General features: G+C 36.1%; 3 protein-coding genes and 1 non-coding gene across 5 annotated transcripts; 3 read left to right on the forward strand and 1 right to left on the reverse strand.

Annotated features, from left to right (window-relative positions):
* The first annotated feature begins 11,183 nt into the window (after window positions 1–11,183).
* LOC145559890 (heat shock 70 kDa protein 8-like) lies at window positions 11,184–15,487 on the forward strand. Its single transcript, XM_081621165.1, has 2 exons — window positions 11,184–11,347; window positions 13,521–15,487. The coding sequence occupies exon 2, from the start codon at window positions 13,523–13,525 to the stop codon at window positions 15,245–15,247; it is 1,725 nt and encodes a 574-aa protein (XP_081477291.1). The 5' UTR covers window positions 11,184–11,347; window positions 13,521–13,522; the 3' UTR covers window positions 15,248–15,487.
* Window positions 15,488–17,207: 1,720 nt separating this feature from the next.
* Window positions 17,208–27,636, forward strand: LOC145559891 (uncharacterized). The gene is made up of 18 exons (XM_081621166.1): window positions 17,208–18,075; window positions 18,204–18,287; window positions 19,082–19,286; window positions 19,385–19,493; window positions 20,370–20,462; window positions 20,577–20,658; window positions 20,957–21,016; window positions 21,110–21,162; window positions 21,974–22,140; window positions 23,594–23,807; window positions 24,561–24,618; window positions 24,701–24,757; window positions 24,872–25,117; window positions 26,276–26,340; window positions 26,451–26,507; window positions 26,586–26,679; window positions 26,972–27,112; window positions 27,190–27,636. The coding sequence occupies exons 1-18, from the start codon at window positions 17,596–17,598 to the stop codon at window positions 27,274–27,276; spliced, it is 2,352 nt and encodes a 783-aa protein (XP_081477292.1). The 5' UTR covers window positions 17,208–17,595; the 3' UTR covers window positions 27,277–27,636.
* A 4,242-nt stretch (window positions 27,637–31,878) lies between these two features.
* Window positions 31,879–33,309, forward strand: LOC145559892 (cyclin-dependent kinases regulatory subunit 1-like). Of its 2 annotated transcripts, none has more exons than XM_081621168.1 (4): window positions 31,879–31,998; window positions 32,110–32,213; window positions 32,311–32,371; window positions 32,877–33,309. In XM_081621168.1, the coding sequence occupies exons 2-4, from the start codon at window positions 32,161–32,163 to the stop codon at window positions 33,024–33,026; spliced, it is 264 nt and encodes an 87-aa protein (XP_081477294.1). In that variant the 5' UTR covers window positions 31,879–31,998; window positions 32,110–32,160; the 3' UTR covers window positions 33,027–33,309. The 2 variants fall into 2 exon arrangements, with proteins under 2 accessions (XP_081477294.1, XP_081477293.1); XM_081621167.1 differs by having other exon boundaries at window positions 31,923–31,998; window positions 32,107–32,213.
* Window positions 33,310–46,374: 13,065 nt separating this feature from the next.
* Window positions 46,375–46,481, reverse strand: LOC145560873 (small nucleolar RNA R71). Its single transcript, XR_014093469.1, has one exon. It is a non-coding gene; the product is annotated as a small nucleolar RNA R71 (small nucleolar RNA).
* Window positions 46,482–72,089: the final 25,608 nt, after the last annotated feature.

A 72,089-nucleotide genomic window follows, 5' to 3' on the forward strand; every position in this document is an offset into this window, starting at 1 on the left:
CTAATTAATTAATTAATTTGAGTCAATAAAGTCTAATTTTTTAATCGGAATTGACCTAGTACGACTTTAAGCATATCCCAGTTGACTAATAATACCGAAAACAGTCCCAGACCGAAGCTCCACTATTGGCGCCAAAGTCTGAGATGTAGCGCCACATTATAGTGTGTAGCGCCACGCATTAACTAAATTGTTTGGCGCCAACCACCATAATGTGACGCCAGTCCTGTCGCTTGGCCGACAGTTCGGATTATTTGTCGAGTCATCACCTAGGGTCTAATTAATCAGTCCTCTGTTTATTTCGGTTAATTTTCGCTGTCAATAACACCTTATCGAGTCATTAATCGAGTCTAAGTCACATGGTCACGACACGGTCTTGACATATCACCTACACTCACTAGTCTTAGCACACACGTTGAGTACATCACCATGGCCATGTCTTAGGTCCATGCATGAGTCGGTCTTTCCGTCATTTGAGTTGGGGGAGTACATTCTATTCCTAATTCTTCATATCCCTCCACCTAAATCTTCTTCACATTCTTCCATCTTTCTTCACTTCCTCCATCCATTGCATGTTGAATAAAGTTTGAGTCAAATAATTAAGTATCCCCAAATTCCTTTTCCACAGTACTTGGTCGAGGAGAGAAGGGCGATTAATCAAGGACAACCTCTTTATTCAAGTCTCGCTTTTTGATAAACCGATTCGTCAAAAGAGGAAGGCTAAGAAGATAATGGCAACTCAAGAAGAAGTCAATGATCTTAAGAATCAACTGGCTACTGTGACTGAGACACTGAAACTTCTCGCACTTAAGGTCGATGATCCCGTGAAGCAACAACAGATGGATCTCATGCAAGAGAGTATAAGCAAGCTATCTAGTGACTATAAATTTCAGGGCATGAGTTCACAAGGGGTCTCGCTGGACAAGGAACTTCTTCCGCATAAGTTCAACGCCACAGACATCCCTAAATTCAAGGCAACAGATAACCCTTACTTCCATCTAAGAGCTTTTGAAACTATAATGAGCATTAAAGGTATTGATAAGAAGGTTTTCCCCTCTCTGTTCCCACTATCTCTTGAAACCGTTTGCCAACAATGGTTCTTCTCCCTTGACAAGGAGAAAACCTCTACCTGGGAATCGATAGTGAACGCTTTCGTTGATAGGTACAAGTGCAATATCCAAGTTGAAACCGACCATAGATAACTTGAGATGCTAAGACAAAAAGAGAATGAAGGCTTTACTTCTTTCTTTAATAAGTGGAGGGAAACTTCCGCCAAGATGATTGAGGTCCCCACCGAAAAGGAGTCTGTGAGGATGTTTATCAAGAATCTCCAAGAAAAGTATTCAAAGCACTTAAAATATCAACACAACTTGAATACTTTCAAGGCCGTTTATGACATCGGAATTGAAATCAAAGACGACCTCGCAAAGCAAAAAGCTACTAACAATAGTAACCACGGTGGCTGGAAAGGAAAGAAGAACGACAATCCTTCTTCTTCCGAAAACGCCCACTCTAGTAATAATGTTAGTACCTTTGACCATAATGGTGTCTTAGCCATAAATAATCAAGGATCTAAAAGGAAACCCAGGCGAGAGTTCACACCCATTTGAATGACCTACGATGCTGCTTTCGATCGTCTCTATGATCGAGGATTAATCAACCCTATTGGCCCTACCGAGGATCCAACACCAGAAAATCGATCTTCGAGATGGAATCCTAACTCCTATTACAAGTACCATCGAGGAAACGGTCATACCACTGATGAATGCTATAGGTTTCAAAATCTCATTCAAGACCTCATAGAAGCAAACAAGGTCCCATTGCCTCTAGCTAGCGAGAAGACTGGGTGATGATGAAGCGAATGACACAAGACAAGAGGCGAGCTGCAACGACAAGATTTCATGGCCTCTTTTTTCTATTTCTTTTTCATCATTTCTCTCCCCAATAAGTCTAGCATAGGCACCTTTTCCTTTCCTTAGATTAATTTTTGTAGATTCTTTATTTATTTTCTTTTAATAAAATGAGCATTTATTTTCTTGCATATGATCATCACATTGCATCGTAAAAAAAAATAAAAAAGAAAAAAAAATCCATGTCGAATTAAGCACAAGGTATACCAATGATTTGAGGCACCCCTTGTAGCCACATCATATCTCCTTTCGCCTTTCTAATTTACAAATCCTTTCTTAATAAACCACTTTGAGCCTCGTCTAACGATAGACCTTTCTTTTTTCAACCTACATCTATCTAACCTTGGGATGGGATGGTGTGCAACTTATGCAATTTACAAAGAACAAAGCTTGAGTGATTTCAGAAATTCAAAAAATAGTAAAAATAAGCAAAAGCAAAAAATAAATAAATAAAAGTGTATAAAAGGGCAAGTGTTCCAATGTCTTTGATATGAAAATATCTTCGATATGAACACGTCTCAGATTGCGTCTCTTATCGAGTGCTCGAGAAACATGAATGCCAAGTGAGTGATAGACCGCATGATCGATATTGCCCACACTTATAAAAATGAAATAAATGCTAAAACAAAAGAAAGAGCTAAAAAAAGAGTAGAAAACCTCAAGCATAAAAATACAAATATTCAAAAGCAAGGTTGCACACCTTGGGGGCTTATCTAGGGTCTTGAGCCTTTATCCCCTTCTTCTTCAAACCTTTAGCCTAACCACGTTATAACCCTTAAAAAGACCTTTTTTTGAGGTATACACACTTGTGCGAGGTTCGGCTAGAGCTACGTTCGGCCTGATTCCTAACGGATACGTAGGCAACCTCACATCGAGGTGCGGCCGTAATAAAAATGCATTCATATTCACATTCACACACTTACACCATGATCATATCAAGGGATCCCCTGTGCTCATCCCTATTCATTTAGAGCTAGACTTGGGGGCTTGATCCCTACATCATTAGCTTACCTAGCCTAAGAGTCACCACCATTTGACTCTTTTCAATAATATATTTTTCCACACACTTAGCTCTTGCGGCCTAACTTTAGTGTCACTATCACACACATCACACATACATGACCAAATATATTTCCCTTAGGAACCCTTTGTCATGAAATCTTAACGCTGAAGCATGCTTCATCAAAATCACTCATAATTGTCATTGCATCACGAAGTATGAAGTGCTTAGCCTCTGTGCCTAAGTTACCCAAATACTTTCATCATGGAGTCAACAGTTGAGATAGCCTAGGATGAATTAATCCTTGAACCTTGAGAGATAGTATCAAACAACATTTGACTAAGCTCATTCAACATGCATCTTCAAACTTTTGATTTTCTTTTTCACGTCTTTCTTTTTCGGGAGAAAGTCGGTACCCTCCACAAAATTGACGGAAAATTTTTGCTTTTTTTGCATTTTTCGAGTCGCACGATCACATTACAATGCACACATGAGTCATGTACACATTGAGTCATGTCGTGCCATATCACTTTGATTTGAGTCTAACACATGTGTCATTACACTTCGAGTCGAGTCAACCTCGAGTCAGTCAAACATATCGAGTCAAGTTTATACCTTGAGTCGTGTCAAGTCGATGAGTCAAGCAACATTAAACCTTAGGTCAACCCTAAGATAATTTTAAGCCTTAGGTCAACCCTAAGATAATTAAAGAAATTGGCAAAGTTCTATAGTCAAAAATAAATACAGGTGCAGCAGAATAGGGAGGACCCTACTCCAATTCTTTGCGCCAGAGATATTTCAGCAGTGGCAGAGCTCGAAGCCTCCCAGAAAGGTGATTTCGACCTCATGCAGCAATTTTGGGTTCCTTGGTACGCCAGTTAGCCCCTATAAGCAATTTGACGTGATTAGTAGTCGGCTCGATCACAATCGTAGTAAGTGATTGACCTGACAAAAAATCGTCTCACTTAGCTTAAGCGCCTAAAACACTGGCTCATTACAATCGGTTCAAAAGCAAGCACTTAAACGACAATATTTCCAAATATGGATTATCGCGCATTCTTATTAAACGACAAAGTTTTCCAAAAATTGGATTGTCATCCCCAACTGACAATATTTCCAAGCGTGGATTGTCGTGCTCCTTCTTTGTTTGGCAATTTTTTCCAAGTTCGGATTGTCATCGCTGGCAAGTTTTCCGAAATTGGATTGTCATACACCCAGTTCCCTATAGCAAAATTTCCCAAAGGATTGTTGTAGATTTCTATTCATCATAAATATCGGCAAAAGTTCCTCAACGTGGATTGTCTTCAGCAAGTGGCAAATTTTCCCGAAGTGGATTGTCGGTCGACTCTTTTTTGCAAATGTTCCAAGACGCGGATTGTCAATTGTGGCAATATTTTCCTAAAAGGATTGTCGCATAGCTTTGGCAAATTTCCAAGGTGGATTGCTTTCAAGAGTTATATTCCAAGATGTGGATTGTCGATCGTAGCAAAGTTCTTATGAAAGATTGTTATGAAGCATTGGCAACTTTTCCAAAAATTGGATTTTGGCAAATTTTCCGAGGTACGGATTGTCGCTTCATCGTGGCAATATTTCCAAGGATGGATTGTTACGTGGCATTGATAACTTTCCCAAAATCGGATTGTCATACATCATACAAGAGTTATGTTGGCAACTATTCCCAAAGAAAAGAGGATTTTCATCACAGCAAAAGCACCGACATACTGCTTCACAAGCAGCAAAGCGCCGATGTACTGGCATAGCAGCATTAAACGAGCAGTGATCTTTTCGAAGACTATCACAGCGGAAATTAGAGTCATATAAAAAAGAAGCTCTTTGTTCAGAGACGAGTGAACATCGAAACAGCAAGGTGGCGTTCCCTAGATTGTGGAGAGTTGTCACAAACAGCTGAAGATTGTTTCAAGAGAAGCAATCTTCGATAGTATTCCCTTGGACGCGGAATATTATCAATGCGGATGGGGATTGTTTCGAGAGAAATAATCTTCGATAGTATTCCCTTGGGTGTGGAATATTATCATTGCGGAGGAGGATAGTTTCAGGCGAAGCAATCTTCTAATTTGGAAGCAGTTACGGGCGTAGCGGTTTTCAAGCGGGATGGCATTCTCTAGCTTGCAGGAGGTCATCAAAACAATCGGTTACTTTCAGAGACGTGTGCTAGACGGTGCAAGATACGCGTTTCTTAACTCTTCTATCTGTTTAACTAATGTTAGTTTTGCAGGTATCGGCGTTATAAGAGTGGTTTAGGATCGCAGAACGTTCTGAATCATTCTCCGTCCCTATCGATACTTTGACTTTCGTTTTCGAAACTCGCGTTTCTCCAAACTCAGTCAAAGTGGGGGCTTCTGTAGACACCCATTTGTGTCTCCCCAAAACCAAACCCAGTGATGAGTACTTTTCACGTCGAATCATAATCGAACGAAACGAAAGTGTGGAAAGGTCTAGTGTTGCGGAAAGTTTTATTTCTTTTCTCTTCTCCCTGTTTTGGAAAACTTTATTTTAAGAAAACAGCCAATCCAGTTTTGTTGGTCCATGATATGGGTCCAATAGTGGTGTAGTTGGATGGGGCTTGCAAAGACCTTTCCAACGATATATTATAAGCCCAATTCCGATGAATATTGAGGAAGTTATGGCCAATTTACTAAACTGGGCCCGGTTTGAGCTTTATATACGGCCCAATGATCTAGGGGAGGGCCTAATGTGATTTTTCATTCCTAATGCAATTAGGAATGGTTTTAGTCTTCTAGAATCTTCTAGAATGTTCTTTTCATTCCTAATTCAATTAGCATTGATAAGTTGACTTTGTTGACTTTTCAGAGTTTTAATCAAGATCAAATAGCATTTTCGAAGGAATTATATTATTTTATCTTCCGGTACGGGAAATTTATCAGATTTTCGAAAACGCGTTGAAATCCAGACTGGCGTCCAACCCCAGGCCTTGGCGCCTAGAACCAGGCTTGGCGCCAGGCGCTAGCCATTGGCGCCTGGCGCTAGCCACTGGTGCCTGGCGCTAGCCACTGGTGCCTGGCGCCAGCTAGCCAGGGTTGGCGCCAATCCTGTTTTGCGATCTTCAGACTCTGTTTTGTTAAATTATCTTTTTTTGGCTGATTTTCTCTATAAATATCGTATCAAAAACTCCGTTTTCAGGGATCATTCATCATTTACATCTATCTACAACCAATTCACGAATTCTCTTATTCTCAAGTATTCCTTTCTTTAGCATTCTTTCAATTCTTACTTTGTTTTCACACAAAATTCCGCATTCACAAGATCTAGAAACACCTAGCCATATTCGAAGTTGCCTTCGCCATAGACGTGAAAGGTTTTAATTTCTGAGAGTTTGGTCCCAAATCTCTATTTAAATTATTTAATTTAATTGTTTGATTATTACTTTTCCTTGAAGTTACTAACGTGTGTATTTTGTTATTAGAAAGAGGTACGAGACATCCAAGTAAGTACTTTAATTGATTAATTGATTTATGATGTAGAAATCATGTTTACATTGTTGTTATGATATTCCTAGTATCATGCCTAGGGTATTTTTAATATTAAATATGATTGTTATGATGCCTTTTATTCTCTTCCTAATATTTATGATTGTTAGTATCATGTTAGGGTTAAAAGTTTGATTTTTATTGCTTAGTGACATGCTAGGGTTTGTTATTAATCTTGTTAGTATCATGCCTAGGATCTTGCTATGCTTTAACATGATGAATATTTTATTATTATTATTCATGATGTTGATTATTTATTTTGTTGCTTGACATTATATTTTTTATTGCTTGATCACACCTTTGATGCATGTTTAAAGGGAATTTGGTACTTGTAATCATGCTTAATAAGATAATTAATAATCTTGTTAGGGTTAATTTGATTATAATTCAAGTGATTGCCAATAATAGTTTATTTGTGCCTTAAATTCAACCAACATAGATTAAACAGGTTTAGGGTAAACCTATTGATTGCATGTTAATCAGAAAGCGCACATGAATACGATCAGAATAAAGTAGAGGCCTATTATTAGGGCAGGTTCAATCTCTTTTAGGTTGGATTTGTACCTTCATCCCCGAACCCTTATTTGGTTCATGACCTTATGGAGTTGACGATCTCTTGGATCGTTAAGGGGTGTAACCTTCACCTCGTGATGGTTTACAAGTTCCTTAAAAACTTGTTGGCGACTCTTTTGCTCTATCTTCTTCCCTTTTGGACGCCACATTACTTTAGTGTATGATCACAGTGGGGTTCAAGCTAGTGGGATTTAAGGCTTGATCCCTACACTATTGAAACTAGACCTAAACATTAATTCTCATATGTCGAATCTCGAATTAATATTGTCAAACTCATGCATAAAAGATCAGGCCTAATCTAGTCACAGAGCATTAATTCAATCAATAGGAAATTAATCTAGCATTGATAATTAACAACAACAAATTACCCCTTCATATTATTTATGGATCCCCATAAACCCTAGAAATAAAACTACTCACACATAGTAGAAATTAAACTAATCAAAGCAATAAAGCAAGACATGATAAAAGGAATAAAGTAAATAACTAAGATTAAGAGAAGAGAAATCGTTACCAAAATAATTCTGGAATTAAGAGTAGAATTAAGAACAAAGGTTTTAGAGAAAGAAATCTAAGAGAACAATTAAGAGAGTAAAGAAAGAGCCAAAAGAGAGAGGAAAAAGAGATACTAAAATCGTATTACGGAGGAGTATTTATACTCCGTACAAAATCCTAAACTAAAACAAATTAAAACGACGCTAATCGTCAACTAATAAATACACGCGCCCGATCGGGCGCGCCTTTTTTGCTCCCTAATACTAATCTCGCGCCCGGACGGGCGCGTCACCGGGCGCTAGCCTTAGCTTCTCCCGCCCGGCCGGGCGCGCCTCCGGGCGCCAGCCTCTTTGGCCGGGCGGCTCACTTGGGCCACTATTTGGACTACGATTGAGCTCTAATTCTTCGGGCCAATCTGGGTTTCCTCTTCCGGTCTTGAATACTCGATCCAAATGCCCCGGTATCACCTATACCGAGCCCTTAATCACCGGTTCGATGGCTCTAACCGGCCCTGGGCTATAGAATCTGGTCGTGCTTCTCCAATGTTCGTGATTGCTCCAAAATATCTCGGGAGAATACTCCAAAAGCATAAATCCCTGCAAAAGTTAACCAAATCTACGAAAACACTAGAAAACACCAATTAGTAATAAAAGTGGCTCTAAAGAGCCAAAAACACTACTAATTATGACCAAGGGACGGGGGTAAAATACTGTATAAAATAGACACATCACTCGACCCGAGAAGTAGGCTTATTTTTTAAGCTTTGGCCCGACCCGAACCCAGCCCAGCCCATCCAATGATCACCTCTAGAATACATGTGATGGTATGTTCGTACAATCATATTTAAATGTAGACGTTACGTGGATATCGTTAGCTTTTCTAAGCGTGGCATGTGCATTGATGTTACCTGCTCCTGCTGTGGTGATGAGGCAGAAACATTGGAACATGCCTTGTTTCTTTGTCAGGCTACTCGTATAATCTGATATGCATCTACTCTTCGTTTAAATGTTTCAAATTTGGATGTGTTGTCTTTGTTTGAGTGGATTGTTTCTCTGACTTCCCTTTACAAAGAGAAGTGCTGGTGGGATCTATTCTAGTGCTTATACTGTGGGGAATATGGTAAAAAGAATGCTTTTGTTTTTTAACAGTGATTGTCCTAATTGGGGATGTTTTTATGAAAGCTGCTAGTTTGGTGGGTGAGTTTGCAATGGCAAATGAGGCTATTGGTTTGAATGTTGGTTGGGTGTTATTAGGTAGTCTTGGTCCCCTCCGACTTTGGGTGTGTATAAACTCAAATCCGATGCTACTTGTTTTAGGAACGATATGTGGGTCTTGGGCTGTTATAAGGGACTTTCAGGGGGATGTAATGGCTGCCACTTGTAATACGAAGGTGGTTTCTTTTGAAGTTGAAGCGGCGGAGGCTATGGCTGCAAGACATGCTTTAACTACCACTCTTGAAACTGGCTTCCAACATCTGATTTTGGAAGTGGATTGCTTAAGTCTTCACAAAAAGCTCTCGAATAGCCCCAGTGTCATGTGTGTCGTTGGCACCATTATTGAAGACATCTGTCACCTCGCTAATTGCTGTTCTTCTCTTTCTTTTAGTCATGTGGGAAGGAGGGGCAATGGGGTTGCCCAAAAGCTTACCAATTGTAGTAGAAATTTTAACGAACAGAGGGTGTGGATTGAAGAAGTCCCACCTTGCGTTGTTAGCAGGGCTATTCATCGGTCCAAGACAGGACCGACTCGAGCCAGACTAAAGACCGAAATTTAGAATTTCAAGAACTGAAGACCGGGCCAATTAAGCTGAGACCGAAACCGGATTGGACCGAAAAAAAATTGGTCCAAAACCCAAATCGGACTGCTTTGGACTGATTTTAAGATTTATTAAGAAAAAATTCTAATTTTTTTAATGGAAAAATAAAAAAAATAAAGGAAAAACAACATTATAACGCCTTTTTATGTATGATTAGTATCAAAAGCTCATAAAATTAATTTTTCTAGGCATATTAAGGATAATTTTAATCATTATTAAAGGTTTTATGCATATTTTTAAGTAAAAAACGGTCTGGTCCAAGATCATTTTTATAGGGTTTTGGACCGGACCGAACCAAAGTCCGAACCGGTCCTTTTTTTTTTTTGCTCGGGCCGATTTTTGAACACCCCTAATTGTTAGTGCTGTTTTGTTGCACTTGATTTTCCTTAATAAAAGTTTCTGTCGTGTTTGTGTGTCAAAAAAAATAAAAATCGTTAGCTTCTCACTATGGAGTATTCTTTTAGCACTAACCATCCAAACTACAGTCCAAACTAGTGTTGTCAAATTTCAAACCGAAACCGTTTAAATGCTCGAAACCAACCGACCCTAATGAGAACCGAACCGATTAAAAACTGATTTTGTAAAACCGAAAATCGACCCGAACCGTATTTAAGTAAAGCCGAAACCGAACTGATCCGAATAATGTCAAACCGTATAAGAACCAAACCCGTTAACAAACCGAACCAGTTCTAAACCGAACTGAAAAAGAACCGAAAAGTTTCTAAGCCGAAACCATTTCCAACCTGAAACCGCTTGAACCAAGGTAAAAACCATTTACACCGAACCGTTAACAAACTGCAACCCGTTTGCATTGAACCGTTTATAAACCGAACCACTTACAAATCAAACCGTTTATAAATCAAACTGTAATTTCGATGTCACAATAACTCATCAAATCATGATTATGACACATCAATTAGATGATTGAATAAGAAGCAGCTAATAATGTGATAGTAAAACAATAAATTCATTAATACACTAAACTTTTATAATCTACGTTACTTCGTAATAAACTAGTAAGATCAGTATGACTAAACTTGAAAATAACATGATATGTATTTTTAAAATCGATGAGAATTTGTATATAATATAATGCCTAATGTCTAAATATGAAGTGATGAAGTCTCGGTTTGATATAAAACTTGTTAACCAGCAAAAGGTTAGCAAGTAGTATGAAATTTCAAACCAAAATCGTTTAACTGCCCGAATCCAAACGACCCGATGAAAAACCGACTTTTTGAAATAAAAAACCGTTCCGAACCATAATTTAGTAAATGTGAAATGGAACTAATCCGAATAACGTTAAACCGTATAAAAGGAAAACTCGTTAACAAAGCGAACCAAAATAAAATTGAACCGAAAAAGAACCAAACCGATCTAACTCGAAACCTTTTCCAACCCAAAACTGTTTGAACCGATATAAAATTCATTTACACGAAACCGTTAACAAAGCGCAACCCGGCTGCACCGAATCGTTTAATTCCCGAACCGAATTAAAACCGTTCAAGAATAAACCGAAACCGAATCGAACCGATAACCATTTAAACCGAACTGAAACCGACCCGCGAGACACTTAAATCGATTTCAAACCGCCTCAATTTAATACCGAACCGATTTTAAATCGAACCGAACCCGAACTGTCAAACCGTGTTGACAGTACTAGTCCAAACCCATATCTTTTAGGCTAGCACGCATAGGCCGGTGTTATTTTAGCTTTAACCATCCAAACTACGAGGTTCTCAAAAAAAAAAAACCATCCAAACTACGATTGCACTAAAACAAACTTTTACTATTAATTTTCCTAAAAAATAAAAAAATTAATTCAAAAAAACATGGAGGTTTCTGGTAACATCGTTTTGAAGCGGAAATCAAAAACACAGAAATCTCCCTCTATTTCTGGGAAACTCTAGAAATCGACCATTTTCTTCATTTAACTACATTTTCTAGCGGCAACACCTCACTTATTTTTACCAAGTGTTTTCGCTTTCTCTCTCATCGTTTATCAGCACCGCTCTTTCTCTCTCTTCTTTTGCACACTTCTTTTCCAGTAAGTATTTCTCTTCCCTTCTCATTTTCTTGCATTTCTTTGCTCATTTCTAATTTTGATTTGTTTTTTTTTTTTGTCAATTTGATTCTGAACTTATGTTGAATTTTATTTCTCGAATTGGGTTTTTTTTGGGTTTCTTTTGAATGAGGATCATAGCTTTGGAATTGTTGTATATCCTGGTTGTTTGTTTTTGGGTGTTAAATTGTACTTTGTATAATTTAGTTCTTTTTATAGTATAATTGTTTGTCAATTTTTCTGCTGTATTAATGTTCTGCTGTTTTAGATTACATTTTTCATGATTTTTCTGAGGTACCCTTTACTGTGATTAAGCTAAGAATATATAATTTGCTAAATTATCTGTGTTAATCAAAGATTACTAATAAATTTGTCAAAATTTGGCCGATTAAAATGGAAATTGTCTTGTTTATATTTCAGATTAATTTTTATGTGTGAAAATGCTTAAACTAGCTTAAGTAATGAGAATATATACTTCATAGTCATATCATTTTGGTTTTTTTTTTTTTTTTTTTTTTTTTTTTTTTTTTTTTTTTAAGGGTGTATGAATAACCGAGGAAAATGACAGACGTGAATTATAGGCTTTCGGTACGATCCACTTTAACGAACTAAGCTAGTTTTCATACTTAATTTGATGTTGAATGTATTACATGTGATATTGGTATTTGTGTATTTGAACGATTTTTTAAGGGTTATAGTAGTGCTTCAGCATCTTGATGAAACGCAGTTTGGTCAATAGCTTGAACTTTATGTGATTTCAGGGATAGAAAGATTAGGAACCTCTTTCCTTCTATAGTTGTGCATCTAAAGCTGTGACCATGTTTTCGATCATTGAGGCATATGGTCATATGGGTTATGTTTGATATCAATAAATTTATTCGATGACCTCCATTCAGTTATTTGCTTGAAAATCTGTTGATGAGTATAGTTTGGATTAGTTTGTATGACTTTTTGTTCATGTGTGTTGACCACTGTTATGATCAAATCAGGTGTCCAATGTCATTGGCATGCCTTCTTCTAATTTGAAGGGAGATATATTGCCATCTATCTGTATCTCGTTTTATTGATTCAACCCAATATAAATTAATGCAACTATGATAGGGCTTGTGTGATTTGCAACAACACTGACAATCGTCTTCTTATTTGGAATCGGCTAATTGTATTTTCCTGATGACATTAAGTTCAAAGTTTTTTCTTACATTGAAACAAAGGTCTTCTAGGATGAAATTAGGGCCTAGTCTTGGTAGCAGGGGAAAAAGTATAGCAACTTTCATTTGAATAATTTTGTAACCAAACATATAACTTGGGTTTTAATACTTCAATCATCAATTCCAATTATGAAATTCAGTTGTGTTATTCTTTCCTACTGGCTGTTACTTAAACCCCACTCAATTTCATCTTTTGAGTTGGTCTTATCTCTCATCATTTCTCAGATGTTTTTGTCGTTTCTTGATTTTTTTGTTGCTTATTAGTGAAGTTTATGTATGGATCTTACCTCAGCTTGTATTGAAATTAGAGGAAAATGTACTTGAGGCACCACTGTATCTTTTATTTTACTTCCTATCACATCTTGTTTGCAGCTTTGCAATCTTCCTTTCTTCATTTTTATCTTTAATTGCCTTACTCGTATCTTTTTAAGATAAAATCTATATATGAAGTGTATGTTCTGTCAGGTAAAATTTTAGTGGAATTTTGGTTAAGGGTTACTCTGCAGTCTGCAGTTTAGGCATTTGTTAATGAGAAGAAACTTTATCCAGATATGATAAAATACTCCTGTTGCCTATTTTATATTTGTACTTTGAAACTTTAAAACATGTAGTTGCTCTAGAGTTTAAACATCCATGTTCTGTTGCCTTTGTTAGACACTAACAATATTAGTTTAGTGTTGATAAGTATTTGTTCTACTAGCTACCTTTGCTGATTATAGTGGGAAGTTTTGCATTATTTTTATAAAACATGGTGGCATAATTCAATGATTTTCAAGAGCTAGATGCTTGGACCTTTGAGTACTCCGTATTTGGATTTCTTGGTATAGTTATTGTTTGGCAAGTTCCATGAGTATAGATGCCAAAAGCAAGCATCCTTGGTACTTTTTATATGTATATATGAATTCTGTGCTAAAGATATAAATATTGAAAATCATGTTTGTTTATTACAGGAATGGCTCAACAAGCATACACTGTTGCTTCTGATAGTGAAACCACTGGAGAGGAAAAATCTTCTGCATTCCCTGAAATTGCAATTGGTATTGATATTGGTACTTCCCAATGCAGTGTAGCAGTTTGGAATGGCTCTGATGTGGAGTTACTTAAAAACACTAGGAATCAGAAAATAATGCAGTCATATGTGAGCTTCAAAGATGATGTCCCGACTGGTGGAGTCAGCAGCCAACATGCACATGAGCATGAAATCTTATCTGGGTCTGCAATCTTCAATATGAAGCGTCTAATTGGTAGGGTTGACACTGATCCTGTTGTTCATGCCACCAAAAGCCTGCCCTTTTTAGTTCAGACCTTGGATATTGGTGTGCGGCCTTTTATTGCTGCTTTGGTCAATAATGCATGGAGATCTACTACACCTGAGGAAGTTTTGGCAATCTTTCTTGTGGAATTAAGGGCCATGGCTGAAGTTCAGTTAAAAAGGCCTCTACGGAATGTCGTTCTGACAATCCCAGTTTCATTCAGCCGTTTCCAGCTCTCTAGAATTGAGCGTGCCTGTGCCATGGCTGGCCTTCATGTTCTCAGGCTGATGCCTGAACCAACTGCCGTGGCACTTTTATACGCACAGCAACAACAGCGTACTATACAAGACAATATGGGCAGTGGGAGTGAGAAGATTTCCCTCATCTTCAATATGGGAGCTGGCTATTGCGATGTAGCTGTTAGTGCTACAGCTGGTGGTGTTTCTCAGATAAAAGCCTTGTCAGGGGCTGCCATTGGAGGGGAAGACCTTCTTCAGAACATGATGCGTCACCTCTTGCCTGAGTATGACACGATTATCTTAGGCCATGGACTGGATGTTATCAAGTCAATGGCTTCTTTTCGGGTTGCAACTCAGAATGCTGTACATACTCTTTCTTCTCAAACTAGTGTCAAAATTGACGTTGATTTAGGGAATGGTAAAAGTGTGACTAGGCTTGTGGACAGAAAGGAATTTGAAGATGTGAACAAGGTGGTATTTGATCAGTGTGAAATCCTTGTAAGGCAATGCTTGAATGATGCAAAAGTTGAAATAGGTGATATCACTGACATAATACTTGTTGGAGGATGTTCTGCAATTCCCAAGGTTAGAGATCTTGTTAAGAGCATTTGCAAGAGAGAGAAACTGTATGATGGGATTAATCCACTGGAAGCTGCTGTCCGTGGAGCTGCACTGGAAGGAGCAGTTGCATCTGGTATTAGTGATCCATTTGGGAATCTAGACTTGTTAACAATTCAAGCTACTCCTCTGAGCATTGGAGTTCGAGCCAATGGGAACAACTTTGTGCCCATAATCATGAGGAATACGACAGTTCCTGCAAGGAAGGACCTTGTTTTCACAACAGTACACGATAACCAGACTGAGGCCTTGATAGTAGTTTATGAAGGTGATGATGAAACAAAGGTACAGAAGAACCATTTACTTGGGTATTTCAAGATCAGTGGGATCCCTCCTTTGCCAAAAGGAACTCCTGAGATTAACGTGTGCATGGACATCGATGCTTCAAATATTCTGAGAGTCTTGGCAGGTGTTGTGATTCCAGGCAACCAGCAGCCTGTTGCTCCAATCATGGAAGTGAGAATGCCAACCATTGATGATGGGCATGGTTGGTGTGCTGAAGCACTTAACAGAACTTATGGATCTACTTTGGATATGATAACCGTGCAGAAGAAGACACAGGCATGAGATAATGATATGGTTTGTACTCTTCAGCGCCTTTTTTGGTATAGAGGTTGTGATCTTGGTGTGCATTCGGCTGTAGTTATTTTGTGAAGGTTTTGATGAATGTGTTTTTAGTTTGTGTCATGTAATTGAGTTAATATGTGTGAATAAAAAGTTGGTGGCTGCTTGTATATATTGAACTCTTCTTTAGTTGTGCCGTACTTGGTAATGCACAATATCAATACATATAGCAACTATTCTACTTTCTTGAGCATGATGGGAGAGCTTAATTTAATGAGCTGCAACCTTTTCTCATGATTTTACACATTATGTAATAAAATTAACATGAATGATGATAACATCCATTCTTTTGAATAGAAATGTCTATTATCATGGCTTTTCAGTGAGTGATCAAAAGTGGAGGCTTCATCTTGAGAGTATATAGACCAATTTTAGGCTTTAATTAAAAGCTGAGTATGAGGAATAACATGATAAACCATGAATTTGGATTATGTATTGTAAAAAAGCTAAATTTAAATCGATTCAAACAATTTTTTAATAACTATTGAAAAAATAGTTGTTAATCACATAAATCTTTAATCTTTAATAGAATTGGTAAGAATAACCCTCATTTATGATCTGCAAGATGGTAAATTCCAATGTTAGTCATTTGAGAATCCGAAAAGGCTTACAGAGAGACAATTTGGTAAGTGGTGATGACTCACTAATAAAATTTAGGGAATTATGAGAGGACTCATAGAAAGACAATTTGGTAGGTGGCGGCAGGGTTTGCTAAGAAAATTCTAGGTTTAAAAGGATACTAATGTGTTATTAGTGTGAGGTTTTTTTTAAATAAAAAATAAAAATTGTTTGGGATTATTTTAATTTATTTCATTTTGTCTAAAGGTTTGAACTTATTTTATCAAATTTTTGTGAAATAATATAAAATAAGATTAAAATAATATGAAAAAACACACGTTAACTTCTCTCTTATTTAATCTTCGTTATTAATTTACATAAACTTATTGTCGTCATTTTATTTTATTTGAAATCATCTAAACTTAATAATTTGTTTTAAAAAAAAAAAAATCTACACTTAATAATTGAAACAATGAAATTACATAAATTTTCACTTAGTACTTAGAAATTGACTTTTTATTTGTCTAAAAATTGTTTGAAAAAATGTACTCGGTATAATTTTTGCAATACAATACATATTTTATTTACTCCTTCGGTGTTTTTTTAATTGTTACACTTACCAAATTCGACCGTGTTTTAATAAGCGTTACACTTCTATATTTGACAAAAAGCTACATTAAATTATGGGCGTGTTCGGCACTAGCTTTTGAGTAGCTTTTAGTGGTTTGACTTATTCAAACCACTACTTTAAAAAAATTACTTCGTATGAGTGTTTGGGAATGTAGCAGTGGGTGTAAAGTTTAGTGGTTGAGGTAGCTTTTGTGAAAAGTTAATATTATTAACTTTTGTGAAAAGCTAAGTAGTTGTTGAAATTTTCTTCTAGAATTTTAAAGCTAACAACTAGTTTACTAAACACTCATACTTAATTATTTATTTTCACAGCTAATTAGTAGCTAACAGCTACACATACAGCTAACAACTACATTTTGCCGAACACGCACTATTTCTCTCTCCACTCATGGTCGCTAACCAAATCCACTCCTACTTTTTTTTTTTTTTATTATATCTCTCCTCTCACATGCATTACTTTTCAATAAACTATTAACTCCAATTAAATTGCCTAAAACTATGTGCCGGTGAAAATTTAATACTTAAAAAAACATGAAGACACTAAATTTATTAGTGAGTAAAACCACGCTCTTTAAAAAACCCGAAGTCAAAATAAGACGAAACAAACAACCCAAACAGGCAACACGAAAGAACAAAACCCACCCATATGACTATTTGACCCCAGCTCACCATCCTATTCTCTCTCCTCTCCCAATTGTTCACTTTCTGCGCCTACGAACTTTCCGGACGTTTCAAATTCCTCCCCAAAATATATTTTTCCCCCAAAAAATTTCTAAAATCCCCCCTTAATATCTGCAAATCCCGAAAATATCCCTTATAACACCTTCAAATTACTCACATTCATTCAAACATATCCAATCCTTCATCTCTATCGTTAGGGGTAAAATCGTCGAATTCACTAAACCCATAAATAGTTAAAGACAGCAAATCGTTAAGCCTTCTTAGCTAAGACTCAACTTTCTCTTCCAACTCACATTCATTTCTTCAATACAAATCCTCAATTTTCTCTCTCCTCAATTTTCTAGGGTTCCTAAAATCCCCAAATCAATTGTAAAATTCGTTGGATTTTTGCTGAAGTTTTGAAGGAATTGTCTCGGTTAACAATGGCGATTGTTGAAGAAGGAGGTGAATTCGTGGTTTTATCGAAGATTAGAGCAGGGCATAAGCGAGAGTTTCAATTTGCTTTGAAATCGCAAAACGAGATTTCTGGGTTACTGAGTCGAACTCGAGTTAGGAAGAGTCCTGTGACTGAGGTGAACGAGTTGCAGGTTGTGAAGAAGATGAAGAAGAAACCGGTGGGAAGGATGAGGAAGATGATGTCATCTCCTCGATTAATGGAGAGTGAGGATGAGGCGGAGAGTGATGTTGTGGATATGGTGAGTGATGACGAGTGTAATCGTCGTCAAAATGTGGAGAGTCAAAGGAGAGAGAATGGGAAAGTCAATGGAAATGAAAATGAGAGTGACGCCATTGTTGAGGATGAAGGTAGTAATGTAACCAAAAAGGTTCCTAAGAAATTGAAGGAGCTTCTTGAAACTGGGTTGTTGGAGGGTTTATCTGTTAAGTACATTCGAAGTAGTAAGGTAATTTTGCTAAACACCCAGAAAAATTGAAACATTTAGGTAGAAAAAACAATTGATTGCAGAACATTTTGGTATTTTTTATGCTTGAAATGATGTAATTTTGATTTATTTTGGTGTGGTTTTGACAGAAATTTCCGTCGAATAAAGGGCTTGCTGGAATTATAAGAGGGTGTGGAATTTTGTGTTTCTGTGACGATTGCAAGGGCATTCAAGTAAGTTGGTGTGTACTTTATATATTTAATTTTTCTTTGAAAATATTCTGCATGTTATGTTACTCGGCCTCGACATTTCACTTCAAGTACTCGTGTCGGGTATATTCGTGTTGGGCATATTCTGCCTATTATGTAACTTAGACTCTACATTCCGCCTCAAGTACTCATACCGGGTACTCGAAACCCTGATATGGATAAGGTCTTATGGATACCTCCCCACCTCATTTGGGCCAAAACTATGTTATTTATTACAAAGTACTGCATATGAAATAGCTGATTCGGTGACACTTGGAAATGAGTATGGACACCTCCGCATCTCATTTGGGCCTATATAGCTGAGTTGACACTTGGAAAAGTACCCATGTCAGACACGAGTACCCAATTTGTGTAACATAAATTGCATGTGTTGGATTATGTTATTTATGTATACTCATATGATCATATCATCGTATGTTGTTAGAATAATTTGAATAATGTTTGATGAACTTACTTTTAAGTGGCTTGAAATGTAAATTAATCTTGTATTTGATGATCAGTGAGACTTTTAATCGGGATTTATATCTTAATTAAAAACAACCCTATGTATTTTATGATGTTCAGAACAGTAAAGTGCAAGTAAATTGTGAAATTGAGATTTGTGTTTTGATGAATGGGTACCTATCTTTGCATAGTGCATTACTGTTGTGTGCGATAATGCTGTTACTCTTTTGGCCATTTGATCACTCTTTATGGGTGTTGATCGATTGCTAAATCCTTTATTCTCTTGTGGTTAATGAATCATGAATATTATTCAGGTTGTAACGCCAAATCAGTTCGAATTGCATGCGGGTAGCTCAAATAAACGTCCGCCAGAGTACATATATTTGGATAATGGAAAGAGCCTCCGGGACATTTTGACTGTGTGCAAGAATGCCAACCTGAAGTATCTAGAAGTCTCGATCCAAAATGCAATTAGTTCTTCAACTGAGAAGAAAATTGCATTTTGTGTCGAATGCAAAGGTATATTTGGAGTTTTATTATTGTATAACATTTTCTACTTCTCTATATTGAGAATTGTTATAGGATTTGATTGAAATTGGAATGATCTTCCCTTCTAGAACCTATCTCTGATGCTAGTATTGGAAGAATGGCGCTGCTTTGCAGCTCCTGCTCAGATTTGGAAGCTTCTCATATGACCCCAATTCGAGGCATTAACACTGATGAAAGGTATGCTGGACTAAAGCATTTGGTTTGACATAGGATTTTTTGCCTTTTGTGCATTTTATAAGAGTAAATTTGTAGTTGGTAAAATTCTGATATCCTTTTTTGGAGTTCATGCGTATTGTGTACATTTCATTAGAGCAGGATTGTGTCTTGATACCTGATACCTCTCTCTCTCTCTCTCTCTCTCTCTCTCTCTCTCTCTCTCTCTCTCTGTGTGTGTGCGTTTTTTTTTTTTTTTTTTTTTTTTTTTGGGCAAATGGGGAATCAAGATAAAAGTCATAAAACAACACTAGGCCTCCCCTGATAATTAATCATAATATCTTGGGATTATATAATGATTCAAACTGTCTTTTTCATGTTCTCAACTTTGTTTTACTGTCTTTAAAAAGATCTGGGATTGAATTGTTTAAGTTGAGATCTAATTCATCCAGCCTCCCCATGCCAATCTCGGAGATTTTACTGTGTTTGGACTGTTAGTGCTGATTAAGAATGTTGTAAATCATGTACAATGAAAGAAATTATGAAATACAAATTGTGCTAATGAGAATGAAAATCCTAGCACTGGACATAAATTTTATGTATTTATTTATTGGTTGAATACTTTATTAGTTTTCTTGCACTATAAGTTGTACATCATCCAACTTCAAACTTTCGCATGTTCAGCAGCATACCTTTTTCTAAAGCTAGTAACATTAATAATTTGGCATTTGATTTTTATTTACTGTTTTTTTTTTGTAAAAAAATATTGTCTTGATGTGTGCACTCATAGCATGAATGATGTACACAAGCTACTTTTATCTATTTTTTGTAAACTGAGAATTTTTTTGTTTTGCCAATACATATGTTTCTGTGTACTGAGGTTTTTCATTACATTTCCAGATATGGCCAGCCTGTTTCACAGCAGAATTCTTCTAGTCATGTCTCAAAAACCAGCTTGCAATCAACTAAAAGTCAGGGCAAGATAACCCTGAAGTGAGTGTACTCTGTTTGTTGATAGCCATCCATTTGACTTCCTTGTTGTCAAAAGATTGATCTGTTGACTTATCGCCTGTGTTTTTTGTTTCTTTTTTCTTTTTTCCCCCCTAGGGACTTGCGGTTGCATAAATTGGTATTCCAGGATGATTTTTTGCCTGATGGTACAGAATTGGGATACTATGTTCGTGGAGAGGTCAGTTGATTTGGACGAAGCTTATAATATATATATTCTCCATTAGTCTCTTTACTACAGAGTAATGGCCCATATGTGATTTACTTTTAGTTTTCACCATGAGTTATTCTATATCTGTGTTAGTAAAATCTATGTAAAGATGGTTATCTAGAAGTTTTTACAGAGACCACACTGACGAGATTATTTATAAGACGATTATCAATAGATTCAATGCATGATTCTTTTTGATGTTTAATTTGAGTCTATTATTTTGAAATGATGTTTATGTTTCCTGCGCTGTTGCTTCTTTGCTGAACAGAAGGTTTTGTCTGGCTACAAGCAAAATTCTGGAATTTTCTGTTACTGCTGCAAGACAGAGGTATTTTCTCTTCTTTTGGTTTACATGTGCAGTTGTATACCTAGGATAGAACTTTGTACACTCATATTTTATTTATTTATAATTTATGGACAGGTTAGCCCATCTCAATTTGAGGCACATGCTGGATTTCCTTCTCGCAGGAAGCCGTAAGTATATGTAGATTTTATATGTTTCTTTCACTGGTACTGTTTTCTGTGGGCTCTCTCTCTCTCCACTTTTGAGGCATACATCTATTGAGCCCTGGCATATGCAGAATGACAGATTGGATAAATGAATTTCTTTACTGAATCATGCACTTACACCTGGAGTCTCTTCCTTCTTGATCATGTAAAGCCAGAATTGAAATTTAAATTATTTAACTCTTAAGATAGCATGTTCACTATTTTGGAACATTCCCACTGCATTTCCACAAATCCACGTGCTACTAGACTTTATTTATTTACTTTTGGTATAATCGAGTTAGAGTGCAATTTTATTTTTCTAAAGCTTTATTCTCTCTGTCACTCAAAGGATATTCCATTTAGACTTATCTCTTTATTTATGTTCTTACCCTAACCAATTTTAACTATTATATAGATATTTTATTATTAAAAGAAACGGGTATTCCTCTGGAGACAGGGAGTATTAAAGAAATTACTGTAGAAGCCTGGACCCCTTAGTGAAACATCGCCCAAAAGAAATATTGAAGTTATATGATTATGGACAGAAAATGATTAAAGAAATTGCTTCAGGCATCGACCCCTTCATGAAACATTATGCAAAGATTTTATTGCTGCTGTCTTTTCTTTTGGAAACCTGTTTACATGTGTTTTTAATCTGTAGGTGTTAAGACAGTTTTAACGTAAATCTGTACGTATCAAAATGGAGCCATGTTTGGCTTATAAATATGTAATATTTTTCCTAGTCTATTAGCATCTTTTTTCCTACATATGTTGATTTTGTATATTCTTCTGACAGTTACCTCAATATATACACTTCGAATGGTGCATCTCTTCATGAATTGTCACTCACTTTATCAAGAGCAAGCCAGTTCTCAACAGATGATAATGATGACCTATGCAGCGTCTGCCATAGTTCAGGGAATCTACTATGTTGTGATGGTTGTCCAAGGGCATTTCATATAGGTTAGCTGTGTACGCTTAATAATAAGAACATGCTTGTCTTGCTACTTATTTGGGGATGTTCTGGTTGTTTTTCCCTCATTTATGTTGAAGTTCTAGTAGTGAATATAATTAGGGAAATTTTGATTTAGTAGAATGTTAGGTTGAAGGAAAATTTAGGAGAATGATTGACTGGAAAACTAATTATACATTATTCTTAAAGTTGTGATGACTTGTGCAGCAGCTTTGAGTTTCAAATCATGGATTTTTGCCTAAATTGATGAGTTTCTGTAGTTATTTAAGCTAGAGGTACAATTTACTGTCAGTGCCATACAATGGTTAGTTTGGTAAATTTTTGCTTCAAATCAAAATTTAATATATCTCTGTTTTCTCTGAAGATGCTAGACAGAGAATACTTTTCATAGTTGTTGCTAGTTTGTTTTCTTTCATGTAAGGGCATCAGTGTTAATAGTTTTAGTTTAGAGAGTAGAAGACTTTAGGTTTATCATTTCCTTTTTTTGAAGGTGATGTCACTTGTATATCTCTTTTATCATCATACTGTTGGTATTGTTACCTACTTACCTGTATGGGGTTTAGATAGGCTTTTTATCTTTTTTTTTTTTTTTTTTTTAATTACCAACAGCTCTATCGTTATTCTCTGCTTCTTCTGAAAAGGATCTATGGATAAAAACATCTTATTAGGATTCAGTACTATAGCTATTCTACTATGCTTTTTTTCAGTTTTATGTTTTCAATTAGATCTTAATATTTGGTTTTCTACAGCATAGTGCCCTTGCTTTACATGCAAAAATGCTGATAAGCTGATACGAGTAGAATGAGTTTTAAGAGTATTTGCATTATGTGTAATGTTAAAAAGTAACAAATAAAAAATAATAATAAACAATTTTCTGCAATTTTTCTTACAATGACCAGTAATGTGTTTTTTAATCACAAACTGCAGCGCTGATGTGCTATTTCTTTCTTAATTATTATTGTAGTGTTTATAATGCATTTATCTGTGACATACTCTGAAAACATAACTGAATAAAAAATGAGCAAATGCTACTCATATTCTGCAATATTAACTGTGCATGGTTGGTTGATCTGCAGAAACTATGAGTTAGGACTTAGGATTATAATTAGCATCAGGTAGACTTGCTCCAAAGTAATTAATTGATATCAGGTTTAGAGAGAACTGGCAGTTGCATTGAAGTGGAACTCTTGTCCTGATGTAGAGGTGTGTATTTTGTTGTAATGTTAAACCGGATCAATGTAATCATGCAAGTAGAGAGCTATAGGGGGCTTTTTTGCTGCTCTTTGCTTTGATGTTCTGCTGTATGTTTACTTTTTTTTATTAAATACTTGTTTAGTTTCTGTTGTAGAAATGTAGGATTTCTTCAAAAGTTGGAAATTTTCTACCGTGTGCATTTGTATACACTTTCTGCCTGACTAATGACTCTGTATTATTTACTCTCAGAATGCCTCTCTATACCAAGAATTCCACAAGATAAATGGTATTGCAAGTATTGTGAGGATAATTTTCAGAAGGAGAAATTTGCTGAGCGCAATCCAAATGCTATAGCAGCTGGTCGGGTCCCTGGAGTGGACCCAATTGAACAGATTACTAATCGCTGCATTAGGATTGTTAAGACCCTTAACACTCAAGATAGTGGTGGCTGTACATTATGCAGGTAAAATAGTTGAACTCTTGCTGTCCTTAGTTTTTAGCTCGTCGGTATATCGTCAAGTTTATAGTCGTGTAGATGGTTGTAATTCTTGTATGATATTGTACCTTATGGTAGTTCTAGAGAAAGGGGGAATTTTTCATGGGGCTTAATAAGCACATAGAACCCTGTTCCAATGTATATGGTTGATTCTTGTATGATATTGTGTTGTATGCTTGTTCTAAATAAAGGGAGTATCTCTCATGGTGCTTAATAGGCACATAGAACCTTCTTCCAATGTCTATGGTTGAGGTGGTAGAATAAAAACAAACTAGATAATTCCTGTCTTACATAAGATTTATGAATTCATCAACTCCAGGATTTGTAGTTAAATAGAAGGCTAGAAGTCTAGAACCCTGTTCCAATGTATAGAAACATGGGTTGAGGTGCCATTATAAAATTACTACTACTAAATATTTATCATCCTTCTGTGTATTTACTGGATTACATAAGATTTATGAATTTAAAAACCTTGGTATTCATAGTTGTTGAGTACCTAAGTCTATTTTTCATCATCATAATATATTTAGATGAGGTTGAGCTGTGAAAGGTCAACAATCTATGCTGACAAGTTGCTTTTGCTGTGTAATTGTTTATGTTAGATAGGCCTTCATTTTAATCCTGCCATCGTTCTTATTAGTAATGTATAAAACTTCATGGAATACAAATATAGATGTATGTAAACGATACATGGAGTTATACTTTTTTCTTCATATGCAGTGTTCAAGATTTTTGTAAATCAGGGTTTGGACCGCGTACTGTCATAATATGTGACCAGGTATTTATTTCTTAATTTATAACTCTTGTATAATTTTGTTAAAGCTAGTGGAACTAACTGTCAATAAACGTGCTTTTTACAGTGTGAAAAAGAATATCATGTAGGCTGTATGAAGAAGCACAAAATGCATGACTTAAAGGTCCGCATCATAACTTGTCCTCTATTTCTAATAATGAAAACCTTGAAGGATTATTGTGTGTGCATACTATAAAGTTACCTTGGGCTAAGATTGTTAGTATGGCTCTTGTTGCAGGAGTTACCTGTCGGGAATTGGTTTTGTTGCTCCGACTGTGAAAGTATCAATTCTTCTCTCAAGAAGTTGATAGAGGAAGGTGAGCAAAGGCTACCAGATCATCTCATTGACGTGGTAAAGAAAAAGTTCATTGAGAAAGATTCAAATACAGACGATCTGGAAGTAACATGGAGGGTTTTTAATGGGGGAAAGTCATGTCTTGATGAGATAAGACCATTTCTTTCGAAGGCTGTTTCTGTGTTCCATGTGAGTTTTGTCTTTTTTCTCTTGCTCTTTCCCATATGTCCTTTCTTTAAACTTTAAGATATTATTTCTGCTCTTTGCCTCTGTTTTTTCAACTTGTGGCATATTCATACGATACATTCTGGTACTAAAGCGGTTAAGCCCATATGCCATATGGCATTCGCCAATTTTATATTAATCCTTGTAGTGGATGCTCTGTAGAGAGGTGGAATTGCATTCATCTTAGCAGGCTTCAGATTGTTGGAACCTATATGCTATTTGTGCTTTGTTAATCAATACTGTATTATAATTATGAGCTATCACTATCCTTGTCAAGGTTTTACTTTCACATGGTATAGTTGTTGCTAATAGTTGATCATGATGTTCCCTATAGATCGCCTGATGAGATTTATCTGTCACAGCTACAATATGTCATAGCTAGTGGTATGCATTCTAAGATGGGGGGATCTGGCCTAACATAATCCCAAATCTCAATGGGGTATGTGGTCCACAGATCTGGGGTATGGAAAAAGCTTCTGATTACACATTTCTATCTATTGTGGTTTTGCCAACCTATCTAAACTTTGAACGGAAGTACTTGAAAAAATTGGCTGGTTTCTATGTTGGTAAACGGGCTTTTTGATTTGACTGTGTAGTAGTTCCAATGAGAAATTATACCATGTATGAATAATTTCCTGTCCCATCTGAAGTGGTCACTTTCCCTGTGAAATAGATCGGCATTTTCCTTTACTCCTGTTAAAGTTGTGATCATCATTGTACTCCTTGACAATATCCCTAGTGTTTGGCAAGTGGGAATTGAGGGTGGGATTGGGAATTTTAATCCCAATTGAAAAAATAAGCCTTGTTTGTTTGGTGGGAATGGGAATATAAAGGGGTTTGGGAATGGGATTATTTAGGGGTGAATTCCCGGGAGGGTAGGGTATTACATGGATGGGAATGGGAATAGGGGAAAAATGACATTTTTGCCATTAATGAAAAGAATGAAATAATAATCTTAGTAAGGGTATTTTTGTAAAATTGTTATTTATTCCCTATATATTCCCACCCACTATCCAAACAAGGTATTGGCATATTTTCATGTATTCCCATCAATTAATTCCCAATCCCATTCCCACATTTTAATCCTCAAGTCTTATTGCTGTTTCTTTAAATATTTCTTAGGAGCAATTTGATCCAATCCGATATGGTGAACTGAAGCAAGATCTTATCCCGCATATGGTTTATGGGTGAGTGAATTTACATTCTCTTTGATTGTCATCTCCCAGCTCACCCCCAACGTGAATCAAGAGTCATTCATGCGACTTTTTTTTTTTTTTTTTTTTTTTTGATTTGGCAGGAGGAATTTGAAGGAAAATGAATTTGGAGGAATGTGCTGTGCAGTGATTACTGTGAAGTTAGTATTTCCTTTTCATTTTGGGGTTAACTCATTGATCTTTCTCCTGAAATTGCTTACACTTGCCTCATTCTGCAGCTCAATAATTGTCTCATGTGCTGTTTTCCGTGTATTTGGGAAGGAGGTGGTTGAAGTTCCCTTAGTTGCAACGAGTAAGGATTTTGTTGGAAAGGTTAGCTTATGTTCCTTATTTTGAAATACACTACTTCCACTATTCCTTCTAGTCACTTGTCTTCTCACAAAAGCTATACTTGTCTTTATCATACTTGATGTAAGTCAAATTTCTCATTTGGTTACTTCTATTAAAGATTACTGGGATATAATTGTTTTGTGATGATTATTTTAAGTAAAAGTCATGGTTTGAGTGATGTCAAATGTGTGAACTATATGTATTATTTTGGGCTGATGGCTATTGTGTTTTATAGTATCTGCTATGTACTGAACTAACTATTTGATTAATGCAGGGTTACTTCCAATGCTTGTATTCATGTATGGAAAGTTTGTTTAAAGATTTGGGTGTACAGCGCATTTTACTTCCAGCTGCTGAGGAGACAAGATCATTGTGGGTGAACAAATTCGGTTTCATTGAGATGCCACAAGAAGAGGTTTGTTCTCTAAACTTAATGCATGTGTTTTTTTTGGTGCCATCTAACTTATCATTTGCTTATTGTGCTTTTTACAGTTCGATGATTTGAAAAAGTATTATGCCCTGATGATTTTTGATGGAACCTCAATGCTGCATAAGCTGGTGCCTAGGTCGGAAACCTGAGGTGTTGAGAAAGGTTGCTTGTGGACCAAAAAGGAAGGGCTTTTGTTCAAAGTATATTGCTTTTGACTTTGTACAGAGGATAAATATTGGTGAAATAGGAAGAATGGATCTTTTGGTTTTCCATACATATACAGAAATAGAACTGAAATCTCTAGTAGTGAGAATCAGGAAGTTTTGAAAGATATATATAAGGCGTAGGATTTTGATTAGTGCAGTTTGCTTGTGGAATTTACTTACAGCAGCTGTTAGAACACATTTTGTTGCAAATATGTAAATATTATTCTTCTTTTATGTCAAAGGTTAAAATTGTGTTATTTTCAATAAGCGCAAGCTTCATGATATACTGCATTTTGTCATTGATATTTGGATCTGTTTGCAATGGGAAAATCCTTAGGAATTATGGTTTAGGGATTGTTTGGCTAAGAGAGGTTTGGGAGAGAAAAAAAAAGAGCTTTAACTAACTCGAATCTCTAATTAGAGTAGTTTGCTTGAGAGAGTATCAAGGCTAAAAAACTATTAAAAATTTTACTAATGCAAGATTTTTGGTTGATTGAAGATGAAGAGTTAAGAACTCTACCTATGAGAGTTAATGAGAGTTTTTAAGTGAGAAGTTTAATACTCCATAGTTGAGAAAAATGTTTTTCTTTTTATTTAATTTTTTTTTATTCCTTTCTATCTTAAAGTCGAAATTACAAAAATCCAAATAATAAAATAAAATAAAACCTTTTGTTATATTTAATTAGCGGTATTGTCCTAAAAAAAATCATTTTAAACACCATATCATAAGAACTAAGGTCAAAGAATTTGAATTTAATAGTTCTAGTTTAGTAAAAAACTAGTTTAAGTCCCGTGCAATGCACGGTTTTTACTTAACCTAATTTTTAATTACAATATTAATTTAACAAAAACTTGAAATAGATACTTGAATTTCTTTAAAAAAAAATAATAATAATAAAAAAAAAAAAAAAAAAAAAAAGCAAAACAAAACTTGAGTTTAATATTATATTGATGTCAAAAGTTATTGATCATTAAACATTTTTTTAAAAAAAAAACACAAATTTAATAATTATAGGATATTACATAAGAATTAAATTTTATGTTAATTATAACCCGTACAATGTACTTTTTTTTAGAGGAACATGTGTAATGTACATACCTCAACGTCCCAATTTTGTTGGCATGTTTTGACCGGCACAATGTTTTATAGCTTACTTTGACCGATATAATGTTTTATACAAATTTAATTGACTTTTTTTTTTATATATAATTAATAATCAAGGTTTTTTATTTTTATTTTATATCTTTATTTATTGAATTGTAGTGTTATTATTATAAATAAATCAACAAATATATACGTCGTAATAAAAGTTAAAGAGTCAATCCAGGTTGGTGCCAAAAAAAAAAAAAAAACTTCCAAAGAAAAAAAATATCAAAATGATATGGAGTAGTACATTATTATTGTAATATATTACTCCCTCTGTCCCCAATTGATATTAGCTTTTGAAGAATAATCACGGGAATTAAGGAAAATTAAAGAAAGTACATTGAAAAAGTAAATTTACATTGGATATGCAAAAAAGTAGAGATAGAAAGTAATTAAAGTATATGGGAAAGTAAAATTTACATTGAAAAGTTAAATTTGCACAAAGATTTTTGCAAATGTTAGAGAATTTTGGTAAAAAAATAATATTAATGGTACTTGAAAAAAGCAAATGTGACTAACATTTTGGATGTCCAAAAATGACATAAGTGACTATCAATCAGGGACGGAGGGAGTATATGTTTGTTTATTTTAGAAAAAAATACCTATTATAAAATAATGAAAGATAGGTTAAAATATTATTCATTTATTATCATTGAATGCATATAGATTATAGAATATACGGTGTATATAATATAGTTGCCAAATTGAAGGTTAAATATTCTAATATATATAAATAAATATTCACAAAGATTTGTAAAAAAAAAAAAAAGGAAAGTTAAAAATGGCGGGAAATTTTTTAATTAGAACATGCCGAGTGTCATGTCAGATTCACCTTTAGTATTATGTTATTGATATTAAAGTTCATTAAAAATATGTTTTAATAAGTAAACACCAATAACATTAAGGAACAAAAGCAATATAGAGAAGTAAAAAAAATCTTTAAGCGATAAATATAAATTAAGTTTGGTATACTGATTTTAAATTTGTCAAAAATAAGGTGAAATGAACACGACCTAATTCTTTTTTTTTTTTTTTTAAAGAAACACGACCTAATTCTAATATTTCCTTTGTTCTTTTTTTATTGAAACATTTTAATTTACCACTTTTGAAAGCACATAAATTCATTAACTAATATCTCTAATCATCAAAAATAAAATTATTAAAAAAAATTATATATAAAAAAATAATTGAAGCAAATTTGATATAACACATCTCATATGACTATATAAACAACTAAAGCGTGTCAAATCAGAATTGTGAATAGTGTCATAAATTAAACAGATGTTGTTAATTAAAATAGAATTGAGGGAAAATAATTTTGAAACTACTTTAAACTATTTCCTCCATTTTTTTAGTTGATACGTTTTTCTAAACTCATTTTCTAAATGTGTAATTTTAATAATTAATATTTCTAGTTATCAACATGTAAAAATTATATATACTAGTACAAAAAAAGTGGTTGACTAAAATAGAATGAAGGAAGTATGATTAACTCCGCTAGTCATTGTCATTTTGTGGCTACAACCAGTCTCAACCTTTTGTAAAAGAGGAGAGTTGTAATAAGTCTGTGGTGATGACAAGCATTATATTTTAGCGACATCTTGGATATAAATCAAAATTGTCCAAATGCCTAGGGTTGGTGTCAAATATGCATTAGTCTTTACATCGAATGTAAGTTTTTTTGTTGTTCCACCCAATTCGCCCTTTAGGCTAATCCGGATTCGAGGATCAATTCTGGGTGGTTAGGTTTTAGTCCTCTCCCAATTGTTGTTGCGGGAGATCGAACACGGGTCTTCCCTACTAAATACAGTCCCAATCACCACTGCACCAACTACCAATTGGTTACATCGAATGTAAGTAATTAGAATAAGATAATTACGTGTTATTGAAATTAGGGGTGTAATGAAGTAGGATTTTTTTATTTTTTATTTATTTTTTTTTTTGCAAAAGGGGGCTAAAAGGCCCAAAAATACAAAACAACTAAGCAATTAAACGAGGGGTAGTAACTCCTAAGATGTTCTCTTTCTCCTTTATTTTGATCGGAGGTACATTGAAATAAATGACGAAGTAGACAACAATTGCTTAGTTTTCAATAAATTATCTAGAAGTTTCAATTTTATTTCTTTTCATTTTTATTTCCATAATTTGGAACCTGTATGTAAACGGATATAGGCCTTGTTTGGCAATTGGCTACTGGCTGTCGGCTGGTTTGATTGGCTAGTATTGACTTTTTTGTTGTCTTGTTTATTAGTCTGAAAACATGTTTGGTAAAATTGGTTGTTAGATGTTATTAGTAGTTTACGTAGCCAAAAGCTACTCCAAGTAGCTTTTTCATTTTGTGTTAAATCTGACTGAAAAAGTCATTTACCAAACACAAATTTTAGATGTTTAACCAAATGAAAAAGCCAAATACCAATAAAAAGCCAATGAAAAGCCATTTACCAAACAAGCCCATAGGTATGTGCAATTGTTTGTCTAAGTCATTTACCAAACAAGCCCATAGGGCCATAGGTATGTGCAATTGTTTGTCTAAGTCATTTACCAAACAAGCCCATAGCCCCATAGGTATGTGCAATTGTTTGTCTAGTTATATCTATCTATCTATACTACTGCGTATATACTAAAATAATCACCAAAAGGGACACTTGGCACAATTTTGTAAAAAAATTTCCCTCCAAAATGCTATTTATTGTATTTAATTTCTTAAAAAATTCTATTAATAAATTCTATTTATATATATAATATGCAACACATAAGAATTTGAATGATGTACTACCTCTGTTATAGGTTATGTGCAACGATTAGACATTTTCCCTCTCTGCTTTATGTCAAATCGTTGCACATAACCTGTAACGAAGGTAGTATATTAATAAATTCAAATTTGAAAAAAATTTGTTATTCATTTAATTTCAATTAACTCTATTTCAATTGATTATTATTATTAATAAATTTTTATAAATCCTTGCATTACACGGAGTCAAAAACTAGTAAATAAGTAAGATCATACGGAGTATGATATATCGGATCATCAATACAGGTAATGAATTTATTATTAGTCAAATAATTTTTTTTTTTTTGAAGGGAAGTCAAACCACATAATTTAATACCCCTTTGTATTTGTAAGCATTATGTTTTTTTATTTTTTATTTTTACGGATCGTATGCATTATGTTAGCTTTGTAGTATGTACTCGTATGTATCAATTTGGTTTTTGTATTTTTATTTTTGAATATTACTATTTTAACCTTGATAGATGAACGAAGATTTGAAATCCAACGGTCAAATTATACAAATCATAAAATGAATCCTGAAATCACATAAGCGGGGAAAACACAAATTCAAAATTCAAATAAAAACAACCAAACTTCCAAAATTACCCCTTAATTCTAGAAAATTCCTCAAAAATAGCCCTCTTTTATTTCCTTTTCCTCCTTTTACATCCCCTTTTATTCCTCATTTCTTCTTCTTCCCTTTCTTCATCCCGCTCCCACTCACTTTCTCTCTCCTCCTTAATTCCTGGTACGCACTTTCTCTCTCTAAAATTTCATCAATTTTTTTTTAATATTTTAGATTGATTTTGGTAATTTTTTATTTAATTTGTTGTTTGATGTTTTTTTATTGATCCAGAAGAACCCTAGAAGGCAAATTGAAGAAGTTGATTAAGTAGATTAACGAAGAAAAATGGGTCAGATCCAGTACTCTGAGAAGTACTTTGATGATACTTATGAATACAGGTATGAATTATGGTTTTCAATTTTAAATGAATTTGGGATTTTTTTTAAAATTGGTGGTGTGATGATGATTAGGGTTTTGAATTTGCGTGATTTTCAGGCATGTTGTTCTTCCAGCTGAAGTTGCTAAACTTCTTCCCAAGAATCGCCTTTTGACTGAGGTAAGTTTTTGTTTCTGATTTTGCTTTTATATTTCCGTATATATATATATTTTTTGGTAATTATTTTGATTTTTAATTGATTGAATTGTACAGTGATTGCTAAGCATATAATCATGTGATTCGGAATTTGGATTTTTATATAATGTTTGCGATTTTATTTTCAAAATGTTCGTTTGGCTTGAATTTATTTACCAGTAAGTTGAGAACAGGAATCAGATTATGGGATTATGAAATGATTTAGAGGAATAATTTCTGACAATCGGATGTATTTCATTTGATTTGAATTGAAATAGCCTTATATTCTAATTTAAAATTCAGTTAATGTTTTATATTGATCCAAAATATAAAGGGGAGAAAGGAATTGAAGTGAATGATTCATGTGAATGAACTGAATTAGCTGTTTTTACTCGAAACAATGCTTTATGAAGTATAAAATATAGAGGCGTAATGTCACAGTTGTTGCTGAAGTTTAATAGTGGATATAATTGGGTGTATGTATTTTCAGAATGAATGGCGGGCGATTGGAGTTCAGCAGAGCCGTGGTTGGGTTCATTATGCCATCCACCGTCCTGAGCCACACATCATGTTGTTCAGGAGGCCACTCAACTTCCAGCAGCAGCAGGAGAATCAATCTCAAGGCATCATGGCCAAGTGACAAGATGTAACGAATTATATGCTGTTGTAGACCATTTCTAAAACTCTAGAAATGAAGCCCTAGTGCTCTTGTGGGGGTGAACCACCCGTCGTCTAGAATGCTTTTAAACAAATTAGGTATTATGAGTTTGTTTGTAGCATCTGCCATCTAGTATGCTTTATTAACAAATTGAGCACTGTGTCTTTGATGTTACTGATATATTTTGGAACCCACTGTAATTCTCTTGTTTGAGAATGATGTGTTAGTTTCTGTTTGCCTTCAATCGTTTTGGTTTTTTCTCTGATGTTGACGTACTTTAGAAAATTTGTGCCTGGCTTTATACCTGATGTAGGTTCGTAATCTGATAGATGATTATGCTTATCCGTTTACCATGTGTGATGCTGGTTTGAATCGTTCTTACTGGAGAGAGGTGATCACAAGAGAACAAAATTTTGTTTGGCTTTTCACAAGTTGCAATCTGCCTTTACTGCTCTATGGTTTGTGTTTCAATGCTTAGGTGCTGAAATTAACTTTGCTCATTTTTGTCAGATATTTTTAAATGCAGAGCCTTTCTATTATAACCTCTCTTGTTCTCAGCTATCTAATTCTGCAGTTTATGCTTTGGGGGTAATTTAAGCGGTTAAACTGCTAAATAAGCAAGTACTCCGTAGTGCTTTACTGAATCGAGTATCTAACGGTATCTCTGTCATGGTACCTTGGCTGAGTGGTATAAGCTTAGTACAAGAGGCACTGATTGTAGTACTCTGATGCGTTTGAAATGTTTTATGAGACCAGCATGAAAACTGTAATTGGTACTCGCATAAGAAAATGTCGTTGCAAACCGATGTCCTAGTCTATTTGCGGTTTTAACCTTTTTACCTCTTATTATACCCATTTTGCCCCCTGATCCACAAAAAAATTGTGCTCTCTCCGTTACATATTACTCGTAACAAAGGAATATTTTATGTCTCACAAATAATACCTCTTTGTTGCGAGTAATTCGTAACAGAGGAAGTATATCAGACCTGTTAACTTTAATCTTAATTAGTTTTGATTTAGCCTCTAAATTTTGAAGTTTTTTAATTTCCAATCTTTGATTTAGTTTGATCTGATCTGATTTTGTATCGAAAAGTATTCAATACTTAGGGCGTGTTCTCATACGTTGAAATTAAATTCAATTCAGTTTAACTCAGTTTAGTTTAGCTCCTAATTTCGTTCTCTTATAAAATATTCATTTCAGTTCATTTCAATTCAGCTGAGTTCAGTAAATGAGAGTAGACCCTTATATTAAATTATTACGAATACAAACTTAAGATTACTTAACATTATAGCAATCAAGCATTTGGTTTGATCTGGTTTGATTTTGAAGCCGCTTCAGAGTATTTCGTCGCATGATTTAGGAGAGAGAAAGTGAGGAATATTGAGGTAAGAGGACAAAGAGAGGAAGAGAGATCAAACATGTAGTTTTAAGGGAACTTAATGGAGCACTAGAGCTTGAAAATTTGTTATGAAGCCTATGATAAACTGAAGAACACAACATCATATCTCTGAGCGTGTTGGAACATGCCTTAGATCGATGTTTTGGAATAGTGAGCGATGGCTCGCCTTAGGTAGCTCGGAAAGGTGTGTAGGCAAGGAAGATGTGATGAGGCAAGCTATAGATCTAGGCGAGTGAGCTAAGCTCAAATATCATCATGGCTTGAGTAAGCTATAGCTCTATGTGCGTGAGCTATAGCTCGACCCTTTGGAATCCTGCGACAAGGGTGAGCTAGCTGTCGAGCTAGTTTGGTCTTGTGCGCAACTTATGGAATAGTTCCCTTATTCGGTTTGCTCCACATGACGACTACTTGAATTTTAGTTGGGGAATACTTTAGGGATTTATTAGGATTTCCTTATGTCATAAAAGGACCCTTTAGGTGATCAATTAGAACGCACCTTTTGAGTCATTAAGATTTAGGACTCCTTGTATTATTCTCTCGTTTTTTTTCTCCATTATAGTGAAGAAGATATCGAATCCCCCAGCTATGAAAGTAGGTCTATTTTTGACCGATTCACGTAAATTCTTGTGTTATTTATTTATCTTCTTTATTGCTTTTTTTCTCGTTTATATTTTTCATTAACTTGTTCAGCATTAACAAAACACTTTTTTTTTTCTTTTTTCTTTTTTTTTTTTTAATTTATGTTAGTTTTTCTAGCTTGACTTTTATTACTCTTTAATTTATTGCTCCTAATCCTAGCATAACAAGAGTCCATTATAAGATTTTTTTTTTCTTTTAAAAAAAATTTCCTGTTATTTACCACCTTATTTTTGTCAAGTGTTTTGAACTTGCCACCACTTATTGATTGTCTTACACACTCCAATTTTTTTCATCCAAGTGGGGTTGACTACCTGTTTTTTTTTTTTCTTAATTCCTTTCCTCCTTTTTTTTTTCACCCTTCCACAATTTTTCTAATACTCTTTAGATTTTTATTGAACATGGTTGATTATTTTAAAAAAAATACTAGGTTAGTCTCGTGCATGATTTCAACAATAAATTTTTTAGCTTATTTGTGTGTAATAACTAACACGTAATATAAATAATTTAAGTTAAAAATAAAAAAATGATCTATTCAAAAAAAAAATAAAAATTTGATGAATTAATGAAAAGTAAAACAACAACTTTATACGATCTATATATAATATAAAAAGTAGGAGGAAAGGTAATACTACCTCCGTTAACTATTATTTGCAACAAAGGAATATTTTATATCTCACAAATATTACCCCTTTGTTGCAAATAATAGTTAACCGAGGTAGTATTTATAAGAAAATGAAATAGTGTAATCACTCCATGGAAAATTGTATAGTCCGATAATTTAATAAAATGAAATAGTGTAATTGTAGACAGCCATTTGTGTCTCCCCAAAACCAAACCCAGTGATGAATACCTTTCACGTCGAATCATAATCTATTGAAGTGAAAGTGTGGAAAGTCTAGTGTTGCGGTTAGTTTTTATTTCTCTTCTTTCTCTCTGTTTTCGAATACCTATTTTATAAAAATAGCCAATCCAGTTTATTTTGGTCCATAGCAAGGGTTCAATAATAGTGTAGTTGGATCAGGTTCGAAAAGAGCTTTCCAACGATATATTATAAGCCCAATTCCGATGAATAATGAAGAAGTTATGGCCAAGTTACTAAACTGGGTCCGGTTTGATTCTTATGTGCGGCCCAATGATCTAGAGGAGGGCCTATTATGATTTATCATTTCTAATGCAATTAGGATTGATAATAGTCTTCTAGAATCTTCTAGAAGGTTCTTTTGAATCCTAATGTGATTAGGATTGATAATCGAGTTTTATTTGGAATAAAAGAAGTGTTTTAAATGAAATTACAATTTTAACCCTCGTACAGACTTTTACGCTTAATTTTATCAAAAAATAGAAAACGTGTGGAAAATCACCTGCAGTGTCGCACGCCAGGCTGTCGCTTAGCGACAAGCCTGTCGCGCGGCGATAGAGACTATTGCGGCGACAACGTCGTGTTTTATTCCTCTTAAAACTCCGATTCTTTTTTTTATCTATTCCGGACTATTTTCATTATAAATAATGTCGTTAAACCTCCGTTTTAAATCATCAACTCTCATCAAGAAATTCTTGATACCCTCTCTATCTTATTCTAAACCAACCCTTTTACAAACACAAAATTTCGCATTCACAGGATCTAGACACACCTAGCATAATTCGAAGTTGCCTTCGCCCTAGACGTGAAAGGTTTGGTATTTCTAAGGGTTTGGTCCCAAATCCCTCTTTCAATTATTTAATTTAATTGTTTTGATTTAATATTTTCCTTGAAGTTACTAACGTGTGTATTTTGTTATTAGAAAGAGGTACGAGGCATCCAAGTAAGTGTTTTAATTGTTTTATTGATATTATGATATAGAAATCATGTTTAGGTTGTTATTTTGATTCCTAGTATCATGTTAGGATGCTTTTTCCTAGTATCATGTTAGGATATTTTATTGTTTCCTAGTATCATGTTTAGGGTAAAGAATATAATGTCAATTATGATTTCTATGATGCTTCCTAGTTTTTATCTTAATATCATGTTAGTATCATGTTAGGGCTAAAGCTTTGGTTTTTATTGCTTAGTGACATGCTAGGGTTTGTTATTAATCTTGTTAGTATCATGCCTAGGATCTTTCAATTATTATGCTTTAGCGTTGACATGATTATTTTAATTATTATGATTGTTAATTTGTTATGGTTATTATGTTGCTTGATATTATATTTATTGTTATTGCTTGATCACGCCTTTTATGCATGTTTAAAGGGAATTTGTACTTGTAATCACGCTTAATAAGATAATTAATAATCTTATTTAGGGTTAATTTGATTATAATTCAAGTGATCGCCAATAATAGTTTTATTTGTGCATTAATATTCAACCAACATAGATAAACAGGTTTAGGGTAAACCTATTGATCGCATGTTAGTCAGAAAGCGCATATGGATACGAGAAGAATAAAGTAGATGCCTATTATTAGGGAAGATTCTTTCTCTTTTAGATTGGATTTGTACCTTCATCTCCGAACTTCCAGTCTTGGTTCCAGACCTATTGGAGTTAACGATCTCTTGGATCATTAAGGGGTGTAACCTTCACCATGTGAACTGTTTACAAGTTCCTAAAACTTGTTGGCGACTCTTTTGCTCTATCTTCCTTCTCTTTGGACGCCACCATGCTTAAGTGTATGATCACAGTGGGGTTCAAGTTTGGGGTAATGCTTTAAATATTCCCTACAGTTTTTGGCAACTCCGCTGGGGAGGATTTCTATTTTAATTCCTGAAATTTATTTTGGCAATGATTTAGAATGAGGGGATGAGACTCGAAAAGTTCTAAGTATTTCATGTGCGTAATTTCGATTAACATTATTGTCATATGCATAAAAAAGGTTCTCATTGGAAAGACCATCCGTAACGAGTAAAAAAATAGGATTTTTACACGTAGGAAATTTGAGGAATATCTTTCACAACTAGGATCGAAATAATGCGGCGAAAAACTGGAAAATTTTACAAACATAGAAAGATGCTGAGGCATGTAGGAACTGGCAACTAGAAAACAGAGCCTGTCGCCGAAGATATGGCTCTGTTGCCGAGCGACAATTTTGTTGCCAGGCGACAGGGCTCATATCGCGAAGACAGTCCCTGTTGGCTGGCGCTGCGTTCTTCCAATACCGAGCCAGAAATATGAGTTCTAATTTCGACCAGTTCTAGCACTATTGGCTCGATTCTACATCCTGATTAAGTTTTTCTCACTTTTCTGAAACCCATATGTGTTCTACATATAGACATAACCCTCTGGGAATTCATGCTCCATCTACCTGATTGAACGCTCTGAGCAACAAAGGGTACATTCGAGAATGTTGAATTCACCAAACCATGGAAGCGAGTTTAATAAATCAATCGGAATTGGCTTAATTAGTACGACTTTAGGCCTGTCCCGTAGAGTAAAAATATTGAAAGCAGTCCCAGATTAATGTTCTAGTAATGACGCAAAAATTTGGGCTGCAGCGCCAAACGCTGTTGTGCAATGCCGTGCAACAATTCTGTCGTTTGGTGCTGCACTATAGTGTGCGGCGACAGTCCTGTTGCTTTGGCGACAGTTCAAAATTTTTCTCGAGTCATCACGACGAGTCTAATTAAATAGTTTGGTTATTTTGTTAATGGCAGTAACCTTATTTAGCCCTTAATTGAGTCTAAGCATTTAGTCCCATGGTCTTACACAAGAGTCAAAGCATGTCACTTGCACTCACAAATAAAGCACACACTAATATGTATGTACACCATGACCATGTCTTCGGTTCATGCAAGAGTCAGTTTCTTTCCGTCATTTGAGTTGGGGGTCCAATTTATTCCTAAATTATTCTATATATCCCCATCTACATCATCTTTCCATTTTCTACATGCTTTCTCCATATCACAACCTTCATTTTTCCTACCTTTTTCCATCCATGCGTGTTGAATAAAGTTTGAGTCAAATAATTAACAGTGAATATACCTAATTTCCTTTTCCACGGTACTTGGTCAAGGAGAGAAAGGCGTTTAATCAGATAAAACCTTTTCGTTCAAGTACAACTTTTCGATAAACCAGTGAGTCGGAAAAGGAAAGCTAAGAAGATAATGGCAAGTCAAGAAGAAGTCAATGAGGTTAAGAAGCAAATGGCTAGTATTACTGAAGTGCTAAGAACCCTAACCATCCAAATCAATGACTCTGTGAAGCAACAACAAATAGAGCTCATGCAAGAGAGTTTGAGCAAGATATCTAATGACTACATGTTCCAGGGCATTAGTGCACAAGGGGTCTCGGTGGACAAGGAGCTTCTTGCGCAGAAGTTTAATGCCAACGACATCCCAAAGTTCAAGGCAACCGACAACCCTTATTTTCATTAAGAGCCTTTGAGACCATAATGAACATTAAGGGGATTGATAGGAAATTCTTTCATTCCTTGTTTTCTTTATCTCTTGAGACCGTTTGTCAACAATGGTTTTTTTCCCTTGATAAAGAGAAAACCTCTTCTTGGGATTCCATAACAAACGCTTTCGTAAATAGATATAAGTGCAACATTCAAGACGAAATAGACCACATACAACTTGAGATGTTAAAACAAAAAGAAAACGAAGGGTTCACTTCTTTCTTCAACAAATGGAGGGGAACTTCTGCTAATGGTTAAGGTTTTTACCGAAAAAGAGTCTATAAGGATGTTCATCAAGAACCTTCAAGAAAAATCTGCCAAGCACTTAAAATACCAACAAAACTTGAATACTTTCAAGGCTGTGTATAATATAGACATTAACATTGAAGATGACCTTCTAAAAGATAATAATGCGAGAGGAAAAGAAAAACGACCATTCTTCTTTTTCCTCTCCCATTAACGAAGTACATGCTACGAACACCTCTAAACCACGAATCCAAAGGTCGAAAAGAGTGTTCACTCCACTTGGCATGAGTTATGAAACATCTTTCGAAAAACTACACCACAAAAGACTAGTCATGCCCGTAGGACCTATCAAAGACCCAGTTCCAGAAGCCGGGCCACCTAAGTGGGACCCTAGTAAACACTGCAAGTATCACCAAGGAAAGGGTCACGACACTGAGGAGTGTTGGAAACTCAAAGAAGCTATTCAAGATCTGATTGATGACAATAAAACTTCCGAGATTCTAGCCATCGCAGAAGATCAAACATCCTTCGATCCTTCACTCCTTATCACACCTGTAGGTGAGCCCATGATCGAGATAGCTTATATAACCTCTCTTGATGAAGTGGCCATGATTGAGGAGGATGAAAGTATTTTCTTAGATTATACCAGGGAAAACTTGTCAAGTCTAAAAGAGGATGTTCGAAAACTGCAAGATGTCATTGCCATGTTCTTGAATATGGTAGAAGGACTAGCAAATCGGATGATGGTTATCGAACAAAATTCTACTCAAGGATTTAATGAAGAACTCAATGCTCCTAAGCCACGGGCAAAACAAACCATTGAAGAATACACACCAATAGGAATAACTTACAATGAAGCTTTCGACTGTCTTCACGATCAAGGTCTCATTCACCCCATTGGTCCCAGTTAAGACCCTCCGCCTGAAAAACGGTCTCCCAATTGGGACCCAAATTCTTATTGCCAATACCATAGAGGTCGTGGTCACTCCATCAAAATATGTTTCGCCCTCAAAGATCGCGTTCAAGACCTCATTGATTCAAATCTTCTTCATGTTCCTCCGTGTGACAAGAAGGCCAAGGCTAGTAACAATAGCAACAGTGGCTGGAAAGGAAAGAAGAACGACAATCCTTCTTCTTCCGAAAATACCTACTCTAGTAACAATATTGGTATCTCTGACCTTAATAAAATCTTAGCTATAGATAATCAAAGATCTAGAAAGAAGCCCAAAAGAGAATTCACACCCATTGGAATGACCTATGATGTTGCTTTCGATCGTCTATATGATAAAGGGTTAATCAAACCTATTGGCCCTACTGAAGACCCAACGCAAGAAAAGCAATCTTCAAGATGGGACCCCAATTCTTATTGCAAGTACCATCAAGGAAATGGTCATACCACTGATGAATGCTACAGATTTCAAAATATCATTCAAGATCTCATAGAAACAAACAAGATCCCATTGCCTCTAGATAGCAAGAAGACTGGGTGATGATAAAGCAAATAACACAAGACACAAGGCGAGCTTCAACGACAAGATTTCGTGACCTCCTTTTTTCTATTTATTTTATTTATCCCTTTCCCAATAAGTCTAGCATAGACACCTTTTTATTCACTTTAGATTTATTTTGTAAGATCATTCTTTCTTTTCCTTTAATAAAAATGAGCATTTTATTTCTTGCATATGATTATTGCATTACATCGCAAAAAAAAAAAAAAAAAAAAAATCATGCCAAACTAAGAACAAGGTATACCAATGATTTGAGGCACCCTTTGTAGCCACATCATATTACCTTTCACCCTTCAAATATGCAATCCTTTTTTGATAAACCACGTTGAGCCTCGTCTAACGATAGACCTTTCATTTTTCAACCCATATCTACCTAACCTTGGGATGGGATGGTGTGCAACTTATGCAATTTTCAATTTCATAAAAAGCTTGAGTGATTTAAAAAAATAAAAAAAACAAAAATAAGAAAAAAATAAATAAAAGTGTACAAAATGGCAAGTGTTCCAATGTCTTTGATATGAAAATGTCTTTGATAAGAACACGTCTCAGATTGCGTCTCTTATCAAGTGCTTGGTACCATGCCTGAGAAACATGAATGCCAAGTGAGTGATAGACCGCATGATCGGGATTGCCCACACTTATAGAAAAAGATTCAAATAAAAAAAAATGCAAAAGCAAAAAAAGAAAGAGAGCAACAATATAAACAACAGAAAGTTCAAAAGTAAGAAATCTCAAACATACCAATATAGAGATTCAAAAGCAAGATTGCACACCTTGGGGGTTTATCTAGGGTCTTGAGCCTTTATCCTTTTCTTCTTCAAACCTTTATCCTAACCACGTTACAACCCTTCGAAAGACCTTTTTGAGGTATACACACTTGTGCGAGTTTCGGCAAGAGCTACGTTCGGCCTGATTTCTAACGGATACGTAGGAAACCTCACATTGAGGTGCGGCCGTAATAAAATGCATTCACATTCGCATTCACACATCATGATCATATCAAAGGATCTCCTATGCTCATTCCTATCTACTTAGAGCTAGACTTGGGGGGCTTGATCCTTATATTATTAGCCTACCCAGCCTAAGAATCATCACCATTTGACTCTTTTCAATATATTTTTCCACACACTTAGCCCTTGTGGCCTAACTTTAGTGTCACCATCATACACATCACAGATACATGACCAAATATACTTCCCTTAGGAACCCTTTGTCATGAAATCTTAACACGAGAAGCATGTCTTGTCATATCAAGATCAATCATCATTGCATCACAAAGTATGAAGTACTTAGCCCCCACGCCTAAGTTACCTAAATACTTTCATTATTGAGTCAACTAGGATCGGATAGTCTAAGATGTTACAATCCTTGTACCGTGAGAGACAACGTTAACGAATTAAGCTCATTCAACATACACCTTCAAAAACTTCACTTCTTTCTTTTTTCGCGTCTTTCTTTTTCAGGAGAAAGTCGGTACCCTCTGTAGGCACGAAAATTTTAATTAATGTGCCACATCGGATATTATATGGGTCAAAAGTCAAAGTATTGACTCCTATTTATTTGACTATTAATTAAACTTAATTATTTTGGGTGAAATAAATTAAATTAGCCCATTTTAATTACTTTTTAATTAATTTGTTTATTTAATAGTGAAAACCTATTACAATGGGTTAAACTATTGTAAATGAGTCATGATTATCAATTCAGAGGCCCAATACATATCAAACCCTAACTAACCCTAGGGTGTCTCACTCCATAAATAGATCTATCCCTATTTCATGTGGAAAAAGGAGGAAAACCTAGAGGAGAAAAAGCCTAAAGTAAACAAGGAGGTCAAAATAAAGAGAAAGCTTCTCAAATACTCTAAACTTCTCTAGAGAAAACCTCTCATCAAATACTCTAACCTCTCCAGACAAACCTCTCAAACCTAGAAGAACAACAAGCATTCAACGTGCCGTTCTACTCTAGAAGATCATCTGTGGAAGAGATCAAGCCTCAACGGCCCTCAACACGAAGGAAAGAAGGAATTCAAATCATCAAGAACACCAGTTCAACCTCTACATCAAATATTCATTGATCGAGATCAAGCCTCGTCGGCCCTCAATCAAGAGTTCAAGTCAAAGGGCTACATCAACAACGAGTCAAAGGTCTACATGCATCAACATAAGTCAAAGTTCTGCATTAAATCTTTGATCGAGATCAAGCCTCGACGACCCTCGTTCGAAAATCAAGTCAATTTGTGAATTACGTCAAAGTCAAACTAGAGATCGAATCAGATGATGAAATTAGAGATTGTACCCATAAATTATCAAATTAATAAAAATTAACACTTTGTTGCATTTGTTTTAAATCTATATTTTGCAGATTTAAAATTTGTGTTTACACCCTCCACAAAAATGACAGATTTTTTTTGCTTTTTCGCATTTGGAGTCAAGCACATCAGAATACATTGCACACACGGGTCACGAGTCACACGTGTCAATTCACCTTGGGTCAACCTCAAGTTAGTCAGTCACATTGAGTCAACTTCAAGTCAGTCGATCGCCTTAGGTCAACCCTAAGAAAAAACATCAAGCCTTAGGTCAACCATAAGAAAAGCACTAGCAAAGTCTTTTGGCAATCTTTTTATTTTTTACAGGATACAACTATTCAGCAAAACTCCTGTTCGCAGCTAACCGAACGATCGCAACAAACATTCAAGTATCAAAGCTCTATTGTTCAGAGACGCGTGGACATATCAAAGCTCTTTGTTCAGTGATAAATTGTTATTTGATATGATTTTAGAGTGATTTTGAACCTTGTTTTACTTGATATATTGGTATTTTGGTTCACTTCTACTCTATTTTCGTTCAACTTTTGAGTATCCCTTGCTTCACGGGTTGTTAGTGTTTTTGTTGAGTTTTTAGGTCAAAAGACGACCATTTGAAGCATATGGATGATAAACCATGGTTAGAAGCCAAGATAATGGAGCAAAACCAAAGAAAAGTGAAGACAAGGGTCTTAGAGAGTCTGCACGGACGTGCAAAGTATGGCACGTCCGTGCAGGAGTGCCTCAGCACGACCAGAAGCTTCCGCTTGCTGCTTTCAAGACTTGCATGTCCGTGCAGAGTTCAGCACGTCCGTGTAGGATATTCAGCATGTCCGTGCCTAATCCTGCACGTCCGTGCAGTTTGCCCAGCCCAAATCAGTTTCAAGACTGATTATGCAGAACAAGGCCTGCACGTCCGTGCCACATTTGGCACGTCCGTGCAGGATCCCCTGGCCGAAACAGTAGCAAACTGCTTCCCATATTTTGGCTCTGCACGTCCGTTCCAACCTCAACACGTCTGTGCAGTTTTGGCTGCACGTCCGTGCTGACCTGTAGCTGTGCCCGACTCCTGTTTTCTCCGTCTTTTTTATTTAGGGGTCTTTATAAATAACCCATTGAGCTCATTTGTACGACATCTAAGTTTTTAGTGCTTCCTCTTAGTTTGTAATTGTAGAAACACAAATATTCTCAAATCATTAGTTAGATTTTAATTAATAGCTTGGAAATTTCAATCTCAATCATTGTAGAAGACGAGTTCCACCATTGTTATTCAAGTTGAAGCTTCTAGTAAGTTTTTCTCACTCTTTTCTTCCATTTTAATTGCTTTGATTGTTAATTATCTTGCTTAATTCTTGTATGCTTAGATTGTTATTTAGCTTAATCTTTAGTTAATTCTTGTTCATGACTTACTTGAAATCCTTAATTGCTTTAATCTCCATGGATTGTGAGTAGTATAATTTTTTAGGGTTTGGGTAAAACCCTCAATGTAGTCACTAATTACTTGTTACATGTGTTAATTAGGTAATTGTTGGGTGTTAATTAGTTGATCTTAAGTGGTTTAATTGCTTAGTTCTTGTATATGGCCGTTGCTAGAACTATTATCTAAGCTTTCTCAACGAAGGATCGAGAGATGAACTTGAGTTAGCTCCCTTATGCTTAATTGACTTGAAATGCCATGAGAATAGGAATTTCCAGTCAAGGGAATGTTTTTGTCATCGTGATTATGCTTTAACACTTGTTTTATGCTTTGTAACCACGAGAGTAGGTAGTACTCATGATTCAAGTAATCCCTCTAGCTCGAGAGAGTAGTTGGGTGCTTTAGATGACTTCCCCTATATTATCCCCTTAATTTATCATTGTTTTCTACATGCTATTTGTGATTTATGAAGAAATTGAGTGGTATATCCCGAGCCCTAGAACTCTCTAATTATTTTTAATCACCCCTTAGTATTAGTTGATTGAACTAGTACATGTTACATAAAAACCAAAACCAATTTCGACTTCATTTAGCTTATTTAAACGGTAGTATCTCGGTGATTGATTCAACGTCTCTCTTGGGTTCGACCCTTTCTTACCCTTGCTATTAGCTAGTGAGACCAAGATAGGATTTTATCTTTGGTAGGCTCGACGACGGCTTATCAAATTTTGGCGCCGTTGCTGGGGAGGCAAAGTCACATTGAATGTATTATTGTTGAATGAGTCTAAGTGTGTGTATTTGTATCATAATTTTTCTTATTTATTTTTGTATATTTGTGATTTTAACTTGTGATAGTCATTGCTAACGTTTTTCTTAGATTTGTTTGACCTTTCATGACACGGAAGAGTAAGCAATCACCGCTTATTCCCGTTGACCCAGAGCTAAATAGGACTTTGAGAAACGCGAGGAGGCTTTTGCAAGGCACACCCGAGTTCTCTATTGTATATTTGGATTCCGATCTGGAAGAAATATTTGCAACCAACGAATAAGATAAGATGGGTGATAACGATCCTCCTCCACCATTGCTACGAGATTATGACCACCCTAATGCCTTCACACTTCGGAGTGGCTTTTGTCTCCCTACTACGAATGCAAATAATTTTGAGCTTTCACCTCAACTCATCCGTATGATACAAAGTGATTAATTTGGTGGAAGTTCTCATGAGTGTCATTTTTCTCCTTTGGACAACTTCCTCGAATTGTGCACAACCATCAAGCAAAACAACATTACGGAAGAGTTCATCCGTATGCACATGTTTCAATTCTCCCTCCGTTACAAAGCAAAGCATTGGTTGAGAACGATAGGAGAGGGATCATTGACCACATGGGATGAAGTCACTAGAGCTTTCCTTGGAAAGTATTGTCCACCCGAAAAGACCGCCGAACTTAGAAGAAAAATCACCAATTTCAACCAATAAATTAATGAAACATTAAGTGAAGCTTGGGAGCGTTTCAAGGACTACACTAAAAAATTCCCACACCATGGTTTCACATAATGGATCATTGTTCAAAGCTTTTATGATGGTCTTACCCCTACTTCAAGGGCCAACCTTGATAATGGGGCCGGTGCTAGCCTTAAAAGGCTCTCGGTAGATGATGCATACAAGATGATTGAAGAAGTGGCAAAGCACTACGCATACGGAGGTGATAGAAGGCAACCTCAAGCAAAGAAGGGCGGAATCCACGATCTTAGTGCAATAGACCTTATTGCATCAAAGTTTGACATGCTAGCTCACAAGCTAGATCAAGCCACCCTTACATCTCCAAGCTCTTCTTCACAACAAGTCATGTCTTGTGAGACTTGTGGAGGAAATGATCACTTGTCCTCCTATTGCAACTCAATTAACCAAGAGCAAGCTGCGGCTATTGGGAAAAGAAATGATCAATACTCTCAACCCTACAATCAAGGTTGGAAACCCCAACAAAACACGAATTGGAAGCAACAAAACTAAGGCCCCCCTCAAAACCAATACAACCAATCTCATCCACAAAACCAACAAACTCCTTACCGTCACCCTAATCAAAGGGACCAAAACCAACAAAGGCAACAATATAACCAACCCGCTCTTCCACCTCCTCAAAAGTCTAGCTTTGAAGCTGCACTTGAGACCTTCATAACACAACAAGGAAGAAGCAATGCGGATCCTGAGTCCCTCAAGTCTCCTTAGGGGGGGAGGGTGTTGCCTGAGTCCCTCAAGTCTCCTGCCTCTTCCAGCAACTCTACTTGGATCTGTGTTTACTGAGGACTACATCGATTGGGACCCTTGCTATATGGCTTACCTTAGGGACAAGTACCCTAATGACTTCCCTCCCAACAACTGATCAGTGCAGCGTAACTATTCCTCAACCCTAATTTATTGATTTATTTTGTTGATTTTGCTGGTTGATTTTGAAATGGGATTAATTCTGTTGGTTAATGTTTGAATGAGTCCCTTATGTTTGTTAATGGTTTGTGGCTGTTGCTTTAAATTATACGTGCTAATTAAAATGCTGGTTTGACATATGTATACAATGGTGGTTAATTGCTACTGGTTGAAGCTTGTGTGTGTGTTGATGATGATGGTTGATTTGCCTCTGTATACCCTGCTTGATTACTGTTGTTGGTTTATGCTTGTTAATGCTGAGTATGTTGGTTATTTCACTTGTGTACACTCTGTTTGCTTCACTTGTGTACACTTTGTTTGCTTTCTGCTGGTTTATTGAGTCCCATGTTGGCCAAGGGTATGCTTGTTTGATGCATGATGAGGCATGTGTTGGTGCCTAACAAGTCCCATTCTATTGATGCTTATTAGTTCTTGCAAGTCTGTGCCTATTGATGTGTGGATGAGTCCCTGAGTAAGTGATATGTGTGTATTAGTCCCTCAATCATTCATATGCTAGTATACACATTCCAAATGATGAATGAACTCACTTTGAGTTGGATGTGTAGGGTGGTTTTGCTCCAACAAGTGTGCTTCACACTTGTTGTTGAGGTAACCACCTTACAACTTCTGAAAGAAACTAAAGTATCCTCTCTGATAAAATTCAAATAAAACAACCATTCCATACTTCATTTATATGAACACAAAAGATAACAGTGCAAATATTCCATGACCCTAATAATTCATCACATGACTGCCTTAAAAATAAGAAAGGAAATCTACCAAATTACACATAACCAAACCATAATAAGCATGAACAAAAAACAGTTGCTTAATATGACAAAAAACATTTTTTGAGTACTTGTTTGGTTATGTGTGGAAGTCATGCCTTACTTGAATGATGGTCCTCAGTTGTCCCTAGTCTGCATCAACCTCCATCTGAGTGTTGTCTTGAATGTTTTGGTTAACTGGAATGAATAATGTGTTGAGGTGGTCAACTGCTTGTTGAACCAGTCATGGTTCCAGACCTATTGGAGTTGACGATCTCCTGGATTGTTAAGGGGTGTAACCTTCACCTCGTGAACGGTTTACAAGTTCTTAAAACTTGTTGGCGACTCTTTTGCTCTATCTTCTTTCCCTTTGGACGCCACCGTACTTTAGTGTATGATCATAGTGGGGTTCAAGCTAGGGATAATGCTTGAAATATTCCCTACAGTTTTTGGCGACTCCACTGGGGAGGATTTCTATTTTAATTCCTGAAATTTATTTCGGCAATGATTTAGAATGAGTGGATGAGACTCGAAAAGTTCTAAGTATTTCATGTGCGTAATTTTGATTAACATTATTGTCATATGCATAAAAAAGATCTCATTGGAAAGACCATCCGTAATGAGTTAAAACATAGGATTTTTACACGTAGGAAATTTGAGGAATATCTTTCACAACTAGGATCGAAATAACACTGCGCGAAACTGGAAAATTTTATCGAGCACAGAAAGCTGCTGAGGCATGTAGGAACTAGCGTCAGCGAACAGATATTAGCGCCAACGTTTTGACTTTAGCGCCAGACGAAAGCCGCTGTCGTCAGGCGCTAAAGCCAAAAAGTGGCGCTGGCCTCTGTTTGCTGGCGCCAAGTTTTTCCAATACCGAGCCAGAAATATGCGTTCTAATTTTGACCAGTTTTTAGCACTGTTTGCTCGATCCTACTTCCTGATTGAGGTTTTCTCACTTTTCTGAAACCCATATGTGTTCTACATATGGACATAACCCTATGGGAATTCATGCTCCATCTACCTAATTGAACGCTCTGAGCAACAAAGGGTACATCCGAGAATGTTGAATTCACCAAGCCTTGGAAGCGAGTTATTCTTAACTCGCGGTGTCCCATCCACTCGCGCCAACCTTTCACGGTTAGGCTTCCACGCGGTGCATCCGGACAATTAACCATGGACCCTATTTGACTAACCCATATCCCGAACTTTAGAGAACTAGAGCCATGGTTAGGTTGCAAACTCATTGCATCATATTGTGCCTACTTGACTAATTGTGCATTATTTGTTGTGCATACTCTATATGTTTTTCCTAACCGTTTGTTTCACTTGTGATTAAGCCTAAATAAAATAATTAATGACTAAAGGAATTTGTTTAATTAATTAAATAATAAATTTGATCAAATAAATATGTTTAAATCGAGTCATAGTCCCTTTAAGTCAACCCGGATTTTTATTGCCGTATACTGCACAAGCGTCAACTTGTTTTGGTCATATCCGGCGTTCTAGGAAAAACTACGAGTCGTACAACCTATGGATCTGTAGCCCCGAGTTTTATCTTTAATTTGGAGTTGGTTTCATCCCAATCAGAGTCATAGATCAAATGTTATGACTAAAATACCATAGCCTGTCCAGTTTAATGCATATACGCGAGGTCTTAACTTAGTCTTTGTTCGAGTCTAGTCACATAGTCTAGCCACATGGTCATGGCACGAGTCTTAACATGTCACCTACACTCACTAGTCTTAGCACACACTTTGAGTATATATCACCATGACCATGTCTTAGGTTCATGCATGAGTCGGTTTTTTCCGTTGTTTGAGTTGGGGGTACATTCCATTCCTAATTCTTCATATCTCTCCATCTACATCATTTTTCTTCACATCACAACCTTCATTCTTCCTACCTTCTTCCATCCATTGCATGTTAAATAGAGTTTGAGTCAAATAATTAATAAGGAATATCCCTAATTTTCCTTTTCCACAGTACTTGGTCGAGGAGAGAAGGGCGATTAATCAAGGACAATCTCTTTATTTAAGTCTTAATTTTTGATAAATCGATTCGTCAAAAGACAAAAGCTAAAAAGATAATGGCAACTCAAGAGGAAGTTAATGAACTTAGGAGTCAATTGACTGACGTGACTGAGACGTTGAAGGCTTTAGCTCTCAAAATCAATGACCCTGTGAAGCAACAACAAATAGACCTTATGCAAGAAAGCTTGAGCAAGCTATCTAGTGATTACAAGTTTCAAGGCATTAGTTCACAAGGGGTCTTGGTGGACAAGGAACTTCTTCCGCATAAGTTCAATGCCAACGACATCCCAAAATTCAAGGAAACAGATAATCCTTACCTTCACTTAAGGGCCTTTGAAACTATAATGAACATTAAGGGGATTGATAAGAAAGTCTTTCATTCCTTGTTTTCTTTATCTCTTGAAACCGTTTGCCAACAATGGTTTTTCTCCCTTGACAAATAGAAAACCTCTACTTGGGATGCTATTGTAAACGCTTTCATTAATAGATATAAGTGTAATATTCAAGTCGAAACCGATTATAGACAGCTCGAGGTGCTAAGACAAAAAGAGAATGAAGGCTTTACTTCTTTCTTCAATAAGTGGAGGGAAACTTTCGCTAAGATGATTGAGGTGCCCACTGAAAAAGAGTCCGTGAGGATGTTTATCAAGAACTTACAAGAAATGTATTCAAAGCATTTAAAATATCAACACAACTTGAATACTTTCAAGGCCGTTTATGACATCGGAATCGAGATTGAAGATGACCTCGCAAAGAAAAAAGCTACTAACAATAGTAACCACGGTGGCTGGAAAGGAAAGAAGAACGACAATCCTTCTTCTTCCGAAAACGCCCACTCTTGTAACAATGTTAGTATTTTTGATCTCAGTGAAGTTTTAGCCATGGATAACCAAGGATCTAAGAAGCAACTAAGAAAAGACTTCACCCCCATTGGGATGAGCTACGATATTGCCTTCGATCGACTCCATGCCAAGGGACTCATTACTCCCATTGGACCTATTCAAGATCCTGCACCTGAAAAGAGATTGCCTAGTTGGAATCTAGATGAACACTGCAAGTACCATCAAGGTAGGGGTCATGCTACCGAGAGCTGTTAGAAGCTAAAGGAGGCTATCCAACATTTGATCGATGATAACAAGATTCCCATGCCTCCAGCTAACAAGAAGAGCGAGTGATGATAAAGCAAACGACACAAGACAAGAGGCGAACTTCAACGACAAGATTTCGTGACCCCTTTTTCTATTTCTTTTATTTTCTCTTTCTCCAATAAGTCTAGCATAGACACCTTTTTATTCCCCTTAGGTTAATTTTGTAGATTCTTTTTTTTTTCCTTTTAATAAAATGAGCATTTATTTTCTTGCATATGATCATTTCATTACATTGCATCAAAAAAAAAAAAAAAAAAATCCATGCCAAATTAAGTACAAGGTATATCGATGATTTGAGGCACCTCTTGTAGCCATATCATACCTTTCGCCCTTTAAAATATACAATTCTTTCTTGATACACAACTTTGAGCCTCGTCTAACGATAGACCATTCATTTTTCAACCCATATCTACCTAACTTTGGGATGGGATGGTGTGTAACCTATGCAATTACAAAAAGCTTGAGTGATTTAAAAAAAAAAAAAAGCAATAAAAATAAGTAAAAAAAAAATAATAATAATCAAAAGTGTACAAAAGGGTAAGTGTTCCAATGTCCTTGACATGAACATGTCTTTGATATGAACACGTCTCAGATTGCGTCTCTTATCGAGTGCTCGGTACCGTGCCTGAGAAACATGAATGCCAAGTGAGTGATAGACCGCATGATCGAGATTGCTCACACTTATTAAAATAAAATAAATGCTAAAGCAAAAAAGAGCTAAAAAAGAGTAGAAACTCAAGCATTAAAAAAAAATACAAAGATTCAAAAGCGAGGTTGCACACCTTGGGGGCTTATCGAGGGTCTTGAGCCTTTATTCCCTTCTTCTTCAAGTCTTTAGCCTAACCACGTTACAACCCTTAAAAAGACCTTTTTGAGGTATACATACACTTGTGCGAGGTTTGGCTAGAGCTACGTTCGGCCTGATTCCTAACGGAACGTAGGCAACCTCACATCAAGGTGCGACCGTAATAAAAATGCATTCATATTCACATTCACACACTTACACCGTGATCATATCAAGAGTCACCATCATTTGACTCTTCTTGAAATAATATTTTCCCACACACTTAGCTCTTGCGGCCTAACTTTAGTGTCACTATCACACACATCACACATACATGACCAAATATATTTCCCTTAGGAACCCTTTGTCATGGAATCTTAACACAAGGTTGAAGCATTCCTTGTCATGTCAACATCACTCATCAATCATAATTGTCATTTCATCACGAAGTATGAAGTGCTTAGCCTCCATGCCTAAGTTACCCAAATACTTTCATCATTGAGTCAACCATTGAGATAGCCTAGGATGGATTAATCCTTGCACCTTGAGAGATAGTATCAAACAACATTTGACTAAGCTCATTCAACATGCATGCGAAAACTTCGATTATTTTTTCGTGTCTTTCTTTTTCGGGAGAAAGTCGGTACCCTCCACAAAAATGACGGAAATTTTTTGCTTTTTTGCATTTTCGAGTTGCACGATCACATTACAATGCACACACGAGTCATGTACACATTGAATCATTTCGTGTCATATCACCTTGATTTGTGTCTAACACATGTGTCAAACACTTTGAGTCGAGTCAACCTCGAATCAATCACAGTGAGTCAAGTTTATACCTTGAGTCATGTCAAGTCAATGAGTTGAGTCAAGACTAAGTCTTAGGTCAACCCTAAAGAAAGACAAGCAAAGTCCTATAGTCAAAGATATAAATGCAGGTGCATCCCAGCAAGCGAGGACATTCCCGGATTTTTTACTAAAAAACCGCGAATATGACCACAGGAGATTCCTCCAAGATAGGAGGAGTTACATTGATCGGTAAATTAGAGATGAAGAGCTGTAATTTACAAAAGACTTGAGCGGATTTGGTTGAAAGGAAACGACCAAGCTCAAAGTTCGGAGCGAAAACGAGCAATAGCGGCATAAAAAGCAGAATAGGGAATACCTGACTCCAGCGCCAGACGACAACATCCAGCGTCTGGCAATAGATTTCAGCGCCTGGCGTTAGATCCCAGTGTCTTGCGACAGAGCAAAATCGCGGCGCCAGAGATATTTCAGCAGCGACAGAGCTCGAAGCCTCTCAGAACAACAATTTTGGGTTCCTTGGTACGCCAGTTAGCCCTTGTAAGCGATTTGACTTGATTGAGTAGTCGATTTGATTACAACCGCAAATAAGTGATCGACCTGACGAAAGATCATCTCACTTAGGTTAAAGCGCCTAAGCATTGGCTCATCACAAAGGCACCGACATACTGGTTCAGAAGCACCGACGTAATGGTTCACAACACCGACACACAACACTACTAGAAAACAGACCATTTCCGACGGAACTTTTTCGTCGGAAACACCCAGAAATCCGTCGAAAATGGTGTTTTCGACGGAATTCCGTCGGAAATGGTTGTCGGAAACGGGGTTGTAGGAAAAACCACTATTTTCGTCGGAAATTCCGTCGGAAACACTTTTCCGACGGATTTTTCCCTCGAAAAGAGGTTTTCAGGTGCCGGAAAAATCCGTCGCAAATTCCGACGGAAAATTATTTTACGAAATTAAAAAAAAAGCCGTGCCACCATCGGCACGGCATATGACCGCCTCTAACCACCACAAACCATTACCCTTTCCACGACTTAACCCACCACCACCCACCACCCAAACCCAGAAATAAAAACAAAAATTTTGCCACGACTTAACCCACCACCACCCACCACCCGAACCCACCCCACTTTACCAAACCCACCACCCACCACCCGAACCCACCCCACTTAACCCTAACTAACCCAGATCTGCAGCAACCACCCAAAAATTAACAAAAAAAAAAACAAAAAAAAATACAACCACAATAGCCGAAAACCACCGGTACAACCAAAAAAATAAAAAAAAACAACAAAAAAATAATTAAAAAAAACAATACATACCTTAATACGAACTAGGATGTTAATTTCTCCTCGAATTTGGTTTAATACGGCTAAATTCGGCCATGAAACCTCTAGATCTAGAGATTTCATGGTCGGATTTGACCATATAAACCATTAATATGAAAGAAATAGAGAAAATTAGAGAGGAGAGAGAAAATTCGTGAGGAAAGAAAAGAAAAGAAGTGAGGAAAAAAGAGGAGATCGAAGAAAGAGAAATGAGGAAAGAAAAGAAGTGAGGAAAGAAGAGGAAAAGAAAGAGACGTGAGGAAGAGAGGAGAGGAGAGAGAAGCAGAAAAGAGGAGAGAGAAGAAGAAGAGAGGCGGGGTGAGAGGAGAGAGAGAGAAGTCAAAAATAAATGAGGGGGGGGAGGGGCGCCGAAAACATTAGGGTTTGGGGGATTTTGTTTTTTTTTTTGTTTTTTTTTAAACTTAAATTCCGTCGGAAAGGTATTAAATTCCGTAGGAAATTTACGACGGAAATTAAATCCGTAGGAAATTTACGACGGAAATTAAGTCCGTCGGAAATTTCCGACGGAATTAAATTCCGTCGGAAAATATAACACTTCCGATGGATTTTCGGTCGGAAGTAAAGAATTTTCCGACAGATTACAATTCCGTCGGAAATTTCCGACGGATTTCCGACGAAAATAAAATCGGTCGGAATTTTCGTACTTTCCGACGGATTTTAGTGTCCGTCGGAACCATTCTGTCGGAAATGACCTTTTCTAGTAGTGCAGGTTCACAATTCAAAGTATCGACATACTGGTTTACAAGCAGCAGAAGCGCCGACGCACTGGCTAAAGCAAGTTTAAGCGAGCTTTAAAGATCGACAAGCGTTGGTCTTCAGTGATTTTCTTCGGAATATTATCACAACAACTGAGGATGATTTCAAGTAAAGTTATTTTCAACGACATTCGCTGAGATTGTGGAGGTTGTCACCTAATATTTGAGAAGATAGCACGAGATGGGCTGTCTTCGACGACATTCGCTAAGATTGTGGAGGTTGTCACCAAGATTTGAGAAGATAGCACGAGATGGGCGGTCTTCGACGTCATTCGCTAAGATTGTGGAGGTTGTCACCAAGATTTGAGAAAATAGCACGAGATGGGCGGTCTTCGACGGCATTCGCTAAGATTGTGGAGGTTGTCACCAAGATTTGAGAAGATAGCACGAGATGGGCGGTCTTCGACGACTTTTTGCTATGATTGGAAAGGTTGTCACTATAATTCAAGAAAAAGGCTCGAGATGTAGCAGCATTGATCGACGGCATTCCCTAGATTGCGGAAGATCGTCAAAACAAACAACAAGATGGCGTTCCCTAGCTTGCGGAATGTTGTCACTACATCATACAACAGTAAATGGGTTACTTTCAGAGACGTGTGGTCGACGGTGCAAGATACACGTTTCTTAACTCTTTTATCTGTTTAACTAACGTTAGTTTGCAGGTATCGGCGTTACAAGAATGATTTAGGATCGTAGAACGTTCTGAATCATTCTCCGTCCCTATCGATACTTTGACTTTTGTTTTAGAAACTTGTGTTTCTCCAAACTCAGTCAAAGTGGGGGCTTCTGTAGACACCCATTTCTGTCTCCCCAAAACCAAACCCAGTGATGAGTACCTTTCACGTCGAATCATAATCGAATGAAGTGAAAGTGTGGAAAGTCTAGTGTTGCGGATAGTTTTAATTTCTTTTCTCTTCTCTATGTTTTTGAAAATCTATTTTAAGAAAACAGCCAATCCAGTTTGGTTGGTCCATGATATGGGTCCAATAGTAGTGTGGTTGGATGGAGCTTGAAAAGTGCTTTCCAACGATATATTATAAGCCCAATTCCGATGAATATTGAGGAAGTTATGGCCAAATTACTAAACTGGGCTTGGTTTGAGCCTTATATGCGGCCCAATGATCTAGAGGAGGGCCTAATATGGATTTATCATTCCTAATGCAATTAGGAATGGTTTTAGTCTTCTAGATTCTTCTAGAAGGTTCTTTTCATTCCTAATTCAATTAGCATTGATAAATTGACTTTTGTTGACTTTTTAGAGTTTTAATCAGAATAAAAGAATGTTTTTGAGGAAAATACGATTTTATCTTCATGTACGGTTAATTTCTATCTGATTTTAGAAAACGTGTCAATAATTTAATTAGCGCCAAACGCCAGCATTAGCGCCTGACGCTAAGCTTGGCGCCTGGCGCTAGCGTTAGCGCTAATATCAGCGTCTGGCGCTAACCTCGTTTTTGCGCGTCAGAACTCTATTTCGATTTTTCTATCTTTTTGGCTGATTTTCTCTATAAATAGTCTTCTAAAAACTCCGTTTTCATTCACCAATTCTCATCAACTCTCATCAAGAATTTCTTGATTTTCTCCCTCTTTCTAGCCTAGCCCTTTTACAAACACAATTCTTCATACATTAGCACTAGAAACACCTAGCATAATTCGAAGTTGCCTTCGCCCTAGACGTGAAAGGTTTTAATTTTTGAGGGTTTGGTCCCAAATCTCTATTTCAATTATTTAATTTAATTGTTTTAAATATTATTTTCCTTGAAGTTACTAACGCGTGTATTTTGTTATTAGAAATAGATACGAGGCATCCAAGTAAGTGCTTTTAATTGATTTATTGATATTATGATATAGAAATCATGTCTAGGTTGTTATTATGATTCCTAGTATCATGTTAGGATGCTTTCCTTAATTTGATGTTTAGAATGACAACAATAAGTTCCTAGTATCATGTTTAGGGTAAAGGTTATAATATCAAATATGCTTATTATGATTCCTGCGATGCTTCCTATTTTCTTCTTAATAATCATTTTAGTATCATGTTAGGGTTAAAGCTTTGATTTTTATTGTTTAGTGACATGCTAGGGTTTGTTATTAATTTTGTTAGTATCATGCCTAGGATCTTGCTATTATTCTTATGCTTTAACATGATTATTTTAATTATGATTATAATTGCTATAATTTATGACCATAATTATTTTAATTATTATTATGATGATTATGATTATAATTATAATTTATTATTATTATGTTGCTTGATTATTTATTGTTATTGCTTGATCACACCTTTTATGCATGTTTAAAGGGAATTTGTACTTGTAATCACGCTTATATAAGATAATTAATAATCTTGTTTAGGGTTAATTATGATTATAATTCAAGTGATCGCCAATAATAGTTTTATTTGTGCATTAATATTCAACCAACATAGATAAACAGATTTAGGGTTAATCCTATTGATTGTATGTTAGTCAGAAAGCGCACATGAGTACGATCAGAATAAAGTAGAGGCCTATTATTAGGGCAGGTTCAATCTCTTTTAGGTTGGATTTGTACCTTCATCCCCGAATTACCAGTCATGGTTCTAGACCTATTGGAGTTGACGATCTCCTGGATCGTTAAGGGGTGTAACCTTCACCTCGTGAACGGTTTACAAGTTCCTAATAAAACTTGTTGGCGACTCTTTTGCTCTATCTTCTTTCCCTTTGGACGCCACCGTACTTTAGTGTATGATCACAGTGGGGTTCAAGCTAGGGATAATGCTTGAAATATTCCCTACAGTAAGTGAAAGGGAAGATACCAAACTTCCCATCATGTAACATGTGGCCATTGCAGTCATACAAGGGTTTCCCAATGACCCCCATGAACATCTCTTTGATTTTGTATCTCTTAGATTGTTAACATTTGTAGGGGTTTTCTTCCTTTGGTAAGAGGTAGAACTTCCTAGTTTCAGGGTTCATATCGAACCACTTCTCATCAACGTGAATATCCTGTTGCATGTCAATGAAAGTTGGAATCCCAACTACTAGAATTGGGTGAATATGCTCTAGTGCCCGCTTTAGTCTTGCCACTTTGTGATTAGATGTGAGTACTGGGTGGTTTGCTTCTATATGTGTTCTTAACGTGCCCTTTTTCTTTAGCCTATGGAGAAATCCATGTGAGATTTTCAAAGCAGCTGCATAATTCCTCTTTGTTGTCCTTTTGTATAAAGGCACAGACTGCAAGAACTCATCTGATATGTCCCTAGGTTTTGGACCTGTTTTTCCAATTTTTTTGCTTCTGACATCAATGACATTCCCTTGTGATGTACTTTGCTTAACAAACTTCCAGACCCTTAGTGATGTGTTTCTGTGAAACCCATACTTTGTTGCCTTTTGTGACAAAAATCCCCTTGTGAGTTCCCCCTCATGAATGTTGAGTAAAAAGTCATCAACCATTTGCCTTTTTGTTTGGACAGTGAGTTGCTTTCTACTTGTTAATTATGGTTGTATCTGTTCTTCCCCTTGACTGTCTTCCCCATCAGCTTCACTGTTTTCTCCATCTGTGTCTTCTTCCATGCTTTTATCAGCACTGCTGTACTGATATGGTCCCTCATTCAATAGTTGGTCAATATCAAAAAATTCTTGATCAAAATATTCTTCCATTTGTGTGGTCCCCCCTATTTTTTTTCCTGTTTTTGCAGATGAAGAAGGAAGGTGATGAAGTTTTTTGTGAATTGATTTGAAGAATTCAAAAATAGTAAAGAATAAAGTTGAATCGAGAAGTTTGCTAATTTTAATAGAAAGTGATTTTTAATTTTGAGGAAAACTAAAGTTAAATTTTGGAAGAAGTAGGTGTTTAAATGTAGTGTGCTAATCTTGTATTCTTGTAGATGAGATTTATGTATATAAAAAAAACTTCCGAGAAAACTAATATAAGTGAATTTGTTAGAAAATACATATATTTTACAAGGTAAATAAGTAATTAGCTACTCCGTTTTAAAAAAACTTTTAATATTTGAAGAATACTCTGTATTTCTTTCAATAATGGGGTAATGGTCCAATTTTAAGACCTCACACCGGGCCTCGAATTTGTTTGCTCCGCCCCTGATATTAATATTTGGATTAGATTAGATTTAAAGTATAACATCCCTTGAAATCCCAACTTTTTATTTGATTTAGCATGGATAAAAGTCTTTACCATATACTATGAAATACCCTACTTAATTGTAAAACAAATACTACTAACTCTTTTTATCCCCAATTAATTTTACCATTTATATTTAATTATAAACAAATACTACTGACTCTTTCTATCCTCAATTAATTTTACCATTTATATTTAATTATTTAAACTTAATGGTTTCAAGATATAATTTAAACTCAAGGTAATTTTTACATTTTGTATTTAAACAAAATCCGGAGCATCGCTCGTGCCCCAAACTAGTTAAGATTTAAACGTTTATGGATGACTACTGACTAGGGGAAAATACAGAAATTATATTGTTAGTTTGGGAATTGATTTGAAGATTAAATTGGGAAGGGGGATCCCCCAGACTTATATATATATATATATATATATATATATATATAAATTAAATCAAATGTTCTAAACTTTTCCTTAGGTGTTCTAAATTAAATCAAATGTTCTAATTTAGTTCTCACATGTTCTAAACCATAAATTAGTTAAGTTCGATGTCATAAATTTTAAATAACTTGTTCCAAAATTTTAACTTGTATGTTCTAAATTTTAAAACGTGTGTTTTAAGATTTTTAATTATATGTTCCAGATTTTAAAGCGTATGTTCTAATTTTTTACTCGTATGTTCTAAATTCTTTACTCACACTTTCTATATTCTATATCAGTTTATTCTAAATTTTTATTCGCATGTTCATAATCTTAAATCATATGTCTAAATTTTACTCATATGTTTAAAATTTCATAAAATTTTTTTTATAAATTTTTAATCACTTGTTCTAATTCTTAAATCAAATGTTTTAAACATATTACTCACACAAATGTTCTAAATTATTACTCATATGTTCAAAATTTTAATTTGAGTCACATGTTCTAAATTTTAACTCGCATGTTCTAAATTTTAAGTCACATGTTCTAAATTTTAAATCAGTTCTCATATAAGTATGAATTCTCACAATATATATATATGATTGACTTGACGAAAGTGATTGAAGTTAGGAATTATATTCTAAAATGTGAACACATGAAAATCTAATGAATTAAGAGCGATTTGTAGGAGAATGACAATATGACATTGTAAGAGGAATGGTAATTTTAGGTGGGTTTGCTGCTGAATTTTCAAGTACTAGAGTTTACCTGAGCATTTTGCACGGGATATATATTTTACAAAATGATATTAAAAGTAAATTTAATAACAAAAGTTGTTTTTCAAATACAGAAAGTTAATTTTGATATGGTAACTAACTGTTATAACACCATGTGTACATCTCTTATGGAGTTTCTCAATTAGTTTTATAGGGGTTATCCATTCATTGTTATATAGGTAACCCCGTTTGTGTTATAAGGGTTATCCCGTCAGTGTTAAAGAAGTGACTTTGTTCTTTTGGATGGAAAACATGATTTTTTTTTTTTTTATTATTTATTTATATGTGTGTGTTGATGATTATTGAACTAATAATAAGGTAGTTATTGAACGATTATTTGAAATTAAATATTAGTCAATGTTATAAAGGTTACTTTATTCTTTTGCAAGTAGTCATACGTTGTGGCTAGTTGCATAGAAAACATGATGTATACATTTTATGTTTCACAAAGTTTCATATGTGGCTGGCCACATCGTGTGACCGGGTTATTTGTTTAGGGGTTACTCAGTCGGTTAGGGGTTACACGATATGTCAAAGGTTACTCAATCGGACGTTACTCGATTTGGGGTTACTCGGTATGTTAGGTGTTACTCGGTCAACCAAGGATAATCAATCAGGGGATACTTGATTGGGTAGGGGTTACTCAGCTCAGTCAGAAATTACTGATTAGTGTTTTTTGTGTTCCAATCGGCCACACGTAAATAACGTGCTATTTTTGTTTTGATACTTATTAGGTTAATAAAATTGGTAATTTTTTTTTTGTAATATTAATTAAAATGAATAGTATGTGTTAGCAGGAAAAATAATAAAATAGTAGAAGTGGAAGTGGTTTTTTTTAGGAAAGAAATAGAAGTTATTTGGAGGATTTTTTTTGTTGTTTTTATTTATTTATTTTATAACTGGAAGTTATTTGGAGAATATTGCCAAATATAAAAAAAAAAGAAAAAAAAAAGAGTGCATGAGAATTGAGGATTGGGGTTTTAGAGACTCCTCATTAAAGATGAAATGAAAGACCTGCTACACGTATAACATACGGTGTGGGGTTCAATTTTCCAAAAAATTAATTGAGACATGGTGTGGTTTTCAATTTTCCAAAAAATCAATTGACCTGCCTACGCAATGACAATTGCAAAATCCATAAAATAAATAAATAAATAAAATAATCGGTTTGATTTTTTGCCAAACTGAAACCGAACCACCATATTTTGGTTTCTTGATTTTGCAAACCACACCGCACCACTTTAGGTTTGAAACCGAACCAAACCAAAACACCTAAATTTCAGTTTTCTTCAAAAAAAAAAAAAAAAAAAAAAAAATCAAATCGCACCGAATTTTCTTATCAAGTAAGATAAACATCAAAATTGACAAAAAAAAACCAAACCAAACCACACTAATCAAAACCGAACCAAACAAAACCAAATCAAATCAAACCAATCTATACAAACATAATTAAACAAGTTTTAACCTTATTTCACTACCCTTTGCACCCACCACAACCCACCTTATTTCACCACCCTTCATCCCTTCCACCCAAACCCATCTATCATATTCCGGTCTGATTTGATCTGATATGATTTTAATAACAAATAAGTAATAAGTATCTGAAATAAGTTGAAGAGAACAAATCCTAAGTCTCTCTCTATTACTCCTAGTTGCCACCCTCCATATGGTCGCCAGTAGTATTAACATGTCCACGATCCTCCGCAAACCCACCGAGCTCACCCAACTTCTCCTTCGCCCGATCCATCAATCCTATACCCGCAGTCCCGTACTCACCTGTTGTCGTTCCTCGCCGCTGTGTTGGGTCTACGTCTACCCCAGGCTGTTCATGAGCTGTTAGCTGTTGGTCTTGTTGCGGCGTGCCACCATAGTACCCTGTCTTGAAAGCCTCATGGTCACCAGTAGACAAGCCGAAGGATGCACCGCCTTCGGCACTAGGTCCACCGTACATGGCTGTTGTGCTAGGTTGGGGTAGCTGGTTTCCGAACTCGTCGGTTTGCCTGGTTGGCCCTTCTTCGACTTTTGCGTGTGACATGGTACGGTTTTAAGCTTAGTTTTCTAGATTTGCTACGTTATTAGTTATTTTCTGTTGCTGAGTTTCTTTTCTATATTGTGGGTTAGAAACTTAGAATGTTGAATGAATGTGAAATTATAATTGGATAATTGGGTAATGATGGATTGGAGTTCTACGTAGACATATCATCGTATCACGTATAATTATCAACATTTGTGGCACTTGGTTACAACTTACATGTGGTTTGTTATAATGGCAACACGTTTCACTCCATCCACTTTTACTTGTCTCTAAAATTATACTCTGTAATATTTACAAATACTATTGTCATTTCTTACTGTCACGAGTAAAGTTAGGATTTTCAAGTCTGGGACTTGTTAAACAACAGATTAATAGAAAAAAATTAAAATATACTATTCCCTCCGTTTCACTTTATTAGTCCCATATAGAATAAATCACAAAAAAAAAAAAATAAGAGGATGAATAATATTTGAAATCTTACATTTTTGTATAAAAATTGCTTAATTAGTTCTATCTTATTAAATGTTCTGATTTTTTTTTTCTTTGGAAAGCATCAATTACAATGGTTGTTTAATGTGAGGAATATCAATCAAATGCCATGTCATCAATCCACTAATGGGATTGATGACCAATTAGAATATTTAATTATTGTCATGTCATCAATCCACTAATGAGATTAGAAATTATAATACCAAATTAGGAAAATAAAATAAAATAAATAAAAAAGAATAAATTCAATATAGGTAGATCATTTTGAAACGCCCAAAATAGTATATGAGACTAAGGCCCTGTTCTCTTCACCTTAAAAAAATAATATTAAGTAAAAATAATTTCAGTTCAGTAAAAATAAGTTCAGTTCAGTAAAATTAATTTTAGTTCAGTAAAAATAATTCCAGTTCAGTAAAAATAAGTTTAGTTCAGTAAAATTCAGTTTTCTTAATGAAGAATTATAATAGAAAATCAGTAAAACTAGTTTCAGTTCAGTAAAAATAATTTAAGTTCAGTAAAAATAATTTCAGTTCAGTAAAATTAAGTTCAGTTCAGTAAAAATAAGTTCAGTTCAGTAAAAATAATTACAGTTCAGTAAAATTAAGGTGAATCAAACAGGGCCTAACATTATGAAACGGAGGGAGTAATATTTATTATTATTAAAAAAAATTGAATCGTATTATACGATTTTCATAGTAGCAAAATTATCAATAAAAAATTCAACACTAAAATCTACAACAATCTTTTATTTATGTATACTACCAAAACATCTCTACAAAAATCATCCTCCTTTTTGCCTCTCAAAACTTGTGTTTTGCTCATTATCATCACTCAAATTATTTTCGAGATTCAAATTTGCCTTTGAAGTGAAACCCTCTTCTTCTTGATTATTAACTTTTTTTGTAAAAAAAAATCTACGAGTAGTATTTTTGATTTCATGATTTAACTTATATTAATGAAAAATCAACAATTATCAAATTAAGTGGTAAATAACCCTAAAATCTGATCTTTATAATGGTCCATCAATAACTTAAAAATTAGCCAAATTATTAAATAAATAAACATATTAATTAAGTAAACAACTAATCACAATCATGTAAATAACAATAAAAAAATTTATTAATTGAATGAAATTTTACATAATTTTAAAAAATTAATCAAAAAGAAGAATTTTAAAAAATACATGTTTTAGTTGTTTTGCTTTTGAACAATGATAATTGATGAGTTGATGTTGTACCCAACCTTCTTGGGAAAAAGCTTCATTACCGAACCAAAATGACAAGCTTTATTTACTACTTCGTATTACATATGTGTCTTTAATACTATATACGTATAGTATAATAATTTTAAGGCCAGGGGGCAAGAGATATGATTCATGGGCTGCAAATTTGGGCCGGGGAGACCGGGCCTCCACCGGCCCCCCTCTCCCGTCGCCCTTACTATGTATAATTAATGAGTATTATTTATAAGACATAAGACATAAAATATTTCTTTGTAACACATAATTAACGGAAATAATAATTGAACCGGTAAGAAAAATATAATCATGTAACTCTAAAAAAACTGCTCCTTTTTCAAAGTATATAATAAATCATTCACTCACTTTCTCTTCACTACAATTTTTTATTTTCCAATTAAACAAACTAAACATCACATACATATTGTAATAGTTTAAGGGTCTTTTCACATTTATTGAACTGAGCTAAACTGATTGGAGTTAAAGTGAACTAAACTGAACTAAATATTTTATGAGAGAGGGAAATTAGGAGCTAAACAAAACTAAACTGAACTGAATTAAACTGATTGGAGCTGAACTGAATTGAAGTGAACTAAAATTAAGTAAAAGTGAACAGACTCTAACTCATTTAAATCAAGCCCCAACCTAAAACTTTATAAAATCAACTTGTTGCACTTGAAAAAAACTGGAGGAATTAGAATACCAAGTTACGAATACTTTTAGTTAATTTAGGTGACCAAGATAATCTTTATTAGAAAATCTCATTTTTTTAGAGATATGTGCTCATACATTGAAATCTATTCAAACAAAATCTAAAAATCACACTAAGATCTCATACGAAGTACTTTTGATGTGTAATCATCAATCAATAATCAATAATCTATACTTCTATACTTAGTATTTAAGAACAAAAATCATCATCCCTATAATGCCACATATACATTTCATTTTTTTTTCTCCAATGCCACATGTCACTTCATTTAATCTTTCTTTTTTTTAATCCTTTTTCTCATATGAAAAAAAAAACTTTAATTCAATACATGTATAAATTATTGAATGTTGTTCGGTTCACTTTCCTCCAGTTTAATTTCTACTACAATTGCATTCAATTTTTACCTCTTCTTCTCCTCTATAAACTATTCATTTGCCAATATAAATATATTAAAAAATTAATTATTTATATAGTATACCTATAAATAAACCGTGCATTGCACGAGCCAGAAGGCTAGTTATATATTAAAAGACACACCAGCAATGGCACGTGCCATCTCCTGGTGTGTCCTTAATATTTTTTTTAAAAAAAATTAATGGAAATTTTTTTAAAAGAAATTATTTGTAAAATTTAATTACTATATAAATAGCAATGATACCTATGTATATCAAATTACTTTTTTTTTTCTTTTATATCAAATTAATTTATTTCATACTCAATTTTTTTTTACTAGCAACATTATCCTTTTCACTCTTCAGGTCTCGATGCATAACCTTCATCGTTCACATCTTTAATTATGCATTGTAAAAATTATAATATTGAATTTAAATAAAGTACAAATTGAGACGAATCTAACAAATTTCTTTATGACTATAATTTCAACAAGTATAAGGAAAAATACATTTTAATAATCTCAACTATTGTCGATTTACTTTTATAATCACAATTAAGGTTTATTTTCTAATAATCCTAACTATGCTTTGACTTTATCTGCAATAGTCCCAAAACTAGTTACCTGTTGAAAAGATATAAAAAAAACCCGATTCTTCATACCAGCTAACCCATAACCAACCCTCCCCCTCCGTGAAATCCCAGCCAACCCACAGCCAACAGGATCCGGCCACCCACCTCCCTAATACTCCGATAATGGCCGACTGACCCCTCTAACCCCCAAAACACATATAGCCTCATTAAGCCCACGACGATATCGAGGTGAAATTGGGGCTTTTGAGGGGCGGAATGGTGATGGTTGGAGCTGTTGCACAAATTGGTGGCGATTGTGGTATAGGTTCATGTAATGTAAGGCCACTGAAGATTTTGGCCCGCTACCAATTGTTGTGCGACAATGGTGGTTGGTGTGGCAGCATGGAGTGTGCGCACTGAGAGGTGGAGTTGCGGGGATTACGTGCTCTGTTTTGTGGGTTGTGGTTTGGGGGTGGGAGTGGGAGTGGGGGTGGGCCAACTAGGGTGGTTTTTAGGGTTGGGAGGGGTCGATCGACCATTTTTTGACATGATGGGGGTTGGCTGTTAAAGGAGTAAGCTCGAAGCTTCTCCAATGGCGGATTTCTAGGTCTAGAGAGAGAAAGAAGAGAGATAAAGAGAGAGAAAAGAAATAGGGAGGAAATTGATATTTTTGTATTATGTTTTCAACTAACTTTTATTACAGCGTTTATAGCCTAGTGTGAAATGAAGTGTACTCCACTAGCCAACTAATTCTCCACTAACAACTTGTGTTAACTAACTCCTCCACTAATAACAGAACAAAACAATTATAACAACTTTTATAACAACTTTTTGCCTATTATTAACCATACTCTATAATTCTGCCATAACATAGCTTCCCTCCTTCAGACAGACTTGTCCTTAAGTCTTAGTAAGAAAAAATTCTGGAAACCTCTGCTCGAAATACTCTGCTGGTTCCCAAGTTACCTCATATGAAGGAAAGCCCTTCCAATGCACCAGATATTGTACTCGAGCCTTGTTCTGAAACTTAACCATCTTCCCGTCAAGAATGGCAGCAAGCTTAATGTCATCAGAATCAACACTATGCCCTTGAAAAACAGGTGGAATGTGAGCAACCAATGGCAACTTTCCTCTAAACACCTTGAGCTGTGAAACATGAAAAGTATCATGGATCTTAGCTTCAGCAGGAAGTTTAAGCTTGTAAGCAACTTTTCGAACTGAAGCCACAACCTAAAACGGCCCATAATACTGATGTGATAATTTCTGATTGCTCCTCTTTTGGACAGTATGCTGTCTGTAAGCTTGAAGCTTAAGCCATACCCAATCTCCAATCTGAAAAACTCTCTCTGATCTATGTTTATCAGCTTGAGTCTTCATTCTGTGCTGTGCCCTTCCCAAATGAAACTTAAGTTCTGAGATCATCCATTCTCTTCTTTGTAAGCTCCTATCAACCTCATCATTCTTAACTTCACCAGCTAAGTATGGAAGGTGTAATGGTGGTGGCTGATTATATACAACCTCATAAGGAGTAAGTTGCAAAGCAGAATGAAAGTGAGTATTATACCACCATTCTGCTAAAGGAAACCACTTATGCCACCCTTGGGGCTGATCACCAGTCATGCATCTCAAATATGTTTCCAAGCACCTGTTAACTACCTCAGTCTTACCATCTGTCTGAGGATGGTATGCTGTAGAAAGAAAGAGATCTGTTCCATACAAAGAAAAGAGACCTTTCCAAAACTGACTGAGAAAAACTAAGTCTCTATCACTGACAATAGTTCTTGGCCACCCATGCAACTTAAAGACATTATCCAAGTAACTTTGTGCAACTTGAATGGCTGTAAAAGGATGGGACAGGGCCATAAAATGGGCATATTTACTAAATCCGTCCACCACTACAATGATAGCATCCATAGAAATATCCATTCATACCCCATTTGGAATTGGCAAGGGCTGTAGATGACCAGGATAAGCTGATGTGTCATATTTATATGCTTGACAAACAACACATTTCCTCACAAAAGCACTGACATCCTTAGTAAGACCCTTCCAATAAAACAATTACTTGAGTCTTTTTAAGGTCAGTTCCGTGCCACCATGGCCACTCTCTGGAGAATCATGGTGCCAAGAAAGAATTTTATTCCTTAGCTGAGTATCTGGTCCAACCACAATCCTGTCCTTCCTTTTTCAGCAAGTTATTTTCCTATTTGAAATCATGAACTGAAATGTGATTTTGTAGTTGCTGAATAATGGCATCAGCATCCACATTCTTTTTCCCACACTTATACTGAATTTCATAGTCAAAACCCATTAGTTTTGACAACCAAAGTTGCTGAAATGGAGTTGAAATTTTCTGCTGTAGTAACCATTTTAGGATTTTTTTATCAGTCTTCATTATGAAATGAGCTCCAACCAAATACTGCTCCCATTTCTGAATAGCAAACACTATAGCCAGAAGTTCTTTGTCATAAACAGACAGCTTCTGCCACGTAGGACCCAATGACCTGCTGATATATATATGATAAAGGATGCCCTTCTTGCATAAGCACTGCCCCTATTCCTGTTTTTGAAGCATCAGTTTCCAGAACAAATAGCTTTTCAAAGTTAGGAATAGCCAAAACAGGTGTAGACACCAAAGCTGACTTAAGATATTCAAAAGCCTGCCGAGCTTGATCATTCTAGGCAAAGCTATTCTTTTTAAGAAGATCTGTCAGAGGTTTGCAAAGAACAGCATAACCTTTAACAAATTTCCTGTAATAGCCAGTTAAGCTAAGGAACCTTCTCAAATCTTTTACACTAGCAGGACTGGCCAACTACTGACATCCACTACAAGAAAATTGACTATTCGTAGCAATTATTTTGTAGCGATTGTACATTTGCTACAATATGCAAGTATATTTGTGAAATAATTAAGGAAATCGTATCATTTTACAATCGCCATGGTTTTCCCATATAAAATCGATACGGAAAACATAATAATACATATCCACAATATTTTTGCACATATATAAAATTATGAGAATCCGTATCATTTACAATCGCCACTAAATCCCAAAAATCGATACAAAAAGCCTTTTTTACACTAGATATATAAATATTCTTTAACAAAGAATACATAAAATATGTCATAGCTTATTGGTGAAGCAGTTAATATAAGAGTTTGAGGTTGCATGTTCGAATATTGTAAAGATCATATGTATGTTTTTTTATTTATTGTTTTTGAAGAAAATGAGTTCAACATTTATAGCAATTATAATCGCTACAATAATCACCACGATTGGATTTAGTTTTTCGTATCGATTATTGAGGCCAACCCCTGCGATGTTGAAAACCACTTGTTGAGGGTAAAAATACCTCGTATACGTGGACCAATCCCATAGTGACACGTGGCCCAGTTATAGGGTGACACGTGTCACCACGGGAAGATGCCACGCAATTCAGAGCCCTTAAGGCCTCAGGCCAGTCTCGTCGCGACATGTGGCCCAGTCAGAGGGTGACACGTGTCGTCATGAGAAGATTCCATGTGTTAAGGGCATGTGTTCCCTCAATAATCAGCACGCCAGAAAACCCTAACAACGTCAGGGCCCAAATCCCAAGAGATATCAATGAAAGCCGCAAAACGGCGCCCCTAGAGTAGCACGTGGCATTCACTGATTGCGTAGCCAATCACGCCACGCAAATCTAAGGTACAAACCCTAGAAAGGGGAACGAGTTCCACCCCTATAAATACCCCAATCATTTATGAAAGGGGGGGATCAAGACATTTACAAACAATAGAGCATTAAATAGCTCCACCTTCTCTCTACTTTCTCTCTCTAGCCTTTTCCGTTCTGATCACTGACTTGATCGTCGGAGGCGAATATTCCGTTGATCGGAATATTCGTTGTTTTGCAGGTTGGACCGTCTCGTTGCTTGAAGAGCGTGACCAGTATCCCAGGAAATCCAAAAAACACCCGAAACATTTGGCGCCGTCTGTGGGGATACTCGTACGTTATGGCGATAGACGGTCAGACACCTAATCCAGGCGAGGATGGGAATGTAGAGGATTTAATCCCTACGATCCGTACAAGCGATCCTCTGATAGCCACATTTGAAGAAGCTGATGACCCTCCTATTACCGCAACCTCTCTTAAGGCCGCGCTTAACAAACTCAGAAAAGAAATTGAAAATAATGGAGCCTCTACCTCTAGGCAGCCGCCCAGGAGAGAGGAACAGAGGGCTCCAAAGAAGACACACAGCAAAGCAGTCCATGCAACGGACGCTGGAAACACTCCCTTTCGAAGGCCGACTGGAAGGTCCCCGAGAGTACCGCGGACTAATTTCTCTGACTTGCTGGCAAAAACGCAGTCGGCTGGGGGGAGGGGTAGGCAGCCTCGAAGAGAGGAGCCTGAGCCGTTCAGACGATGGAAGGACGCAAGAGATTACCTTCGGCATAAGCAGCGGGAGCGCGCCGCCTACTCGGACACGGCCTCAACCCCAACTATGCCGGATGATTTTTCACATCATTCTCTTTCCCAACATACCAACACGGCCATCTCCAGTGGAAGTCAGGCAGTCCGCAACCCAACTCCTATTCCAGTCTTCCATGCTCCAACTCCTATTCCAGCCCAATCACTGCAATATCAACCTCCTCATGGGTTCAATGGCTTGATGCAGCCGAACCCCCAGGCATACGGACAATATGGGCCATACGGGCAGGTGTACGGACATGCTCCTTACTTAGCAGGACCGTCCGTGCAACCACAGCCCATCGATTGGCAGATGCGTCTACTTACTCTGGGAGATAAGCCGCCCCCATTTTCGCAAGATATTTTAAATGCCTCTCAGCTGCCGAAGGTGAAGAGTGTACTTGTGGGAGCCTATGATGGCACGAGAAACCCAGAAGAACACATCACCTCGTACAGGAACCTGATGTACTTGCAAAGCGTAGACGACGCTACTTGGTGCAAATGTTTCGCGGCCACTCTGAAAGGTGTGGCACAGGATTGGTTCAACAATTTGCCGGCCGGGTGTATCAATTGTTTCACTACTCTTAGTTTGCTGTTTGTGGGAAATTTTTTATACAACATACCACCTCGAAAGACTAGCCTTAACTTGGCGACAATCGTCCAAGGAAAGAATGAGGGCCTACGTTCGTACGTCCAACGATTTAACCAAGAAAAAGCCCAAATTCATAATCTGCCGGACGAAATAACTTACTTTGAATTTCTTCGGGGATTAAGGCACAATGGTTTTAAATTTGACCTGGTAAGGAAAACGATTCGGACATACGCAGGTGTTTTGCGGGAGGCCGAAGCTTATATTGAGGCAGCAGACTTTTGTTCGCTCACGAAATCAGAAGCGCCGGCCAAGGGGGCTGAGAAGAAACCTTCTCAGCAAGACTCGGCCGGCCAAAAGAAAGAAGGAAAAAAGAGAAAGGAAGTCTGGGTGGCTGATGCCCAGCCATAGAAGTCCAAGAAGGTCAAGGCGTACGACCCTCAGTTTGAATTCAACAAGGATTGTTATTCTATCTTGATGGAAACCAGGATAAGTTTGAGTTTGAGAAGCCACAGCCGCTGAGAGGCCCGACTCAGTATAGGAACAAGAACAAGTATTTTCATTACCACAAGGACGTGGGACATGACAAAAACGATTGTATCAACTTGAAGAGACTGTTGGACAAGTTAGCCGAGAAGGGCATGCTGAATTCGTATGTGATGAAGTCCAAATTCACTTACACACGGACAAACAACACGTCCGAGCAAAGCCAGAAGAATGATAAGAACAAAGATAAAGAAGATGATGGCAACAACACTGATTTAGGCTTTGTGGCCGTGATATCAGGAGGATTTGCCTCAGGCGGTCCCACTATGAAAGGGATCAAGCAGGACGCCCGGAACCTGGGAAAGGTGATGCAGATGGACTCAGTGAAGGCTGAACCCTTCCCCGAAGTAATCATCAGTGAGGCCGATCGGGGGGAGGTTAAAGCCTTGCACAATGATCCCATGGTATTCATTATGAAGATAGCCAATTTGAAGGTCGGACGAATATTGATAGACACGGGTAGCGCGGCTAATATCATCAGCCTGGCTGCCTTGAAAAATCTAAGCTTCCCAGAGGATGCTCTCCAGGACATCACTCACCCGTTGGTCGGATTTGGGGGGAATGTCATCCACCCGGTAGGCCGGATAGACTTACCTGTCCGATTTGGGCAAAAAGGGGAAGGAAGGGATATGGTTGTCTGCTTCTTGGTTGTGAAAGAACTAACTGGATATATGTCATACTCGGCCGTCCTACACTAAATGCAGAAAAAGCAGTCATTGTGCCTCACCTAATGCTGCTAAAGTTTGAGAGG

The sequence above is a fragment of the Chenopodium album genome, chromosome 9, assembly GCF_948465745.1.
Source record: "Chenopodium album chromosome 9, dcCheAlbu1.1, whole genome shotgun sequence".
In the NCBI taxonomy this organism is placed as follows: Eukaryota; Viridiplantae; Streptophyta; class Magnoliopsida; order Caryophyllales; family Amaranthaceae; genus Chenopodium; species Chenopodium album.

Bases quoted from the DNA above. Each gene is read 5' to 3' on its own strand.
- LOC145559890 (XM_081621165.1), top strand. From the start codon at position 13,523: ATGGCTCAACAAGCATACACTGTTGCTTCTGATAGTGAAACCACTGGA.
- LOC145559892 (XM_081621168.1), top strand. From the start codon at position 32,161: ATGGGTCAGATCCAGTACTCTGAGAAGTACTTTGATGATACTTATGAA. The intron at 32,214-32,310 runs GTATGAATTATG...CGTGATTTTCAG, and splicing joins GATGATACTTATGAATACAG to GCATGTTGTTCTTCCAGCTG. The intron at 32,372-32,876 runs GTAAGTTTTTGT...ATGTATTTTCAG, and splicing joins AGAATCGCCTTTTGACTGAG to AATGAATGGCGGGCGATTGG.
- LOC145559891 (XM_081621166.1), top strand. From the start codon at position 17,596: ATGGCGATTGTTGAAGAAGGAGGTGAATTCGTGGTTTTATCGAAGATT. The intron at 21,163-21,973 runs GTAAGTATATGT...TTCTTCTGACAG, and splicing joins TTTCCTTCTCGCAGGAAGCC to TTACCTCAATATATACACTT. The intron at 23,808-24,560 runs GTAAAATAGTTG...CTTCATATGCAG, and splicing joins GGTGGCTGTACATTATGCAG to TGTTCAAGATTTTTGTAAAT.